Here is a 52,259-nt window from a genome sequence, read left to right as displayed (position 1 = left end):
TACCTACAGGGGAGTTCCCATAAGACTGTCAGCTGGTTTCTCAAAAGAAACTGTAGGCTAGAAGGGATTGGCAAAAAATATTCAAAGTCATGAAGAGCAGGGACCTACAGCCAAGATTGCTCCACCCAGCAGAGATACCATTTAGAATTGAAGGGCAGATAAAGAGCTTCCCCAACAAGAAAACACTAAAGGAGTTCATCATCACGAAACCATTATTATATGAAATGTTAAAAGGACTTATTTAAGAAGAAGATCAACACTATAAACAATAAAATAGCAATAAATACAAATCTATCAACAATTGAATCTAAAAAATAAACTAAGCAAACAAGAAGAGAGACAGAATCATGGATATGGAGAATGTTTTGATGTTGCCAGATGGGAGGAGGGTGAGGGGGAATGGGTGAAGAGGTGAGGGGATGAAAATGTACAAGTAAGTGGTTACAGAATAGCCATAGGCATGTGAAGTGTACAGGAAACGGAGTAGCCAAAGAACTTACATGCATGGCCCATGGACATGAAAAATGGTGTGGGGATTACCTGAGGAATTGGGGGGTGCTGGATGGAGGGGGGCAAAGAAGGAAAAATTGGGACCATTGCAATCACATAATAAAATATAATTTTACAAAGTTCCTCACATTTATTTTTCAGCATATGGCTTTTTCATTTTGTGTTTGAAGTTTTTGATATACTGAAGTTTTTTATTTTACTGCAATTAACTATGCCAGTATTAAAAAAAATGATTTGTGCTTGTGTTTTATTTAAGAAATCCTTCACTAGTTTATAAAAGCTATTAAATTTTGCTTTCTACATTTAGGTTGCCAAGTCCACATATAAACTCCTTCTTTGCCCTGCTCAGGCTATGACACTATCTGCCAATGTGTACATTAATACCGCCATACTTTTCAGGGATTACACCTTGCTTATGCACAATTGAAATGGGATGTTTAATCTTTCAAGAAAGCTAGGACTTTATCTTGTAAACAATAGAGAATCTTCACCTAAATTTAAAGTAGGGGAATATAAGGTTGTATGTATTTCTAATACATAGTTGAGATAATCATACTAGTACATTGTCAAATCTGTTCTCCAGAGAAACAACCAATAAGATATATATGGGGAAAAAGATGGAAAAAATATATATAAAAGGAATTGGTGCATACCAATTGCCAATACCAGAGGTTGAGAAGTTCATCTGGAAACCCAGGAAATCCTGTTGTGCAGTTCTGAGAAACGGAGGGCCAATGGTGTAAGTACTAGTTAAGGAGTGCAGGAGAATACTGCTGTCCCAGCTTGAATGGTTACTCAGAGAGAGGGAATGCAACCTGCCTGCCTGTTTCTGTTGGTCCTTGAAAAGGTTGGATGATGCACAGTCTCAATTGGGAAGGCCATTGGCTTTACTGAGCCCACCAGATCAAATGTTAATCTCATCCAGAAAACCCTCATAGACAAACCCAGAAATAAAGTTTAGTCTGGGCACTGAGTGTTCCAATAAAGTTGAACCATAAATTTAACCATCAACTCCTACAGTTGACTTTTTTGTAAGCCTTAGTACTTAAGTGATTTTACTTTTCTGTAGCTAAATTCTGCCATCTTTTAATTGAAAAGATGCTAATTTATGAGAATCTTATTCTTTAGAACAACATGGGCCAAATCTGGCCTGCTGCCTGTTTTTCTACCTGTTTTTTTGTAGCCTGCCAATTAATAATGTTTTTTACATTTTTAATAGTTAAAATCAAGAGAGGAATAATACTTCATGACACATAAAATTATATGAAATTGAGATTTCAATCTATGTAAGTGAGATTTTATTGTTATATCTGTTTTCACACTGATTGGTTTACATATTGTCTATGGCTGTTTAGTGTTACAAGATCAGAGTAGTTGCAATAGAGATTGATTGCATGTCATGCAAACTTAAAGTGTTTTGTAACTGGCCCTTTATAGAAAAAAGTATCTTGACCTCTGACTTAATGTCTTTTCTCAGATATGTCTTAAACATGAAAGGGATATTCCCAACTGCTCTGGGCAGAAACCAAGCAGATTTTTAGAACTTTGGCTGGTTGGTTTGGGAGGTGAGGGGGTGGGCATGTAAGCCTAGTTAAGAAGAGCATGAGCTAGGCTGTCCTTCAACTCAGCTCTTCCCTAATTCTATTTTGCTAATCTTAGATTCATCCTGAGATGACAGTAAAAGGTCTCAGACTTTGTTTTTTTGTTTTTTGTTTTGTTTTTACAGTACATTCAAACTGCTATAAGGAGCTTTGGCCCTCCTAGAGAGAGTTTCCTGAGGCAGACTAATTCCTGCAGAAACCATAAATGAGGCATTTAGGTTAGTACAGTTTTAAGGCTTACTGCCCCAGGTTGGGTTTACAGTGTTAATGAGGTAACCCACTGAAGACTGAAAAACAGACCCAAAGAAATCTAGATAATTTCTTGCAATCAGCTTTACCACCATGGAAAACTCCCCCTAGCACTTATGTTGAATTTAAGAGATGTTATTTTGATAAGGGGGCAGCAAATACCCCAAATTAAGGCGGACTCCACAAAGAAGGTCAGCAGCCAAAGGACAAACTCCAGCCACTGCTGGAAAATGTGGCTGTGGCTGCTGCAGTTCCTAAGGCTGAAATAGTGTGAGCAAATGATGACTTTGCTTACTGCTTAATACTGGGTTTTCAGTGGACTGGAAACATTGGAAGTTTGTTTGACTAAGTTGTGGTCAGCCACTGAAATGCTTAAAACAAAGTCACTGCACCTTACTTTCTGGCACACTGTCGCTCTCCTTCCTGCCTCGTGATCCCTCCTCCCTCCTTTACCCCGACTTCAGCTGCTTTAAGGGAAAGGTGATTAGGGGAGGGGCCAAGTTTTCACTGTCCCCAAGGGGGACCAAAATTCTGTTTGCCTGGAGAGTATGCTAGGGAACTTGAGGTTGGAGAGCAGCTCAAAGTTGTATGGCTCTGCTGGATACAGGAACCTATCACCATTCTCCCAGCTCCATCCATGGGGGAGTTGGCACCTGGATTCAGCCAGCCAATGGGGCTCTGGCATGATTCACCTGGAGAAGGAATGCTAAAGTGACCTTCTGGGTGGGGTCCTCCAGGCCAGTTCATTGTTGTTACACGACTGAATGTTTGGTAGGAATTGATGTGTACCAGTATTTCCTCATTCCCTAAGTACCAGAGGAGATACTCCTGATTGGGAAGAGTTGCAAGTAGAGAAGTGCTAGTGCCTTTGAGGGTTCACAGTTTGAGCTACAAGTCTACAGGACTGATGATTTTGCCAATTGGAGCCTCTGACAAGATGAGATAGCCTCAATCCGGAAGCACCCCTTGGGGTTTTGGACTCATAGCTTTCCTAATACAGCTACACATACACCTCATTTGAAAAGCTGCGATTAGCTTGTTACTGAGCTCTTGAAACTGAATGCCTGCTTGATAAAGTCCTTGAGACTCTCAGCCTAATACTCCTGTTTGGGGGTGGGTCAACTTGGACCGAATGTCTACCAAGGTGGGAAGGGCTCAGTAAGCCTTGCTTGTCAAATGGACATGATGTGGACATTCTTGTCAAGAATGCTGCTATTCTGGTCCAGTGGCATTTGGCTTTATATGGAAAGTGGCAATTATCTACCTGAGAGAAACTTTATCATTTGCCTTCTCCTCCCTCTGGCTTTTGTGCATGAAGCAAAGCTAATGACTCAATGGAGTTCTCAACTCAGGGGTTCCCCTAAATGCCTGGGCTGGACTTACTGATGGTTCAGCTACACTGAAACCTGTTAGGATGCCCCAGATCAGTGTTAATATGTAGAACTAAAAGTGGACATGGTAACTACACTCAAAGGGCAGAATTCAAGGCCATGCTCTTATCTCTGACCAATAGTCCTCTTGATAAACCTTGTTATATTTGTACTGACTCTGGGACTGTTGCCAGTGGCTTAGCTTTTTGGTTTGCACTTGGAAAACTAGACACATTGAAAACGCTGCCTCTTTGGGGACATGAAATGTAGAAACAAATCACAACTACTGACCCATCCACTTGGGTCTCTCATGTAGACGTCCATGGTAGGGGCCATTCCCAGGAAACTGACTGGAATCAAGTTGCTGACAGAGCTTTGTGCTGCCCTGATTGCCACCATTGCTGCCTCTGTCCATCGTCATGTGGATGTGTTCCACACCCATCATAGAGAGGTCAGAGTATAAGAATCTTATGTTTCTGATGTAAAGGCTACTACTGATTCCCAGACTTGGACTCCTGACAGAAGATGACATATTTGTCTCACAGGGATGAGGACACACTGCATGAGTATGGTCCCCGCCCACTCCTGGCACACTGATTACACTGGACTTTTGACCCTCTCACGGGGCTATTGGTGGTGCCTCACCGTTGTTGACACTTTTTCAGCTTTGGTGTTACTGGTCCAGTTCAACTGACTAGTCCTATCCCTATAGTCCTTCAAACCAGTCTGTCATGTTTTTGGCTTTCTGGGCCATTTGCAGTCTGACAGTGGTTTACCTTTTATTGCAAAAGCCACTTAACAGTGGGATAATGGTTCAAGTACTCAAGACTTTTGCAGTACAATCCACAGTCATCTTAAAAGACTGTCTTACCTTATACCCTTCGCCTCCTTCTATTCCGTACACTTTAGTACTAGGTATTCTGGTCTCTGAGTGTGGCTGTCACTAGAAAGAGATAATCTCCTCCTGGCCCTTCATAGGTAATAATTAGGACAAAAGGGGATGGCGTGGGGAGTTTATAAAACTACATGAAAATCTAGAATGCTACCCTGGGCATGATGCTGCTTCTTTTCTCTAATGATAGCTGCAGGTTGTCTTGGTTGGTATATTAAGATTCAAACTTAATTATGGTTTAACTACTTGGATCCTCCCGTTGGACTGTCATCATCCTGGTGTGTAAGGATAATGGTTGAGTATATTGCTCCCTTAGTCCGGCCTATGGTGGTCTAAATAGGGGACATAATGGGTAATTTTTTTTTTAAACTTTAGAAAAATGTCCTTACTGCTTCTGTGCCTTACCCTTACCCTTCTGGACAAAAAGGTCTGAGTTTGAATCAGGGATGAGTGGAAGAAGGTGAAGTTATAGCTACAGGCATGGGACACACTGCTTTTTGGTGTTAGGAGTAAACGCTCTAGCACTGGGGAAGGAACATTTTGGATCGCGGGAGGCATGGCAGAGGGAGACACATCAATGGTTTTCTGTGTTTCAGAGCTGTCGTTGCACATTCCTCATGAAAGTATGGTTCTCCTGAACTAGCAAATACTACATTTAACTGGGTTTGCCGTACTGCACCACATAGCTCTGACTACAGTTGATGGCCATTTTCATTTAATAAGAAGGTAGTTGAAAATGGCAGGTGATGTCCCATCTCTTGTGCCTCCCATGCAAAACATCTGTCAGCACCTTCAGATCTCTTTCCCACTCCCATTCCTGTAGCCTTACTAGTCATTCTGTGGAGTGGATGAATGCCACTCAGTTGGTAGCATGGACAAACAGGACAGTTTGGACTGACTACCTGTAGGCAGTCCCTCCAGAAACAAAGACTATATTTAATTATGCAAAATGAACTAGAAACCATAAGGCTTAGCAACCAGCTGTGCACTGCCAGCTTGTGCCCCCAAGTGATGTAGATGACATTGGGGGGGGGGGATCTCCGATAATGATAAACATTTTCTTTCCAGGTGTACAATATGCCTCTCAGGACTGGACTTCTTAGGTGGATGTCAGGCATTAATTTTCTTCCTCTTGAAAAAAACTGGCTTGCACCTTAGGGGTGGTCATGAGAAACCTTCAAGTGTTTAAGGAAACACCATCACAGAGCCCTCAGGTCACATATAGAATTATCCAAAATGAAGCCGCCCTTGATTACTTTGTGGAGTTTCTCAGAGGCATAACTTACTTGTTATTTGTATACAGCTGGGTGTGGGGGCAGCCATTTCTACAACAAGAGCCGATGGGTTAGAAAAAGTAGAACAAAATTTATCCTCAATTTAGCTGGAGATCAATGGCAACACATTGGCCCTGGAAGGCATTCAAGATAGCCTCAACTCACTGCTCAGGGTTGTTATATTGATATAATTGCCCTAGATTTCCTCTATGCAGGGTATGGCAAAGTATGTGTAATTGCTAAGATGTCCTGCTGTGCCTAGATTAATGCCTTGGGTTAAGGGGAAAAGTCAATACAAAAACAGTATCTAGGAAGCAGCCAAAGTAGACTCAGATGGTTTATGGAATTTGTTAAGAGGACTGGGTCTGGACCCCTGGGGAGTAGATATTAGTACTGCAAGTCAACCTCATACAGCTACTTGGAATTCTGTTGATACTAGCCTTATTAAATGCTCTGTAAGATAAATGAAATGGATTTGGTCTTATCCACTGGTGGTCAGATTAATGACCATCAGGATGACCAACAGAGTGGTAGCCTCATGGGAAAGTTTGCCAGAAGCCATGCAAGTGTAGAAACAAGGGGCAGGTATTGGGAGATAATTCTTCATGGGTTTCTCATAATTCTGCACATGTTGTGAATACAGGCACTGACCACCTTCGGTGGGGAGAATAATGGCTCTCCAAAGATCCCAATCTTCAGGACCTGTGAATCTTTGCACCTTACATGCAAAGGGACTATGCAGATGTGATTAAGGACCCTGAGATGATGAGATTACCCTGGGTTATTTGGGATAGCCCAGTGTCATCAGAAGGGTCCTTATAAGGGGGAGAGGGAGACAGGAGAGTCAGAAGAGATTGACAATGGAAGCAGAAATTCGTGTGATTTGGCCACTGGCCAAGGAATGTGAGCAATCTCCAGACCCTGGAAAAGGCAAGGAAGAGTCTCACCCAGAGCTTCCAGAAAGAACACAGGCTTTGATTTTAGTCTTCTATGACCCATTTTGGACTTCTGAATTATTAGATAATAAATATGTGTTGTTTTAAGACACTATATTTGTGGTTATTTGCTACGCAACAATTGGAAACTATTGGGTTGGTCAAAAAGTTCATTTGTTTTTTTCATGAGATGACTCTAGTAGTACTTAGTTGTCTTGAGCTTCATTTGAAACAATTTTGTTAGATTGTATAGTGACAGCTGTCATATCAGCATGCATTTAAAAAAAATTTACCAAATTTGTAAATTTTTGTGTAGCTGTTTTAATATTGAAGTTGGAAGAATACACGCTTTCAGCATATTATGCTTTATTTCAAGAAAGATAAAATGCAACTGAAATGCAAAAACAACAACAACAACAACAACAACAACAACAAAAACCCAAAACACCCTGCAGTGTATGGAGAAAATGCTGTGACTGACTGAAAATGTCAAAAGTGGTTTCAAAGGTTTGTGTTTGAGGTTTTGATTTGGATGCTCCTCCACGGTTAGGCAGATCAGTTGAAGTTGATAGCTATCAAACCAAGACCTCAAGTGAGAACAATCAAGGTTCATCACACAGGAGTTAGTTGACATACTCAAAATATCCAAATCAATAAAGTTATTGGTGAAAGTGAAAAACGTGTGTTTTATGGGAAAAACCATATGGACTTTTTTGGCCAACCCTATATACTACTGTCTTTGTTCTAGACTATTTTTTCAAGGATATTTGTAGAGTGATCAGTCCTTGAAAATATTTCTCCTGAGCAAAGGGCCGCAGGATTACTTCCCATTAATAAGGTCGGGGTCCCCCATACTTGGGGTTCCTCTCATAATACAACCCACTGCATATGCAGGTGTCATCTGACCTTCTGCATCATTCTGCAGAAGTTAGGGCTTGGGGAACTAGTGCAAGAAAATGCTGATACTCTGGCTACTGTTCCTGCTGTAACAAGCAAAGAGTCCTTTGCTTCTGACCTAAGAATCTTTTGTCTTTTGCCATTGTTCATGAAACTTAATTTGTAAACAGGAAAATTTCAGACCTTTAACATTTCTTGATATATTACAGTACAACTCAAATAAGCCAGTGTTCTTTTTGTCTTCACTTTTAATCTCATTTGGAAACCAAAGCTGTAAGAATAATTTGCAGGAATGGAAGGATCGTAAGGCTATACATTTTTAAAAACAACTTTTGGCTTCCTATGTAAAATATCTCAATAGGTTGCCTTAAGTGCTACAAAACTCTCAACATTCTAAAAGCATTTTTTCCCATAAGCGTTATCATTCTCTGGAATTCCTTGATGATTTTGCACACTTTAACCTACTTCTTTCTGGCCTCAGAGAGCATCTTCTAAAATTTCCCCATGGACCCTGACTCATGTTGCTCAGTAGGCTAAGCATTGTTCCTGCAACCAAGAGGTCACCAGTTTGATTCCCCGTAAAAGCACATACCTGGGTTGCAGGTTCAGTCCCCGGTCATGGTGTGAGTGAGAGGCAACCTCTCTCTCTCTCTCACATTAATGTTTCTCTCCTTGTCTTTCTCTCTCCCTTCCCCTTGCTCTAAAAATAAATAAATAAAACCTTTAAAATATAATTTCCCTGTGGCTCATTTGCTTGTTTTACACAACATGATTGCAGACTCTTCATGTAAGTTGACCTCTAAGGTCAGTAAACAACTCCAATACCTGTGAGTTGAATAAATTTGTTCCCTGAAAAAGAAATCATTAGAATTGGAATTTTACACAAGCAGGTAATCAATGTTTTCTTTTGCCTGAACTTACTGCAAAGTAAGTACATATCTATTATCTACCTATATGTCACTATATTATAAACCTTGGGAGAGACAAGAAAATAAAATATGATCTACCATTCTAAAAGAATTTCCTCTTCAGTGCAAAACGTAACAGTCCAACAATTCAGTTAAACAGTAAATGTTCTTGTGTGGAGAAATTAGATTGGGCACTGGGTGATTAAGACTTGATCCCAGTTTTCAAGGACCTTGTCTGATAAGGGAGATACACACACAATTAAGTGTAATAGAAGGCAGAATATGATGATACCCCAAAAAAGCTATGTGGGAATACAGAGTATTTACAGAAAATGTATGATCCACAAAGCCTAACATATTTACTATTTTGTCTTCCCTCAGTTTGTTCATCCCTGATCTGGACTCCCATCTGTACAAGTTCCTTAAAATATAGGATTATTTCAAAAACGTGTTAAAATAACTAGACTGTATATTCTTACAGCTAAATATTACTTTGTAAATTGTGCATATATATTCAGAATTTTTAAGAAATTAGTGTAGACAGATAATTATAGAGCAATTTCATAAGTGTAGTGTTAGAGAGAAATGATTGGTTGTCCAATGGTGAAACTTTTACCGTGACAAGTAACGATTACTTCGTATCTAGACATAAGCAATTAGTCATCCTTCACAGTATGTATCTTTCAGTAGAGAGCCTTGTGTAATTACTTAATGTTATCTAAGCAATGCTGCCAGAAATTTAGCTAATATCAGATGATGACTATATTGCAATTTATATTTTTAGAACCTCTTAGGTCCAGATTACAAAGGGACTGTGCTCAAAACTACTAGTCTTTGGGCAAGAGCATTTATTCCTAGAACAGAGTTGGATGGTTTAAAAACAAAGTATATTTCCATATTTGGGTCACAGTGGGCTGTCAGGGTTTTGCGTTTGTGTAACACTTTATTAATAAAGTTAATGTCCTGGGTTGTATTTTCCTTGCAAGTCATCTTTAAAGGCAAACAATGATGTCATTTGAAAGTTAATATTCCTGGAGGAAAATAACTTCGTTTCTTTTTTGTACCCATGTTACATTGAAATTAACTTTTGAATACTTATTTTTAATACCACCTAAAGTCTGAAATAGAGCAGTAACTTTTTTAATGTAAGAATATAAAATGAACTTGGCTACATTAAACTGTCCCAGTTTGGGTGAGCACTCTTTCTACCCAACATTTTGGGGAACAGTGCTCACCCAACTCGGACAGAATATTTGGAGGAGCTCGCGCAGGGATGTCAGCGTGGGCGCGGAGGCCAGACAACACTGTGGCCTGATCACCTGAACAAACGGGTTAGATCCGAGGGCCGGAAGCCCAGGCCATGGAGCAACGACTCCTCGGGATTGCGAAAGGTGGCTACAGATACTACGTCTTTGGTTATGAGGCTCTTTCTTCTATCAATTCATGTTCCAACTCCCGCGCTCTGGGCAGTCAGGTCAAGCATTTTAAGTCTTCTAAGTAAACAAAAGTTAAACATATTAAAATAGAACATTCCTCTTGCATTCGTTAGAGACCTCCGGGTCCACAGACAACTACTAACTACAACTTTGGTTACGAGGCTCTCTCCTCCATTAACTCAGCCTCCAACTTCCGCGCTCCAGGAAATAAGGTCAAGCATTTTAAACCTTCCAAGTAAACAAAAATTAACCATATTAAAATAACGAAACATCCCTTCCACATTCTCTAGCCACCCCCAACTCCCAGCGGCTACAGGAAAAACGCCCGGGACCACTGCGAGCAGTCTCGCGGAGTATGACGCAAGGGGGCGGGGAACTACGTGGTTACTAGAGCGCAAGCGCTGTCACGTCCCGCAGCGCCCACTGGTCCGGCCCCTTCTAGTAATTTCGCTAGCACTGACGTCATCCCTGTGCGCCGTGACAGTGTCTTTGAGAACCCGGGAATATTTTTTGGTGGAGTGAAAAAAAAAATGAACACATCTCTCCCACCCTATTCTACTTTTAGCCTTTAACTTTGTGCCTACACTTTGACCCATGGAACGGGAAAGGGGAAGGAAAGCGGCCGGCACTCGAAGACTGCTCGGTAGGGTATGACTTGGCGACGCCGCCAACCGCGTTACCCGGCGTGCCCCGCGCGGCGCCAGGGGAGTAACGTGGGGGCGGGGAGTGGGAGGAGGAAGAGGCGGCTACTGCGGATGTCTCTGCGACCCAGAGGCATAAGAACATACGACGGCTGCTGAGCGTCAGATCAGACCTGCGCCTGAGCCCACACCCAGGTCTGCGGTACTTCGCTCCTAGGGCGGCTCTTGGTCCGTTGCCACTTAGGCAGTGCGTCCTGCATTCTCCGTTGTCCGGGCCAGCCGGCTCTCGCGTCTGCTGGCTTCCACTCATTCGCCTGCTGCCTCCTGAGTCACTGCAGCCGCCGCCATGGCCGAGAGTGGTGAAAGCGGTGGCCCTCCGAACTCCCAGGACAGCGCCACCGCGGCTGAAGGTGGCGGCGCCCCCGTTGCCGCTGCTTCCGCGGAGCCCAAGATCATGAAAGTCACTGTGAAGACCCCGAAGGAGAAGGAGGAGTTCGCTGTGCCCGAGAATAGCTCTGTCCAGCAGGTAAGGGCAGCCCTGGACTCGGGCCGGGGCAGGGGTAGCGGCAGGACTTCTGTCCACGGCGGGAGAATGTGATTTTGCGAGGGCCTGGGCGCGGGTCGTTCTCGGAGGTGCTCCCGGACCTACTTTCCGTGCTCATCCAAGTTAGATCATACCCAAGTTCGTGGGTTTGTTCCTTGGGACACCGCAGAGGTTTGTGGCAGTGCCGCGCGGCCTGTTTGTGGGACGCGTGAGCACCGCTTCCTTCCGCGCCCCCTTCTAGCTTCGGCCTCCACGGACCCCCAGCTCCCCGCCCCCAGCCGCCTCCCTGCTGCTCCGCACAAAGGAAAGGGACCTACTGTCTGGCTTCGGGCTGGGGTGAGGGTTCTCTAGCCCAGTCTGTGATTTCTGTCTCCTGAATAAAAAAGGGGGGTGCTCATTGTTTTACCTGCCTGAGGGTTAAGGTGGATTCTGTAGTGAGAGGCACGTGTATATTTAGTTATGCATTTTGATTGCTGAAGTCTTTTTCATTCTTTGTTTTTTAAAACTTATAGAAATTGTTTTCAGCCACGTCTTAAGTAATAATATTAGGCTTAAGGAGAAAGGTTGGTGACTTTAGTTGATGACTTGCTGTTTTCTTTTTAATCTATCATACATTAGATACTAGTCATTGGGTAGGTTTTTGTTTAATTTTAGAGGTATGATAGCTATGTTATTCCTGTATTAGCGGTTGCAGTCTAATAAAAGAGCACAATTAGAATTAATGGAGAATACTACCAAATAATTTGTAACTTAAAATCTTTTCAGGAATATAAACTGTACAGTTAATTGGGAATGTTGAAATATTCAACAGACTGCTTTAGCATATTGTTTAATACATCTCAGAATGTTTTCCATAACTATTGCATTGACTTCTGGGGATGTCAAACAGTGTGAACAGTTTAGGAAGAAAGAACAATTCCTGAAATGTACCTACGTTTTCCCAGGGACAGTAAATGATTTGTGGTATTGGTGTATACAGTTTTAAAAGATGGTAGGTTTTGTGAACTTGTAAGTAGTGTGCAGCATCAGGTTAGAGAAACTTTTACCACCTACTGAATCACCATATTTTTTAAACAATTTTTATTAGAGAAAGGGGAAGGGAGGTTGAAAGAGGGAGAGAAACTTAGATGTGAAAGAAAGAGAGTTGCCTCTCGCAGGCACCTCGACCTGGGACCCAACTCACAACCCAGGCATTTGCGCTGTTGGGGAATCTATCTGCTTGCTACCTTTTGCTTTGCAGAACATCCAACTAACTGAGCCATACCCGTTGGGGCCATATATATTTACATTTTTTCTCAAAGTTTTGTTATGAAAAATTTACTTAACATTTTTATATTTTCCAACATACAAGTAAGTTGAAAGAATTGGGAAATGAACACTCATATGCACAATTAACATTTTGCTGTATTTGCTGTGTCACACAAATCATATCAGTCCATTTTATTTTTTGGATGCATTTCAAAGTAGGTTTCAAATATCAGTACACGTGCCCCTTAAAAAGCACTTCAGCAATGTGGGTATCATTAATCTGAGTTCAGTTTTTTTAAAACTTTTTTCTTTCAAGGTGGGGTTGACAAACCCCGAAATGGCCACTGTTGTCATTCTGAGTTTCCACAAAACTCTACTCTAAAGCTTTATCAGGCTGTAGAACTTAATAATTGACCAGAAAGTTACCTCCTACTCTTTTCTAGTCAGTTCAGCCACGCTGTCCTTCATCAACCACTTTTTTGATTCTTTGTCACCATGGGATAGTTTTGCCTTTTCTAGAACTTATATAATGGCATTGGGAAAGGCTCCCCCTCCCCCCAGCGTAATGATTTTGAGATTCATTCTTGTTGTATATATATATTTTTTATTTGTGTTGCTTTACATTGTATGACTATACCATAAGTTGTCTATTATGTGTTGTTGCAGTCAGTCAACTGGGCTGTTTTCGTTTTGCTGCTATGGGCATTCTTGTACAAGTCTTTTTTTTGACAAATACTTGTATCTTTCATGTTAAGTACTGGATCATGTGGTAATTGTATCTTCAGTTTTACAAGAAGCCATATTTGTACTATTTTACAATCCCCAACAGTGCATGGGAATTTCTGTTGCTCCACATCCTACTAACATTTGATAGTGTCAGTCTTTTTTGTTTTAGCTGTTCTACTAGCCATACTGACTTTTGAAGGCCTTAGGTATTCTTTTTAGGATTCTAGTTCAGACCTCCACTATTATGACTGTTTGAAGCATTTTACTATAAAAGATTAGAACAATTCAGTATTCTATGAATAGAAAATTTGGTTTAGGTCCATATAATGTATCTGTGAGGATTTTTTTTAACTTTTTGTGATAGTGAAATTAGATTTAAAGTTCTGTGGAAGTTTGAATTTTACTGCTCTGTAACCAAAATAAATTTTTAGTAGATGAAATCAAGGCCTTTCTGAAGCAACATTTTCTGATGGCAGGTGAATTTTTATTTTGATAAGTGCTTTCTCTTAGAGCAGAAAACATGACAAAAATTGAAGCTCACCCCTACACCAAGAATCTGAAGACAAGTTGAACTGTCTGTGGGCTCTGTTAAAGGAAGCATATACAGGAAAATGTGCAAGAATAAGAAAAGCAATTTCAGATGACTTATAATTAAAATTTTCTTTTTAAAGATTTTGTCTTGTTGTCTATTGTCTTATTGTCTATTGTTATTTTATTTTTAGACAGGGGGTGGGAGAAAGAAAGAGAGGGAAACATCAGTGTGTGGTTACCTCTCCTGTGCCCGCTACTGGGGACCTGGCCCACAACCCAGGCATGTCCCTGACTAGGAATAGATCCAAGACCCTTTGGGTTTGCAGGCCTGCACTCAGTCCACTGAGCCACACCAGCCAGGGCCTGAAGTTTTCTTAAATGGTTTGATAGCTTTAAATCATTTGCTACAAATTAAAATTTATTACAGAAATGTATTTAGTGACATTAAGAGTCCCATAAAAATGTTCAGTAAAAAATTGGCAACTGTTTGATTCTGAGAGTACTTAGGTAATGTTGAAGGTAAAGAGGAGGTAAGCAAGAGACCTACAAAAGGATAATATTGGAGGCTTAGGATTTCTACAGTTTAAAAACTCTCTCAGTCTAATTGATTGGATGAAATTATGTTAAATCTCTTCGGTCAGTTGTAAAATAAGTCTTAAGGTGGTAATTAATTTTGTTATTTTCCCCCGTTGGTTTCTTTCTGAGCATATGTAACCAACAGGCAGAAACAGGATATGTAAATACAGTTAGTGTGTGATAAATATTATTTGTTCAAAGTTGATAATAAAACTTATACTTTTCTTTAACTTAAAGTATTTTACTTTATTTATTGATTGATTGATTTTAGAGGGAAAGAGAAACATCGATTTGTTATTTCATTTATTTGATTTTTTTGAGAGTATGTTTAAAGCTGGGGACAGAAACAAGGTAGGCTTAGGACAAAAGAAGCCTCAGGAGAGAGGTAGGCTGGAATGCTTTGGCTCACTGAGAAGTCAGAAAAGGGGGCCTTGGAGACAGATTCATGGGGTAAAGCTGGGCCAAGCTACTGCTGTCAGTTGCTCCCTTGGTTGCAAGAGTTGTGGGGACCCTTAGAGTTTAGGAGAGAAAAGTAAAGATGCAGCCTGAGGGAGGAAGAAAGGCATGGGTATACACACTCCAGAGAGAGCCCTCCCAAGCTGGTTTCATTAATAGGGGTTTTCATAACATAAGTAAATATATTTAAAAATAGGTAAATGTGAAGTGGCACAAAGTCTCTGTGTGTGAGACTGTTTTCTTCTGTTTATTATCTGTTATTGGAAACAGTTTGAGGATTTCCAAGGGTCAACAAGCAAGATAAAGTCCAGAAGAAGTGAGGGGGAGGGCAGGTTGTGTGTCTGTGTGTTTGATTAAAATAGTTCAAAGACTGGAAGGGAGCTCCCATATAACTTCTGACTAACTTGGAGTTTTTTTATTTTTATTTTTATTTTTGTTTTTTAAAGATTTTATTTATTTTTATTTATTTTTTATTTTTTATTATTTTAGATTTTATTTATTTACTTTTAGAGAGGGAAGGGAGAGAGAGAGAGAGAGAGAGAGAGAGAGAGAGAGAGAGAGAGAGAGAGAGAGACATCCATGTGCAGTTGCTGGGGGCCGTGGCCTGCAACCCAGGCATGCGCCCCGACCGGGAATCGAACCTGCGACACCTTGGCTCGCAGCCGGCGCTCAAACCACTGAGCTATGCCAGCCAGGGCAGATTTTATTTATTTTTAGAAAGGGAAGAGAGGGAAGTAGAGAGAGAGAGAGAGAGAGAAACATCAATGTGCGATTGCTGGGGGTCATGGCCTGCCACCCAGGCATGTACCCTGACTGGGAATCGAACCTGCGACACTTTTGTTCGCAGCCCGCACTCAATCCACGGAGCTACACCAGCCAGGGATAACTTGGAGTTTTGTAGCACTCTAGGTTATAATGTAAAATTTTGAAATACAGTTAACTGAAATACTCAGGGAACATGTATCCTGGTTTTAGAAAATATCTTTGTCACTTGAAACTTTTAGAAAAATATGAACATGTGTAATATAACATCAGTACTATAAATATTGTATTTGAGCCTTTCCTGATAGAGGAAATTGCAGTGTGTTAGGGTCATTATCACAAACATCATTTAACATTATAGTGTGGATCTGTGCCTACACTGTCCACTTTGGTACCACCACCAACTATATCTGCCTATTGAACATTTAAAATATGATTGAAATGATTTGAAATGTGCTGCAAGTGTAAAATACACACCAGACTTTGAAAAGTTGTGACTGTTTTTTATACATAGCATAATGTTTTTTAAGGTTCATCCATGTCGTAGCATGTATCAGTACTTCCTTTTTATTGCTGAATAATATTCCATCGTATGAGTATATATCACATTTTATTTCTCCGTTTATCAGTTGATGGTTATTTGGGTTGTTTGTACTTTTTGACCATTATGAAAGATGCCTCTGTGAATACTCATAAAAGTTTTTTTGTGGACATATGTTTTCATATTTTGTGGGTATATACCTATGAGTGGAATTACTGGGTCATCTGGTAGCTATATGTTTTTAACTTTTTGAGGAACTGTCAAACTATTTTCCAAAGTGGCTCTACCATTTTATATTCCCACCAGCAGTGCATGAGGATTCCCATTACTCCACATTGTCCTTAACACTTGTTATTATCTGTCTTTGATTATAGCCTTCCTGGTTGCTGTGAGTGGTATCTCACTTTATTACTTGGCTTTCTGTTACTCATGCTGCAGTTCTGAATGTGGTTTGGGGTGCCCAAGACCCTTTTAGAGGACCATGAGATTAAAACTATTTTCATAACAATTTAGAGCTGTTATTTGTGTATTTCAGTCTAATTTTCAAAAATGAACAACGTGCTTTTCCAGAAGCTGTGCGATGTGGGCTATTGCAGCAGCTGTGAATCCAGTTTTCCATTACAAGACTGAAGTGATTTGCAGAAATTTAAAACAGTGCTATTCTTTACACTGGGAAAAAGTAGTCATTTTTGTGATAAGAATGTTATCTATATGAGTTATTTTTTAAAAGAATGTTTAAAAAGATTTCTCAGTTTTAATTTCTAATGTAGCATATACCATTAGCTGTAACCTACATAAAGAAAAACTCTTTGGGGTTTTTAATTTGTAAGAGTGGTGTCCTGAGACCAAAATTTGCTGCAGTGGAGGATTTAATAGATTAAGTAGGTGCTTACAAAATTGAGGATTGACTCCACTCTTTCCTAGAAACTATAGTAGCCTACTGGTCAGTCTCCCCACTTTTCTCTCCCCCTCCCCCTAATTCATTCTTAGAGCAGTCTCTGAAGAATGTTCATCAGATCACGTTATTCTCTAGGCAAAACTAAGGGCCCCTCATTGATCTTAGACTGTTTAAAGTTGCTGTGAGGCTCTTTGTGGTACGATACCTCTCCTTTCTGATTCCTTCTTTTTTCCTTTATTACTTGGCTCTTGCCATACTGACTTTTTAGTTCCTTGACTTGCTAATACATTTTTTTCCTGCCTCAGGACTTGTGAAATTTGTTCTTGCTACCTGCATTGCCTCCTACTCTTTGCTCGTTCCATTTATCCCTTAAATCTCTGTGCGTAGGTTACTTTCTTAAAGAGCTATTCCTGATTGTCCAGACTACATTGGGATTCCCCAGTTGTGTTTACTCACAACACCCTATTTTTGGTCATAAATCATCACAATTTAAATTCTGTATTTATGTGACTATTTGATTAATGTTTATTTTTCTGCTAGAGAGGATCTGTGATTGTTCACCATTGTTACCAGAGGCTAACATATGGTATGAGCTCAGTGAATATTTATTAACAAATGAATATAGATCATTATGAACAATAACATGCATTTAACAATAACTACCAATTTTTGAGATTTTGCTGTGCAGTATATACATAGTCTCATGACTTCCTGCCTTCTTCTCTCCGCTTAATTTTAAACATTTCTTCCCTTAGTTCGCCACTCTCCAAGCACAATTCTTGACTGCCTCAAGACATTCACTTTTTTAAAAAATATTTTTTTCTTTTATTGATTCTAGAGAGAAGGGAAGGGAGGGAGAAAGAAACATCCATGTGAGAAAGAAGCATCTATTGTGTTAGGGATCGAACTTGCAACCCAGGCATGTACCCTGATCAGGAATCGACCCTGCGACCTTTAGCTTTGCATGACAGCACCTGACCAACTGAGATACAATGGCCAGGGCCAGTCACTCTTATTTGTATTGGCATAATTCTTCTAGAACTGCCTTTCTTAGCTGTGGATCTTCATTTGAACCACAAAACACAGATGATTTGAATGAGTATTCGTTTTTCTCAAACATGGTTCATAGCTAATACAATTTACATGCATAGGAGATAAGTTAATTTTTTAAAAAAATATTTAGCCCTGGCTGGTGTAGCTCAGTGGATTGAGAGCGGGCTGCGAACCAAAGCGTCGCAGGTTGGATTCCTAGCCAGGGTACATGCCTGGGTTGCAGGCTGTAACCCCCAGCAACCGCACATTGATGTTTCTCTCTCTCTCTCTCTCTCCCTCCCTCCCTTCCCTCTCTAAAAACAAATAAATAAAATCTTTAAAAATATATTTTATTTAGTTAGTTTTTTAGAGAGAGCAAGAGGGAGGGAGGAAGAGAAAGAGAAAAACATTGATGTGCAAGAGATGATCAGTGCCTCTTATATGCCCCCAACTGGGGGCCTGGCTGGCAACCCAGGCATGTGCCCTGGCTGGGAATTGAACTGGCAACCTTTCAGTTTGCAGGCCAGCACTCAATCCACTGAGCCACATCAGCCAGGATGAGAGAGGTTAATTCTTTGCATATGTGTAGTCAATATGTAGTGCTGGTAAATGTTCCGTTATTCAGCGAAAATGGATTTATAGTGTTTGCTGATTTCCATGGTATAAATTCTCTTACCATTGTAGATTTTAAGCTACTGATATTAAACTGGCTCACAAAATTCCTGAAAATTTAACAGTGTGAGCCAGCAGGAGCTATTGCTTATAGTGGATGCCTTACAGTGTAAAATACACTGGCATGTACCCTGTATTTTATAGTGTAAAATACACTGTAAGGCAGGGGACGCAAAACATCGTGGGAAAACTCTGCTATGCCTCTTCATGTATGTATTATGTTTGGCTGCTTTCAGAACAGACCATATGGCCATTAGCTGGAAATATTTACTGGCTGGACCTTTACAGAAGGTTTGCTGACCTCTGCCTTAGGGCAGTAGGGCTTACTGTTCCAGATCTTGTCATATTGGAAAATTTTTTACCATGACTTAAATAATTACAGTGCTCTCCAGTAGAAATATAATGCAAGCCACATATGTAATTTCAGTGTGTTCATACCCACTTAAAAAAATAAAGTGAAATTAAATTTTTATTGTGGTAAAATACACATAAAATTTACCATCCTAACCATTTTTAAATGTATAGTTTAATGACATTAAGTACATTTACATGGTTGTGCAACCATCACCAGCGTTCATCTCCAGAACTTTTTATCTTGCAAAACTGAAACCCTGTACCTATTAAACAGTAACCTCCCTGCTACCAGCCCCTGGCAGCAACTATTTTTACTTTCTGTCTCTCCAAATTTGACTACTCTAAGTATCTCATAAAAGTGGAATGAAAAGTATTTGTCCATTTGTGACAGGCTTGTTTCACTTAGTATATTCTGAAGGTTCATCTGTGTGGTCATATGTCAAAATTTCCTTCCTTTTTAAGGCTGAATAATATTCCATTGTATGTATATACCTCATTTTGTTTATCTGTTGATGGTCACTTGGGTTGCTTCTACCTTTTGGCTACTATAATTTTAATAATATGTTTTATTTAATCCAGTAATTATTTCAACATGTAATTGATATAAAAAGTTGAGAAACTTAAGTTTTTTCATACAGGGTTTTCAAAATCTAGGGTGTATTTTATACTTACAGCACATCTCAGTTTGGACTAGCCACATTTTAAGTGCTCAGTAGCCACATGTGCCTAGACTACTGAATTAGATGGCACACTTCATAGACTCTTCACGTTTTCCTCCATACTATACCTCTTTCCTTCATTTACTACATTTCAGTCATTTGTATGTTTTTTTCCCTAAATATCACTCACTAGCTTTTTTCCCTTCTGGGCCCTTGAAAAGGCTACTGATGACAGTAAAATAGTAGCTAGTATTTATTCCAGGCTTATCAAGTCATAATGCATTTTTTTAGGCTTCACAACTTTATAATAAAAGTACTATTATCCCTTTTAAAAATATATTTTATTTATTTACTTTTTAGAGAGCGAGGAAGGGAAGCAGGAAGAGAGGGAGAGAAACATAAATGTGGAAGAGATACATAGATTGGTTGCCTCTCACACGCCCCCAGGTGGAGACCTGGCCTGCAACCCACACATGTGCCCTGACTGGAGATCGAACCAGCGACCTTTTAGTTTGCAGGCTGGCACTCAACCCACTGAGCCACACCAGCCAGAACTGTCCCTTTTTTTTTTTTAATGAAGAAATGGATTTTGATTGATAAAATGATCAAATTCATACACCTGTTAAATAGTGGAGCCTGGATTCATTCCAGTGACTCTCTTTGGAGTGCACACCTAACCAGTTGCTCCAAGTTGTCTTAGCTTTTCTCTGGCTGGCTTTTATTTAAATTTTAGTTCATTAGATGGTGATTGGACTCACCATTCTAAAATAAATCAATAATTATAATCTCATACCATTTTGTGCTTATGTGCACTTTATCCTTTCTACCACATACTGTAAGAATTTACAAGGGAAGGCTGTTTTATTTGCCTCCTAATCCTGTGGTGCCTGCCATTGTTCTTGGCACATATTGAATAATGCAAGTATTTATTAAGTGAATGAACAAATAGTATTTTAAAGATTATTTACAACATTTTGTACTTATTTGGGACTATTTTAACATTGTGATTTACTGAAATGTGATGCTTAATCTTAGTTATTAAATATGCAATGACATTTTTCATTTGTTTCCCTGTGCCAGCAACTTCCACCATAAAAAAGGAAAACCCCATTAAATTAGGACTGGGACTTTTTTTGGAGAATAAAGTCGCTATCTTCTATAAAGCTGTTGTTTGGTGCAAATTATTGGATACGAGTAAGTGGAAGGGGGTAAATTATGGGGGTAGGGGGATCAAGATAGCGGTGGAGTAGGAGGATATTTCTTACATTGACTCCCAGAACCAAACTGGAAATAAAAATAAAGAGGGGAACAGCCACCTGAAATAAACAACTGAAAATTACCCGAAGAGTAGACTCTTAACCAAGGACAGGACGGGTAGAAACCACCTCAAGATTGATAGGAAGGGTGGGACATGAAAGGAGCCAGCACTGCTCCCACAGGTAGTAGGCTGAGGCAAGGCATGGCTGTGGAAGCTTCACTCTGAGAGGAGTGAATCCTGGACCCCAGACTGGGCTCCCTAGTACAGAGCACAAGTGCTGGGATCAGGTGCCCACGTAGCATCCAGTGGTGAAAGGGGTGGGGGTTGTCTGTGGGGAGAAATGGAGCCCACTGGAGACAAAGCCACTATTTTTTTGGTCTTTCCTAAGGGGCCAAAGCGCAGGTGTCTCATTTGTAGCCACTCACCTTGGGCTCCAGTGAAGGGAGGACAGCATGGACTAGAGTCACCTAAGGAGAGTCTGGAGTGGGAGGCTTTGGGGAGAGATGTGGAGGAATGGCCACTGGGTTCCCTGTGCTGGGACAGACCTCAATATTGTGGTAGCCATTTTTCTTGAGAAGAACAAGCCCCTGTGGGGAAAAACAGTTACCCCCATCCTGTGGGAAACCACTCACCCCACCCTCTGGAATCCTATTTCCCAATTTCTCTGGAATTCTGCTTGCCCTATGCACTGGAACCGTGCTTGCCCTACCCTGAATCTTTTTTTTTTTTTTTTTTTTCATTACTTTTCTTCCATCCTGCATCTTAATATCTGCTGAAGAGACAGCCCCATAGTTAACCTCAGAGGGTGTCAGAGACCAGCTTTAGGGTATGGCCATTCCATACACTTTCCCAGGAACCAGACTGGCGCTTAACCCCTTATAGGACAGCCACAGAAACACCCTCCTGGTTTCTGGCAGAGCCAACAACTGGGCTGTGGAGACACTGCCTGCTTTTATACGAGGGGCGCTGCCCCGCTGGGTACAGGGAAATAATCTGGGACAGAGTCAGGTTGGGGGGGCAGACTTAGACATGCGGTGCAGGGTCAGGGGGACACACCTATTATCTTTCTTGAAGTTTGAATGGTACCTCCCTTGGCAGGTCCCAGGGATCCCACCTGTCCTTAGCAAAATATTCCAAAAAGTTTAGGAAGAGGGAAGATTTCCAAGCTTCTTTTATGAGGCCATTATTATCCTAATTCCAAAACCAGATAAAGATACAACAAAGAAAGAAAACTGTAGGCCAGTATCCCTGATGAACATAGATGCTAAAACCCTCAACAAAATATTAGTAAACTGGATCCAGCAGTACATCAAAAAAATCACACCATGATCAAGTTGGATTTATCCCATGGATGCAAGATTGGTGCAATATTTGCAAATCCATAAATGAGATATATCACATGAACAAAATGAAAGATGGAAATCACACGATTGTATCAATAGATGCAGAAAAAGTATTAGATAAAATCCAGCAACCATTTATGATGGAAGCTCTCAGCGGAGTGGAAATAGAGAGGGAGCATACCTCAACATAATAAAGGTCATGTAAAAAACTTAGAGCCAATATTATACTCAGTGGACAAAAACTAAAAGCTTTTACCTTAAGATCAGGAATGAGACAGGGATGTCCACTGGCACCACTCTTATTCAACATGGTACTGGAAGTCCTAGCCGCACCAGTCAGACAAGAAGAATAAATAAAAGGCATCTCAATTTGGAAAGGAGGAAATAAAACTAATTATTCGCAGATGACATGATATTGCACACGGAAAATGCTATAGGCTCCACCAAAAATCTACTAGACCTAATAAATGAATTCAATAGTAATGGGATACAAAATCAACACTCAAAAGTTAATGGCATTTTAAAGTTTTTTGAAGATTTTATTTATTTTTAGAGAGGAGGGAAGGGAGGGAGGAAGGGAGAGAAACATCAGTGTGTGAGAGAACCATTGATTAGTTGCCTCTCACACTCCCCATCTGGGGACTTGGGCCACAACCCAGGTATATGCTCTGACCGGGAATTAAACTAGCAAGGTTTCGGTTTGAGAGATGCCTGGCCTACTAAGCCACACCTGTCAGGACACAGTGGTATTTTTATACACCAGTAATGAACTATCAGAAAGAGAAACTAAGAAAATAATCCCATTTACTACTGCAACAAAAGGAATAAAATAAAATACCTAGAAATAAATTTAACCAAGAAGGTAAAAGGTCTGTACTCAGAATTATAGGACACTGAAGAAACAAAACAAGGAAGATACAAATAACAGGACACATATACTGTGTTCATGGATTGGAAGATTTAACATCATTAAAATGTCCATACTACTCAAAGCAATCTATAGATTGCATGCAATTCCTATTAAAATACCAATGACATATTTCACAGATATGGAACAAATATTATGAAAATTTACATGGAACCAGAAAAGACCACAAAAAGCCTCTGCTATCTTGAGAAAGAAAAACAAAGTTGGAGGGATCACAATACTTGATATCAAACTATACTATAAAAACAACTGTAATTGAAACAGGCTAGTACTAGCTTAAGAACAGACCATGTAGACTAATGGAATATTCGAATAGGGACCCCAGAAATAAACCCATGTCTTTATGGTCAATTAATATTTGACAGAGGAGACAAGAGCATACAATGGATTAAAGACAGTCTCTTTAATAAATAGTGATGGGAAAACTGGACTGATACCTGCCATAAAATGCAACTAGAACCATCAGCTGACACCAAACACCAGAATAAATTCAAAATGGATCAAAGACTTAAGTATAGTCATGATAACCATAAAAATTCTAGAGGAAAACATAGGTATTAAAATTTGAGATATCTTGCATAACAACATTTTTGCTAATATATCTCCTAGGGCAAGGGAAACAAAGGAAAAAATAAACAAATGGCACTACATGGAATTTAAAAAGTTCTGTACAGCTACAGAAACTGATCAAAATAAAAAGGGGACCCACTGTAGGGGAGAACATATTTGCCAATGATACATCAGACAAGGACTTAGTCTCCAAAACATGTAAAAACTCATATGACTCAACACCAGGAAGATAAATCAATTAAAAAATGGGCCAAGGACCTGAATAGACACTTTTCCAAGGAGGATATACAGATGGGCCATGGACACAGGAAAAGATGCTCAGCATCACTGCCATCAGAGAGATGGAAATTTTAAAACCACAATGAAATACCACTTCACACTGGTCAGAATGGCCACCATAAACAAATCAACAAACAAGTGTTGGAGAGGATGTGGAGAAAAGGGAACCCTGGTGCACTGTTGGTGGGAATGCAGATTGGTGCAGCCACTGTGGAAAACAGTATGGAATTTCCTCAGAAAACTAAAAATGGAACAGCTTTTTGACCCAGTAATTCTGCTGCTGGGATTATACCCTAAGAGCCCTGAAACATGAATCCAAAAGAACCTTATGCACCCCAGTGTTCATAGCAACACAATTTACCATAGCCAAGTGTTAGAAGCAACCTAAATGCCCATCAGCAAATGAGTGGATTGAAAAACTATGGTACATTTACACAATGGAATACTACACAACAGAGAGAAAGAAGGAGCTTTACCCTTTGCTACGGCATGGATGGAAGTGGAGAGCATTATGCTAAGTGAAATAAGCCAGGTGGTGAGGGACAAATACCATATGATCTCACCTTTAACTGGAACATAATCAACAAAAGAGAAAAGTAAACAAAAGAGAAAAGCAAACAAAATATAACCAGAGTCACTGAAATTAAGAACAATCTAACAATAGCTGGATGGGGGGGGACAGTGGGGAGGAGGGTTTTCAGGAACTACTATAAAGGACACTTAGACAAAATCAAGGAGGAGGGTGGAAGCAAGGGAGGGAGGTGGGTTTGGAGAGGATGGGGGAAGGCATGGGGAGAAAATACAACTGTAATTTAAACACCAATAAAATAATTTAAATTTAAAAAAAATTTTAAAAAATCGGCAAAAGGTCTACATAAACACTTCTCAAAAGAAGATATATAAATTAAGCATAAAGAAACATATTTAACATCAACTATCAGGGGACTGCACATTAACACCAGTTCATATCCACTTGGATAGATATAATAAAAATGTTAAATAATAACCAGTATTGGTGATGATGTTGAGAGATTGGAACCCTTATACACTGCTAATGGGAATGTTTACTGGTACAGCCACTTAAGGTAACACTCTGGTGGTTCTTGAAATGGTTAAATCAAGAGTTATCATATGACCCAGTAATTCCACATCTGTGTATATACCCAAATGAAAACATTTGTCCATGTAAAAACTTGTACATGAATGTTTATAGCAGCATTATTTATAGTAGTCCAAAAGTCTAAACAACCCAAATGCCCATCGACTGATGACTGTATAAACAAAATGTTTTATATGCATATAATAGAATAATATTTGGTCATAAAGAGTAATGGTATATTGATACATACTACAATGTGGATGAACCTTAAAAGTACTATATTAAGTGAAGGAAGCCAGTCAAAACTGCATGTCATATGATTGCAATTATGTGAAATGTCCAGACTAGGCAAATCTATAGAAACAAAGTAGATTTATAGTGTCTCATGGCTTGAAGTGATGTGGGGAAAGGGAAGTGATAGCTAATAGGTACTGGTTTCTTTTTGAGAAGATGAAAATGGTCTAAAATTGACTGGTGGTTGATGGTTGCACGCATTGTACATCTACCAAAAATCATTGAATTGTATACCAAAAATCATTGAATTGTATAACCCCCAAATGGGCAAATTGTATGGTATATAAGTTTTATCTCCATAAAGCTAAAAAAAATCCTTCACCATTATTTTAGTGGGGATTTGAAAGGCTATGAGTAGATACATGTCTCAATCTAGTATCTTACCTTCAGATCCTAAAATATGCTAAAATGCTACATAATTGTATGTTAGACAGTTAAATCACTTATTTTGGAATGGCATGAAGGATATCAAGGATTCCGGAAAAGATTTCTTGGTTTAATGTTAAGAAACACAAATCTAGATTATTCTCATTTTATGTAGGAATAAGACGACAGGGTCTGGCACAAATAATGCTCCCCTTTTATTACAAAATCATAAGCATATAATTCTATAACATAATACCATGCTCAAGTACACCATATGACATTTTAGGTGAAATCTTCATATTAAAACTATAAATTATTACATCCATATTATTACCCTACCAACCATACTCAAGCAGGCGTTACTTCTGCCAAACCCTGTATAGTTAGTCTGGGTACATTGGTGCTTGAAATCAACCTAGGTTTTAATCCTACCAGTAGTTTATTACTTGTGGCACTATGAGAAAAGAGGGACATATTGAACCTGCCTTTGTTTCTGTATCTGAAATAGGATTAAAAACCATCTGCCTCACCAAGTTACTGAGAATTGAGAGAGCTGGCATACTACTATTTATTGACCACCACCTGTGTACCTGATGCTTGCATTTTATGTACCTTCTCATTCAGTTTTTACAAAACCGTATGTTCTGCCTCTCATTACATTATTATTTCTAATAGCTACCAAAGGGAGAAATGAGATGTCTAATAATAGGAGAATGATTAATTTGTGGATTGATCTGTCTATATAGAATATTATGGAAATAATTTTCTACAAAGATTTGTAGTTACTTGGAAATTGCTTATCTTAGGTAAAAGGATTGTATATCATGATTTCAAGTAAAGGAAGAAGAGTTCAGTTGGAAAAGCTCCAAAATATTTACTGCAGTATAATTTTGCATTATCTTTATGATTTAAAAAAACTGAGTTGTTTACATTGAGTGTTGTAACTTGATTATGGAAAATTTTATTTATACACAAAGGTAAAGTGTGATGAAATTTCATGCATCTCTCATTTTCAGCAGTGATTGACATATGGCCTATTTTGTTTTGTTTATGTTCCTCTACACCTCCCCCTTCCCGCCTCTGCAAGATTTTATAAAATCTCAGGTACCATTTAATGTCTTCCCACTTACTGTGACAACCAGAAATATCCCCTTATATTTTCAAAATACCTCTTGGTGATAGTGCCATCATCTGTGGAAGACCCACTTCTCTAAGGGCATGGGGTAGAAAGGTTTAAGGTGTGATTCTTTTCTGAAATCGGACTGGTTCCCTGAAGTGCTCTATTGATGTAGATTCCTTGGCCCACCTTGGGGTTTCCTGCTTTGGGCAGTGGAGTAAAGCCTAAGCATACAGGTGTTTTTTGATAAAGGTTTGAGAGAAACACTGATCTAGAATAGATTAAATAAGTTTTTCTCTGTAGTATGATCTCTTTTCTGGTTTTGCATGTTATTCTCTGAAGCTTTTCTTCAGATATTCCTGGCTGCTTCCTAATCTTTCTTCAGTTCTCACTAGAAAAGTTTTCTCTGTCTTTTGTGCTTCCTCTGTACTTTGTGGTTTACTTGACTGACTTTCATTGGACCTTATTTTAGGGAAAGTTTTTGCTTTATATTTTTGCATCTTCGTGATATTGTTTGTTAGTAAAAGTTGAATGAAAGAGATGAGGAGGAAAGTCAGTATAATAGGATAATAGGCCAAGAATATATATTCAACAGTATACTTTATATCAGTGCCAACATACACTATGTATGTTTGTATCTGTGTGTATACACACAAACACATATGCATACACACACTAAACATATTCAACTAAAAAGGAGTAGGACTGAGATGGAAATTGGAGGAATAGCTTATTGTAAACTTGCTAAGAGCCTTATGTGTGACTTGAACTGCTTTCAATACTACTGCTATAAAAAGGATATTGCAAAGAAATGAATTCTTATGCTTTAGCAGAAGACTGAATATTGGATTTGTACATTTATAGTAAAACCTTTATGTTAAGATGAGTGAAGTGGTAATACTCATTTCCCCACTAAGATCAAGATACTGACACAGAAAAAATGCATCTTTATATTGTTTGAATTGTTGCAGTATCTATAGAAGGGGCTGCTTTGAAGTATTGGGTTGTCCAAAAAGTCCATTTAGTTTTTTTCTATAAAATAAAAGACACACTTTTTCATTTTTTACCAAATAACTTTATTGACTTGGATATCTCAAGTATGTTGGCTAAATGTTAATTGTTCTCAATGTCTCAATTTGATTGCCCTCAACTTTACCTGGTTTACTTGACCATGCAGCATCGTCCAGCACGAAATTTTGCAAACCATTTTTGACATGCTCAATTAGTCACAGCACCTTCGCCACACACCACACAAATCTTTTTTTGTGCTTTAGTTGCGTTTTTACCTTTATCGAAATAATGCTCAAAATGTGTGTTTTCTTTCATCTTCAATATTAAAATGGCTACACAAAAATTTAACAATTTTAGTAAGTTCTTTTAAATGCATGCTGATATGACAGCTGTCACAATACAATCTTAGCAAAGTTGTTTCAAATGAAGTAAAATACAAGTGCTACTTAGAGCCATCTTACAGGGAAAAAAATCAAACTTTTTGGCCAACCCAATATTTCTTCTAGGAACTAGATGAGATGATGCTATGCAAATACCTGTAATACATATTTTTTATCTTAGTTCAAGGAAGAAATCTCGAAGCGGTTCAAATCACATATTGACCAACTTGTGTTGATATTTGCTGGAAAAATTTTAAAAGATCAAGATACTTTGAGTCAGCATGGAATTCACGATGGACTTACTGTTCACCTTGTCATCAAAACGCAAAACAGGTATGTTTTAAAAGACAGATAGCTTTAAACCACAAGTACTTTAAAAATAAAAGTCTTGACTTTAAAAGGCTTTCTCTGTCAGCCCCGACCAGGTGGCTCAGTTGGGTGGAGCGTTATCTTGGGTGGAGCGTTATCTTGTACACCAAAAAGGTTGTGGGTTCCATCTCTGGTTGGGGCACATGTAGGAATCAGCCAATCAGTGTTTCGGTTTCTAAATCAATAAACATCATTGGGTGAAGTTTTTTTAAAGGGCTTCTTTGTCATTAATTTTTTAATTGTAACACTCACTTTATTGTGGTGGTCTAGACCTGAATTTGCAGTAGCTCCAAGGTATGCCTGTACTGAATCAGAATCTTCAGTGCAGGGGCCTGGAATCTGTATTTTTCTGTCATTAATATTTAAGTGGATTATAATTTCATGTTTAAAATAAAAGAGTATCATTCAGTAATGTTAATGCTTACACATTTGATACTTTATAAGATTCATTTATATTGTCATTATATAAAAATTATTTTAATTACAGAACAAGCAGATTAACATGTTTTTGGATATGCTTTTTGTTTTAGGGAGAATTTTGGACAACATCATGGGTAACACATTTCCTTGGCAAACCACAAATCTATTTCATTAAGTCTAAGGTACCCTCAATTTTAAAGAGGCACCTTTATTTTATGTATCACTAAGGAAAAATACTGCCAACTAAGCTGATACATTTTCTTTTCACTTAAAATGTTTAGTTTATACTTAATTAAAAAGCTCCTTTAGACTTACTTGGATATGGTATTTATCATATTGCTCTTGTGCATACATACAAAGAAAATATACATGATATAAATTGGTTAAAGCCTTTCTATCAGTGCTTCACATTGAGTCTAAATCTTTTGAATCATTTTTTTTTTAAGTCCTCACCCAAGGAAGAGGAAGTAGGGGTGGGGAAGGAGAGAAAGAGAGAGAGTCCCATTGATTAGTTACCTCCCATACCTGTCCCAACCGGGAATCAAAACCACAAGCTTTGTTGTATGGAACAACACTAACCAACTGAGGCACCAGGCCAGGGCTTGGGTCACCTTTTGACTCAGTTATCTGTGTCCATATTTTTCCACATGGGATGAAGATCTGTATCCTTGATACAGAGTTGGTGCGGCATTTCTCCAGGAATTTCTTTCAAGCCATTAACACTCATTCTGCAAATTTTTATGCTTGTTTTCCCCAACAGCGAGTACTGGTTGTTCACTGTATGAAATTCATTCTTTCTGTTCCTGTGCTTTTCTGTATACACAGCAACTTCATTTTAGTACCAATGAATGGTATAATCTTTTTGAAGACTGTGGTAAATACAACATGGGTAGTACAACAGTTTATTCAGTCACTCAGTTGAAGTCATGTAGAGCATGTGTGTGCAGGCATGACAGCTGTTTGTCAGCAATTGTAAGGCAGATCCTGATTTCAAAGAAATTAAAATTTAAAAACGTGTATCTTACAATCAATGAAAGAAGCAGCAAGTGAGATTCAGAGCACTTAACTGGTATCAGATGTGAGGGGTTTCCAATAAAATTTTTTTTACTTAATATTAAGTAATCAATTATTGTTTGTGTTGATTTTTCAACCTTCTTTTGGAGGAAATCTCTATTTTTTACTTTTAATGATTTCAAGAGTCTGGGCAAGACTGTCACCCCTACCCCTCAAGAACTTAGAAGAAGGTAGATAAAAAGTTGCTTATATAGTTGAACTGTATGGGTGTGATGGGTGATTGATTCTTTTCTGTGAAGTGACCTATTTTCCTCTTTTATATAATCAATATATTGAAAGCAGTGTAGTATTTATGTATATTATACTTGAGGAAGAGGGGCAATTGAAGTATAGTTAGGTCTTTGTAAGGTTTTACTATGTTTCTTTATATTGTGTTCCTACTACTTAGTTCCCTTGGGGTATTTATGAACATTTGAGTTGGTTTGAAAACTTGTACTTTATTCTGGATATCAGAATTTCAGAGGTTCTTTTAGAAATAGTTCCACTGTTCACTGCATGATTTAATTATTTTCCCTAGGTCTCAGGATCATTCAGCCCAGCAAACAAATACCAGTGGAAGCAATGTTACTACGTCTTCAGCTTCTAATAGTAACTCCACATCTGGTTCTGCCACTAGCAACCCTTTTGGTTTAGGTAAGTGTCTTTAATCATTTTTAAAGGGATTGGGAAAAAAAATCCAACTACTTTCTTCCTAGGGTAGTTTTTATAAAATGACAAAATTAAACATTAAGTCACTTTAACAAAAACAATAAAAACACCTATAGTTTCTGTGTTTATTGTAGGTATTAAAGAAGTAGTTGGGAATACAGAGATACTTGGTTAGCTTACACGTACATTTAGTTAAATGGTCAATAAGTGGCACATTTCTTTTTAATAATGAAAGAGGTAGTGCATGTATGTATACCTGATCTGACCACCACATAATTGAATCTAAGGAAGATTAGCTAATTGTTGGACATAAGCTAAGATCCTGAATATAATTTTCTCACTTGTAAAATAAAGAGATCAGAATGCATTAATTATTTTTCTAACTGTCCCAAACACACAAAAAGGATGGGGCCTGGGAGCAAGCTCAGTGGTTAAGGATCTTCTGCATCAGTTTTATATACTGAGGTTCAATGGACAGTTTTGCTGGGAGGAAAAGTATTCTGTAGCTAACCATAGTTGAATTAGATAGATGTATGGCTTAGTCCTTTCAGTTCTTAAGTTGTGTGACAAGTACAGTACCTCAAAATGACATTTAAAAATATATATACAGTGGAGAGGTTTGGGGGTACTTGGTGAAAAAGGTGAAGGGGTTGAGCATTGGTAGTTTCAGAATAGTCATGGGGATGTAAAGTACAGCATAGGAAACATAGTCAATAATACTGTAGTAACTGTGTATGGTGCCAGGTGAGTAATGGAAATATTAGTGGGGATGCTTTGTAAAGGATATTGTCTAATCACTATGCTGTATACCTAAAACTAATACAAAATAATACTGAATGTAAACTGTAATTGAAAAAAATAAATTAAAATAAATTTTTAATGTATAATTTTCATATGTCAAGGATCATACCTTTTATCTGTTCCAGAAAAAGTTTTTTAGTGATTTAGTTCTATGCTGAATATGTTGGAAACATTAAAGATATGGCATGGATTCACATTTTTGTAAAAAATGTTTGTTGCTTTTTCTAAAATTATCTGAGCTGCCTGTGTCTGTTTTGGTTTAGGCAGATGAGTTTTATATGGCAAAGTTATTAACACAAATAGTCTAGAGAGATTAAGATGAAATTATTTAGTGTTCAGACCCATGGAAGCTGTTGTTGAGGTGCAGATCTCTCTCCACTTCCCTCATTTTATAGGCAAAGAAATTAAAACCGCTATACATTTCCCTAATCCCTTAATTTCTAGTTTTATTCCCACATCTTCCTATCAGTTACTCTATTTACTCTGTAGACTCAGCTTTTCTTTTTGCTGCCTCTTCTTATATTAAGGTCTATCCCCTGTGTAAAAGCCACAGAATTGTGTACTGCTACTTACTCTTTTGCTTTCCTTTTCAGCATTGAAAAAGACATTTTCTGGTTTTTGTTTCCCTTTCACTAAGTGTTCTGTGCCTATTTTTTGCACTCATCACTTGACTGAAAACTCCCTTGATAAGGTCACCGTTGACCTTTTATCTTAGCTTGTCAAATTTAGTGGACACTTTAGATTTTAAATCCATCTCTCTTAATGCTGATCAGTCTCCCCTTGAAATTTTCTTCATTTTATTCCTGACATTGTTTTCTCTTGGCTAGTTTTCTGGCCATTTTCTTTTAAAGATTTTTTTTTTCTTAAAAAATTGTTTAAATTACAGTTTATGTTCAATATTATCTTGTATTAACTTAAGTTATACAGAATTGTGGTTTGCCAGTCATACTTTACAAAGTGTTCTTATTATGACCATTTTTTGTCTCTTTTATAGGTCCCTTTTCTTCCTGTTCCATATGGTATTGTTCCCCAGAGTTTTGCCTTATCTTTCTTCTTTTCTTTTACTCCATTTATTTTTCTTGAGTAACATTTTTCTAACTGTATATCCTGGTGAGTCTCAAACCTGTACCTCAGCGCACATCATTTTTTAACTTTCTGCCTTGTATTCAATTCTCTTTGCTATTAACCGGTATTCTCTATGTACCTTTATATGTGTCTCCTGAGAAAGCAAAGGAAAACGCTAGAAATGCAAACACTCACCATCTTGCCCCTTAAACCACTACCTTACCCCACACCAAATCTGTTGAGCCATAACCTCATTTCTCTCCTACCCCATGCAATTATTGCTACCTTGATGTGGGTCCTCAACTTAAAAAACAAAACAACACTGTAATGGTTGTTCTGGGTCATTTCCACACTGCTGTTATTACAATAAGAATATTGTAAGTGACTATTCTACTTTGTTCCTTGTCTACCTTTCCATCTAGGCTACCCTGTGGTAATAGATAACCCCAGAATCAGTGGTTTATTACCACAAAGCTTAAGCTCTTGGTCTGGAGCTTTCTTTCATGCTTTTCACTGGTCAGTGAGGCCCCCATCTGCAGTTTTCAGGGACTCAAGCTAACAGAGTTCTGCCATTTTGTAGCTGCACTACTTGAAACATGGCAGAAGACAGAGCTAAAGAGTCTCAAGCTGGACCTTTTATGCTTTGGCCAGACGTGACACCCATCATTTCTTGCAGTCCTTTGGCCATCTATTCATGTGGGCCTGCCCTACTGCAGAAAATATAAAAGGCTGCACGTGAAATGTTTAGTAAGCACTGCTATCTGCGATTCTAGTCACACTGAATTTTTTGCTGTTTCACGAATACATCAATACCTATAGTTATTTCTACACTTTTTGCATATAATGTTTGCTGTGCCTAGTATTAAATCTTCTCCCAATGTTCTCCACTTCTTACCAATTTAATTCATTCTCCAAACTCATTAAGTGCCATCTTGTGGGAAAGCAGTCATCCCACTTAGGCAGATATTCCCATAATATCCTGTGACTATCTCTGTTGAATTACTTACTCTGCATTTGTTTTTCTTGTTAGTCTTTCCCACTAGAATGAGTTCTAGGGGTAGTTCTTGTGTCTTTTTTGTCACCTTTTCCCCAACATGTAGCATTGTCCCTGACATATATAAAAAGTGCTCAGTAAGTGAGGAATGAATGCATTTGGTTGGTTATGTAATTTTGACAGTTAACATGTTGTGATAAGCACTCATCCTCTTGAATCTGTTGTTTCTCCGTGATTTCATTCCATTGTGTGTCCTGGCCTTTCCTCTCCTTGATTGGCAGTGGCTTTGCTCTATTCAGAGTTTGTAGGTGAATTGCTAAACTTAAATTAGCTTTCTGCAAAAAGGTTGTTAGAAGTGTAATCCAGTATAATTTTTCATTTCTTTCTTCCTTTAGCTGGCATATTTTAGGGTGTTTCTCTGACACCAGCCAATTTTCCAATTCCACATGGGTGTCCAGTAGTTCAATTCTGATATTACCTACCTGGAGTTAGTGTTAGATCCTGCAAGTTAAAGGCCTCAGTCCCCAAGACTGCTCCGATTTCAGGTAACAGCCTGAGTCCCAGACCACCTCTACTTCTGAACAGGTTTGGTAATTTGCTAGAATGGCTCACAAAACCCAGGAGGACACTTTACTTATGTTTACCACTTTATTATAAAGGACACAACTCAGACAAATGGAAAAGAAGCACAGGACAAGGTATAGGGGTTGAGGGAGAATACAGAGCTTCTATGCCCTCTCTGGGCATGCCATCCTAATAGCATCTAGCTGTCTTCACCCACTGGAGGCTCTGCTCTCTAAATCTCATTGCTCAAGAGTTTTTACAGAGCTCAAGGTCTGGCCCCTTCTCTTTTGAGGTTGATGGCAGTAAGAATTTTTCTGCTTCATTAAAATCTTTAGGAACCAATGTTGAATAATACATGTGGTCCGTTGTTGACCAAAATGTCAGTTATGTGACTATATATTTTTGGATTTGAAATACATATTTGATGGTTTTATTACCTAAACCTAAATCAGAGTGAATATATTTTTGGCTAATTTCAATTATAGAAATTAAACATGTATTTATGAAAGTAATTAGAATTCTGTTTTTGCTTTAAAGTGATTTTCTTTAATGGATTGTTAATTCCATTAATATTTTTGCATCTTCATTTTTTAGTACAGTCTTGTTAATAGTAAAATTTCTGACTTTTTTTTGTGTCCTGTTTTTCTTTTTCCTGTTAGGTGGCCTTGGAGGACTTGCAGGTCTGAGTAGCTTGGGTTTGAATAGTGCCAACTTCTCTGAACTACAAAGCCAGATGCAGCGGCAACTTATGTCCAATCCTGAGATGATGGTCCAGATCATGGAGAATCCCTTTGTCCAAAGCATGCTTTCAAATCCTGATCTGATGAGGCAGTTAATTATGGCCAATCCACAAATGCAGCAGTTGATACAGAGAAATCCAGAAATTAGTCATATGCTGAATAATCCAGATATTATGAGACAAGTATGTGGAATGTTCTTTTAGTCCATTTAACTAGAATATATTTATTTTATCATTTTTTAGGCCTAAAGAGCTGGTCCTATAAGTATGGCTAAGCTAAAAAAGGAAACCCTAATATTTGTTCAGTAAAACTCAATGCACTAATTTGGACTCTATGAACTTTGAATTTTCTGCTGTTTTAAAGGTCTTTGTAAAGTTATTTTTCAGATTTTAGAAACAAAAAGTCCAGTTCAGGAGATGGGCATTCACTTAAAACAGAGTGCTTCTTTCTTTAATTATTTGAATATTAGCTTGCTTTTTAGGCGAAATCCGACAGGAATTATTTAAAATAATTTTGTGATTGAAATAATGAAGACTGATAATTCATAGAATTAAAGAACTTCATAAAACTAGGCAGTTAGTATCTGAAGTAATTCATGTGTTTTGGTGTTTTTGTTTTTTTTTTAATGCAAATTTTCTTAGACATTGGAACTTGCCAGGAATCCAGCGATGATGCAGGAAATGATGAGAAACCAGGACCGAGCCTTGAGTAACCTGGAAAGTATTCCAGGGGGATATAACGCATTACGGCGCATGTACACGGATATTCAGGAACCAATGCTGAATGCTGCACAAGAACAGGTGATAGTACTGGCTCTGAGGCTCAGGCTAAGGGGTGGCCCCTGTTTTAACAAATATATGTGTGTGATAAACCTTTATATGGGGAATGTGATTTTCATTAAAAAGTTTCATATCTGTTATTTAAAACAAAAACTTATTCTTTATGATTTTTGTCTTTTATTACAGTTTGGTGGTAATCCATTTGCTTCCTTAGTGAGCAGTACATCCTCAGGTGAAGGTAGTCAGCCTTCACGTACAGAAAATAGAGATCCATTGCCCAACCCATGGGCTCCACCGGCCCCCCAGAGTCCATCAGTTTCCAGTAGCACCACCAATGCTGCAGGGGGCACTGGTGGTAGTACTCCCAGCAGCACTGCTGGTCAGAGTTCTACTACACCAAGTTTGGGGCCTGGAGTAGGAGGTATGTTCGTAATAACTCACACTTCTTTGTTGTCCTCACTTGTTTAAATAATGAAAACTTCTTAATGCTGTTATTTTTTGTGCTTTTATTGGTGTATGACAAGTAGCTTTTATGAATTGCCTTTTCATGTTGTAAGGGTTTTTTTTTTATTTTAAAATGTTTTTAATTAATTTTTTTCTTTTAGTTATTTCAGAGAGGTGGGAAAGGTGGGAGAAAGGGAGAGAAACATGGATGTGAGAGAGAAACATCAATTGGTTGCCTCTTACACATGTCTGACCAGGGACCAAACCCACAACCCAGGCATGTGCCCTGACTGGGACTCAAACCTGAGACATGACTGGAATTGAACCCACAACCTTTTTGGTATACAGGAAGACACTACAACTAACTGAGCCCTTTGGCCAGGGCTACAATAAACTTGTCTAACCAACAAAAAATTAGTTCTGTGACTTTACTGAGACTTTTAAAAATTTAACAAACTGATAACTCTATTTAAAGCAAGTGTCAGGAAACTTTTCCTGTAGAGGACCTCTTTGCAGGTCAAGAGGCAAAATCAAGACTACTACAGTACATTAGGGGATAACACATGTTTTTGTTTTTTAATGATGGGATTAAAAATATAATTGTGTATAGTATTTTTTATACATATTTACATGTGATTGGAATGGAAGATTTTTTTAGGGATGATGTTTTTGCTTACTTGACATTCACACAATTTCTTGTCAAAATCAGTTGCTGCTCTGACTGGTGTAGCTCAGTTGGTTGGGCATTGGTCTGCAAAGAGAAAGTCACTGATTCAGTTTTTGGTCAGGGCTCATACCTGGCCTGTGGGTTCAGTCCCCAATAGGAGTGCCTATGAGAGGCAGTGAATCAGATATTTTGCACATTGATGTTTCTCTCTCTTTTTCTCCCTCTTTCCCCCTCTCTAAAAATGAATAAACACTTAAAAAAATCAATTGCAAATGTTCATTGATTAATAGTGATATATACTGTATTTTGCCGTGTGTAATGTGCTGCTATGTTTCTATGCACATTATACACAGAATTATTATAGCCATGGTATCTAATCATTATACTCATGTATAATGCACACCCTATTTTCCCCTCAAAAATTTGGTCATAAAGTGTGTGTTATACATGGCAAAATACGGGTAATGTGATTTTACTTATTTCATTCAAATATCGTTGTTTGGTATGGCAGAGGATTGGTTTTAGGATTCTCTGGATACCAAAACCTATGATGCTCAAGTCCCTTGTATAAAATGATGCATTGTTTGCATATAACCTATATTTGCATGTAGAATGTGCCTACATATCACTTTATTCATGTTGATTCAGCATAGAGCTTGGCACGTGACAAATTTAAGTTTTGCTTTCAGGAACTTTTTCTGGGATTTTTTTTTTTCTGAATGTTTCAATTTGTGGTTGGTTGACTCTGCAGATGCAAAACTCTTGGCTACAGAGGGCTGACTGTATTTATTCCAGAAACATATGATTTTAATAGCATATTCATCAGTTGGAAAACATTAAAAGGATTCTATTAGATTCTTCGCTGCTTTTATGTCATGGCGGATTAATCACTTCCAATTGAAGGTTAGGTGGTAGGCCTCAGTTATAGGTAAATAAGTTTTGAAATGGTGGAAGTGTTCTTTGCACTTGTGCTGAGGTCCAAAAAGGGCTGCTGGAATGGCAATATTAGCTCAAAAATACATCTGTTGCAAGTTTGTGGGAATGGAGTCCTTCTTGTTTTGGCCTTTGACAGTATAAGAACTTGTAAAGCAGCTTGACATTGCTTGTGATATGAACACTTTTGGTTGTTGAAATGACTTTACCACAGTATGAGTTTCTCATGTAAATTTTTTTTTTTTGCCTTGTAATTTGTGTTGAATTAATTGAGAAACATTACCAAGTCTCTAGCAAAAGGTGATTTCCAAAGTCATTTAGTCTTTCATATCAGTGGATGGGTAGTTCAAAAGAATTTCAATTTTAGCCCTGAGCTAAAAAAAAAATTGCAATAAAACTATGCTGAGCCACTGAGCTGCTGTGTGGTTGAGTAAGTCACGATATTTCTCACAAAAAGTCACGAAATTGACTATGGTTTAGTTCACAAAAGTGAATGATGTCTACCATTGATAACTCCTACTGGTTGAATGACATGAGTCAAAACAATTTTTAGAGTACCTTCCAATGAATAAGACAGTAAGTAATCTTAGTCTTTGAATATATTATACGAGGGAGAACCCCCCCCCCCCAAAAAAAAAAAACTGGTGTTATCTCATTGTCGTGAGAGGCAGCTTTTGGCTTCAGTGAAATTTTTTTGATGGCTCTTTCTACACGTTTGCCTGTTTCATGATGGGTGATTTATGAGTGCACCTGCCCACACAGTGTCTGGTGTTCAGTTTTTGACCAAAAACAGCATGATCTCCATGCCCCACCCTCCTATTCACATGGTCTCACCCCTAGTGACTTTTATTTTTGTATCCCTGGATAAACAAAGTCTTCAAAGGGAAATGTTTTGCTGATGTTGAGGAGGTGAAACAAAAATGGCAGAAGTACTAAAAGGCATCAAAACCGATGAGTTCAAAAACTGTTTTGAACAATGGAAAAACACATCTTGATAGGTGTATTACATCAAATAGAGAGTACTTTGAAGATGACTGAAGTTTTAAGAATAAACAATTTTTTATAAATTACAGGGGTTTTGGGGGTCGACCTTTGTATTTTTATAAGCTTTGTATATTTTTCCAACTAATTCTTTTACTCCACATTCTTTTATCACTATCAGATATAGCACATTTTAGCAGATTCTACTTAAGGTTGTTCTGAACTAGTATTTTCTCAATTTTGAAATAATTTACCTGTAGTTATTCCATGCAGACTGTTTTGGAGACTAATTTTTCAGTCCCTTCTAACATAGCATTTACCCCTCAAGTTAAACAGGAACTGAGCAGTGTTAGTAACATCTATCAGCTCATCAAGAACCAAGGTATACCACTCAAAATAATTTACATTGTTTCTTGTTTTTTCTTTTTTAAATTAATTTTTAAAATTTTAATGTATTTTATTGGTTGTGCTATTACAGTTGTCCCAATATTTTTCTCCCCTTTATTCCCCTCTGCCCTATATTCCCCCTCCTACCAGCATTCCCCCACCTTAATTCATGTCCATGGGTCATACATATAAGTTCTTTAGCATCTCCATATCCCATACTATTCTTAACCTCCCCCTGTCTATTCTGTACCTACCATTTATGCTTCTTATTCCCTGTACCTTTTCCCCCATCCTTCCCCAACCCCTCCCCACTGATAACCCACCATGTGATCTCCATTTCTGTCATTCTGTTCCTGTTCCAGTTGTTTTCTTAATTTGTTTTTGTTTTTTTTTAGGTTCAGTTGTTGATAGTTGTGAGTTTCTTTCATTTTACTGTTTGTATTTTTGATCTTCTTTTTCTTAGACAAATCCCTTTAACATTTCATACAATAAGGGCTTGGTGATGATGAACTCCTTTAACTTGGCCTTATCTGAGAAGCACTTTGTCTGCCTTTCTATTCTAAATGATAACTTTGCTGGATAGAGCAATCTTGGATATAGGTCCTTGCCTCTCATGACTTCAAATACTCCTTTTCAGCCCCTTCTTGCCTGCAAGGTTTCTTTTGAGAAAGCAGCTGATAGTCTTATGGGACCTCCTTTGTAGAGAACTCTCATCTTTTGCTGCTTTTAAGATTCTCTCCTCATCTTAATCTTGGGTAATGTAATTATGATGTGCCTTGGTGTGTGCTTCCTTGAGTCCAACTTCTTTAGGACTCTCTGAGCTTCCTGGACTTCCTGGAAGTCTATTTCCTTTGTCAGATTAGGGAAGTTCTCTTTCATTATCTTTTCAAATAAGTTTTCAATTTCTTGCTCTTCCTCTTCTGGCATCCCTATGATTCAGATGTTGGAACATTTAGTTGTCCTGAAGGTTTCTAAGCCTCTCCTCATTTTTTTGAATTCTTATTTCTTCATTCTGTTCTGGTTGAATGTTTCTTCCTGCTTTCTGATCCAAACTGTTGATTTGAGTCCTGGTTTCCTTCCCTTCACTGTTGGGTGTCTTTATTTCACTTTTCATAGCTTTCACTTTTTCCTCTATTTTCCAGCCATACTCAGCCATTTCCATGAGCATTCTGATTATGAGTGTTTTGAACTCTGCATGCATCTGATAGGTTGGCTATCTCTTCATCACTTAGTTGTATTTTTTCTGGAGCTTTGATGTGTTCTTTCATTTGGACTGTATTTCTTTGTTTCGGTGCATTGTAAGAGACGGAGCCTTAGGTGTTCACCAGGGTAGGGTAAGCTGCATTGTGGTGCTATATGTAGGGGAAGGGTCCGAGAGGAAACAGTGCCGTTTGCTCAGCTTTCTGCCACCTTTCAGTCACTTCCTCTGCTACCCACAAGCATATTGGGCCCTTCTGGTGCTGATTCTCAGGTGGGTAGTTTTGTGGTTGTTTTCGTGTATGGTCTAGGACCCTGTGGATCTCTCCAAAGAACTCTCCTGTGAGGCAGGGAGTTTCTCATGCCAACTCAACCCCCACAGGTATTTTCAGCCAGAGGTTTTCAGGCTTTATTTCCCTACACTGGAACCCTGAGTTACTTGGCCTGTCTAGCTCCCTAGCTGTTCCTCCTGGTTCATCCCCACACAAATTGGGACTGTCTGCTCTGCCAGCAGCTGCCTCACCAGGAGTGCTGTCCACCCCACTGCCTATCTTCACCCCTCCTGCCAGTCTGGATGAATGTTTCTTCTGTAACTACTTGGTTTTAGACTTATATACAGTTTGATTTTCTGGCAGTTCTAGTTATTATTTTTTTTAATTTGTTGTTGTCCTTCTTTTGATTGTGTGAGGAGGCAGAGTATATCTACCTACGCCTCCATGTTGGCTGGAAGTCAGTGCATATATTCTTTTCAATTAGTGTTTTTGGTTTCTTGGGACATATCCATGTATATCCTGAAATGGAATTGCTGGGTCATAAGACAGTTCTGTTAATTTTTTGAGGAACCTTCATCCTGTTTTTTATAGTGACTGCACCAATCTACATCCCCATCAACAGTGCACGAGTGTTCCATTTTCTGCACATCCTCATCAACACTTTTTGTTTGTGATATCTCATTGTAGTTTTAATTGTTGTTTGATGATTAGTGACCTTGAGCATCTTTTCAATGTCTGTTGGTCATCTGTATGTCCTCCTTAGAGAAGTTTGTCTTCAGGTTCTCTGCCCATTTCTTAATTGGATTTTTTTGGTATTGCATTATATGAGATTTTTATACATTTTGGATATCATCCCTTTATGGGATGTGTCATTGTCTTTTCATTTTGCTGGTGTTGTTCCTTGCTGTTCAGAAATTATTTAGTTTGATTTAGTCCCATTTGTTTACTTTTTCTTTTCTTTCCCTTGCCTGAGGAGATGTATCAGAAAATATAATTGCTTAGAGAAATGTCAGAGATTTTACCGCCTGTGTTTTCATGTAGGAGTTCTGCGGTTTGAGTCTTACATGTAAGTCTTAATCCATTTTGAGTTTATTGTTGTGTATAGTATAAGATGGTGGTGGTTTCATTTTTTTTTTTTTTTTGGCATGTGTCCAGTTTTTCCAAGACCATTTATTGAGTAGACTGTCTTTACCCCGTTGTATGTTTTTGCCTCCTTTTAAAAATATTAATTGACCATATAAATGTGGGTTTATTTCTGGGCTCTGTAATTCTGTTCTGTTGTTCTATAAGTCTGTTTTTATGCCAGTAGTATACTATTTTGGTTACTATAGCTTTGTAGTATATTTTGATAACAGGTAGTATGATACCTCTAAATTTGTTGTTTTTTTCCTCAAGATCGCTGTGGCTTGTTCAGGGTCTTTTGTGGTTTTATATACATTTTGGATTATTTGTTCTTGTTCTGTGAAATACAGCATTGGTATTTTGATAGGGATTGCATTGAAAAATATTTGTTGTTTCTTTTTAACCGTTTAAAAAGTGTAAAAATTATTTTCAGCTCCTGGGCTATACAGAAACAGGTTACAGGTCATATTTGTGCTGCAGGGTATGTTTGTCACCCTGTCTGAGAATATTCTTGGACTCTAGGATGTGGAAGAAAACTAAATTACAACAACATGGGAAAAATAGGAAAAACAAAATTATCTTTAAAAACCCAGCAGAATTATGGAAGCACTCGAGATCTCGCTTCCATGTGTGTTGTCAGTTTGGCTCACATAAACTCTTAGGAAAACCAAATAGCAGCAGAATGATAATCTGAAAAGACAAATGGGAAGAATCAAATGTTTTATGTCTGATAAAACAACAATGGATAGAATGAGAACCTAAGAAAAATGAAAAAGCTAATGAGTTAATAAGTGCACATGAATTTGAGAATATATTTGAATTTATCTAGTCAGCAAGTAAAAATCTGGATATATATTGAAAAAATCATTTAATTTTCAAAAAAGTTGATGTCACATAAATTTGGCTGTGGTGCTCAGTAAAACAAAAACAAGAAAAACTAGAGAATAGTAGTAATAAGCACTTTACACATTATCTAATTTAACCGTCACAACCAGGCTATGAAATAGAGACTATTTACCTCATTTTACAGATGGAAAAACTGAAGTATGAAAAAGCCATGTAATTTCTCCAAATTTATATAGTTAGGTCTGATTTGAAACAAGATACGTAATATGGCTTCAGACACTACTCTTAGTCACTGTGCTGTCTGGTCTTTGAAATGTTAAATGTGTCTGCCATTTTATCAGTGAGTACCAGTATGCAAAGAAAATGGGATGGAGGCCTTCATTTATTTTTTCATTAATGAGACGGCTTTTTTATTTATAAGTGTGAGCATATTGAGTGCTCAATATGATTCTAATTTAGTGATCCTGGAGGATAAGTTGGCTCAGACTTACTCAATTTATGGAATTTTTCAGTAGCAACTTGGATCATACCCAGTTTTTGCTTAAATAGACTATAGAACTTAACTTTTCCATTAGATGTGATTTTACTGTGAATACAACCAGAATGTTTAAAATCCATTAGCCCTCTTTTTACTGGTATATGTTGGGCATGTAGTTTTGGAGATCTTAATTTTAAAATTCTTTATTAGTTAAATTGGTAAGTCATATATGTACTCACAATTGCTAAAATTTTGCACACATATGGCTTTAAAACCTTCACTTTTTATTTTTAAAATTTCAGCTAGTATGTTCAACACACCAGGAATGCAGAGCTTGTTGCAACAAATAACTGAAAACCCACAGCTTATGCAAAACATGTTGTCTGCCCCCTACATGAGAAGCATGATGCAGTCACTAAGCCAGAACCCTGACCTTGCTGCACAGGTGAGTTTGTAATTGAATTTGAAAAGGACTGTGCAGTGTGAATTGAAATAGCTTAATCAAGTAATTGTGATCTTGGCGTATTTATGTTGTGTAGCTACGTTAACACATACCTGAAAAGTAGGTAACCTCTCCACTTTTTGTACAGTTTCTTTGCAGCCTCAATTCTGTCATTCACTGGGCAGAAGTGCAGTGCAGATTTACTTTGTGTGTACATAATGGTGATTTAGGAGATGAATACAAAAGTTTTGGATCACTTTCTCTTTCAAAGATAGATTTCTTTTGTGAAATATAAGTCTTGAAAGTGATTAAGAATAGTATTAATATACTTGAAATACTTTTATTTATTAGATCATACAGACTCTGAGTAATAGTCATGTTCAAGTGGCTGTTACAAAGTAGCCTGAAATTGCTATTAAAGGCAGAGAGATATTTGTGGGAGCAATGTTCTCAATTTTTCCATTATGGATCACCATCACCACCAAATTTGAATTTATTCATCTATCTTTATTCATTTATCTAACTTGTTATTAAAGAAACCATTATGAAAAAAATTAGTGGATCTCCACCCTAGCTGAATGTTAAGGATCACTTTGGGAGCTTCCCATCTTGAGAGATTTTGGTATAACTGCATTGGATCCTTTTTTTGTTCATTTTTCTTTAAACCCCCAAGTTCCCTAGATTATTCTGATGTACCCCCAGGTTAAGAACCATTAGTCTTGGAAAACCTTGGAGAATGCAAGACGACAAGCCTTGATCACGTATAGTTTATAATTGCTATTTTTAAAGAATGGTACCTGTAGAGTGTTATGAATTTGAAATAGTTTATTTTATAGTTTATTTCCATTTCTAAAACTTTAAAAACTTTTTACAGATAATCACTTTCTTCATTATGTCAAATGAAACGGTTTTTATTTCCTTAAGGCTGCAGCATTGTTTCAAGTATATAGCATATATCTTTGAGCTATAGTTAGCAATAACATCTGCCCTCTTAAAATTTGTGGAATTGGAAATAAAGAACAAGTATTTTTTATTTTTCCCTCATTCCTTTCCTTCTTCCCTCCCAATCACAAGTTTTTAGGTTAATTTTTATATATACTTAATTTTGTATATTATAGGTAAGTTTTATTGTTTTATTCACATGTAGATTATCACGCTGAATATATTATTAGTATTAAATGCCGCATTTATTGTTATTGCACTTCTGTTTAAAATAAATGTGGAATTATGTATGTAAAATGATCTTATTTGTGTTTTTAAATGTATATTTGACTAATAGTTAACATTGAATGTGCAATCTTGCTTTAAAATTTGACTTTAACAGGCACATTCCCAGCCATTTTAACTAACAATTCTATGTCTGTGAAGTAGAGGACTTTCCTCTATTCTGCTTTTACTTTAAAGCAAAATGTTGACAAAGAAGGCTAGATATGAGTGTCTTTTATTATAGACAATTTAGAAACATTTACAATGTACTGTGGTTATGAGCAGTTTAAAGTTTGTAGTTCTGTATTCTGATTTTGATTTTTAGACATAAACAGGTAAGTTAGAAATATCCAGTGACATGCTTTTTAAATAACCTGAATTCTGCAAGATAAATGTGATAACTTCATTAATGTGTTTGTAATAAAAAATTTTGACTGGAGCCAATAAAGAAGCAGGTTTGTTGATCTCAGGTAGGTATTACTTTATTTGCTGTGAACTTATTGGTCACTTTGAAATAAACACTGTATATCTATAAAACATTATTTTACTTTTGCTTTAGATACTTCTAAAAAAAATTAATCCACGTTGCAACAGAAGATTAGCTAAAGAAGGGAGAGAGGAATTCTCTGTACTTCCAATATTCACATACAATTACTCTTATATATGGTTAACCACTTAGGGCAAGGGTTGTTTTCCCCCAACTTTGGGCCAGTAAATAGGCTATCAGTAAATCATTCTTAGTTGACTTTTCACTCTGGGGGAAAACTGATACAGAATTTGTCTTTTTCAAAGCTATGAGAATTTACTAGTTTCTGGTTACGCGGAGTGTGTATTGTAATTTTATTTTCAGGTATCTAGCGTCATGTTAATACTGAACCTGACTTTTTAGTTCCAATACCTATTTGATGGTTAGGGAGCATGACACTTTTCTCATCTCTGGTGATAGTGAGGTGCAATCCAAAGGCTAATCTTGGTGTTCTTAAATGGATTTACATCTTTCAGGCCTTAAAAGTATTTTAATACTTTCCCCAGAGATCTGTTGATGCTAGTCCTGGGCTGATTTTTACCAAGGTGGTTGCTCCATTTCTCTGGCAAGGTGGTTGCTGGTCTGTGGTGTTATTTTTCGGGACCTAATATTAGCTGTTTTGTAGTAGGCTATTATAGTGATTCCAGATCTAGATTTTCTTTGTGCTTGCTACTTGTGTGTTGAGGTGTCTTAGCAAGCCAATCATAGTTTCATGTGTTGTTTATTCTGTTGGTGTAGCAGAAAATGTATCCTGTGAATGCCAGTTACTCCCATTTTTCTTTCAAGGGCAGGTATCTTTGCTCAAAGAAGAGCCTAAGAAAATGATTGCTTTTAATTTTTAGGATATTGCATGTCATCATAATCACCGTTCTCATTGACAGAGAAGATGCCTTTTGTATTTTTTCTGGAGATCACTCTTGTGGACAGTATCTTCCCTTTCTTTTTTATTCATGTTCTACCTTCCTCCTTTTTAAATGACAGGTTAAGGAGTTGGGGGAAGATAGACTATTAAGCAAGGTACATTACTTGTTTCAGATATTTCCAGTTAAAATTGTTTGAACACTTGCCCCATAGATGATGCTGAATAATCCCCTATTTGCTGGAAATCCTCAGCTTCAAGAACAAATGAGACAACAGCTCCCAACTTTCCTCCAACAAGTGAGTAAGAAAAGATGCTAGCTATCTTTGGTAATGATTTGATTGAAAAAGTTTGATAAACCTTTTCCTTTGCTCTCTGGCTGATAGCAAAACGTAGAATGGAGTCTGGTAATGCTGTCAATTCGCAGAGAATTCTGCTTGATCTTAACTGAACCCCATTTCACTGCTTACCTTTTGTTTATGTTTATATTTCTTAAACAAATTCTGAGGAAAGGACCGTTTTGGTTTTGCTTTTGAGGATTTAGGATTTTGAATGCTTTCTCAATACCATAAACCATTTTCTGTCACTTTATTAACTTTGAAGTACTTCATTGTGTCTATGTCATGCATTATGGTTTAACTAATCTTGAGTAACAGGAAAGAGCTACCCTGTCCTATTTTATAGGTTTGGTTTTTTTGTAATGTTTTAATTCCTTGAAATTAATAGAACACCTGTTTTTCAAGGGGGATTGATCACATTTCCTCAGATTCAGAATTAGCAAGATTAAAATTGTCCGTGTTGTCATGTAAGGAAGATTTTATTATTCAGAAGTACTTCAGCTTGCCATGGTATTTTAGTATTGAAAAAGATAAAGAAGTAAGTCTTGGTGTTTTGAAGTCAATCTTGGTAGTTCTAGGGCTTAAATGATTCTCAGCCTGTAAACCATTATCCAAGATTTGTTAGTGCTTTTGATCTATTGTAATAATGTACGCCTAGCTATATTGGTTATTCAGTTGGTATATATTGAAAGTAGTGAAGCTGAACTCAGGACATATGTATTAACCTCAAATTTGGAACTATTGTTTTACAGCTTAGTTTACTGGAAAAAATTGTTATATCAGCAACAAATAACACTGGATCAGGAGGAATCTGTGGCCTTCACCATATTACCGTGTTACATTAACTGTGCATTTGGAGTTGTCTCTTAGAAATGATACTTTTACCTTCTGTTGGAGAGAGGGAACCAGGTGTGGCTTCTAGAGGAACCCCTAATTGTCTTGTATTATGAAAAATGGCTTTCATGATGGATTTGGGAGGAGATCAAGTAACAATTTGCACACTAGGTTTACTGTCGGAAAGGAGGTGCTCGTGTTTATTTCGGGAAAGGAATTATGGATTATCAGTGTCTAGCAATAAAGTTTTTTATTTTCTCCAGAAGCATAACAAAGAAAACATTTAATTTTACCTTCACTGATTGTAATTCCCCCATAACCACTGTTTTTTTTTTCTTCCTTAGATGCAGAATCCTGATACACTATCGGCAATGTCAAACCCTAGAGCGATGCAGGCCTTGTTGCAGATTCAGCAGGGTTTACAGACATTAGCAACGGAAGCCCCTGGCCTCATCCCAGGGTAGGCTTATTTGAGGAAGATTATGAAAGTACACAACAGTTAACTTTCTCTTTTGGAGAATTTAAAGATTTATTTACTTATTTATTTTTAGAGAGAGGGGAAGGGAGGGAGAAAAACATCAATGATCGAGAGAAAGATCAATGGGCTGCCTCTTGCATGCCCCCAACTGAGGACCAGGCTGCACAACCCAGGCCATGTACCCAGATTGGGAATCAAAGTGGCAACCTTTTGGTTTGCGGGAAGACACTCAACCCAGCTACACCAGTGAAGGCTCTTTTGGAGATTTTTAGACTTAATATCTTTTTGTCTTTTTGTTGAGATTGTTTTTAAGACAGAGCTTTCAAAGTAAAAAAAAGCTCTCATTTAAAGAGTGTAACTTAGCTAATGTTATGTTAAAATGTCACTGATTTATTAACAGTTGGCTTGATCTGGCCTCTTGTTTTGTAGGAATTTAGGTTTATTATCAATTTGTGCTTTCCCTAGGTTTACTCCTGGCCTAGGGGCATTAGGAAGCACTGGAGGCTCTTCAGGAACCAACAGCTCTAGCTCTACCACTAGTGAAAACCCAAGTCCCACGGCAGCAACCACCGAACCTGGACACCAGCAGTTTATCCAGCAAATGCTGCAGGCTCTTGCTGGAGTAAATCCTCAGGTAGTGGTTCTTTTTCGCTCACATTTTGCATTCCTTAATGTTATATATAAATCCCCTCCCCCTCAAGAAAAAGAAAGAAAAGAATGTGGCAGTCCTTTAGAGTTTTGACTGTAATCAAAAGTACAGTCTTAAGAATATTGATTTTAAAGCAGGCATTATAAAAATTGTTAACTTTCGTACTATATCAGACACTAAAGGAAATGTTTTGGTTGTAGAAAAGAAATGCTAAAACTCTGCCTTACTTTTTACAAGGTGCCTTTAAAAATGTATTGTGTTGAGTTTATAAAGTCTGTCAGGGAGGAATGAGAAAGTCAGTTATCCCAAATACCTCCTGATCAACTATTTTCTACCTAGCCTTTGTATTTTAACTTAAAAAAAGAATCTACCTAGAAACAGAGATATGGAACAGACTGACAGCTGTCAGAGGGGTGGGGGAGGGTGGGACTGGATGAAAGAAGGTGAAGGGATTATTAGCCAAAGAATATACATGCATAACCCAGATACACAGACCACAGTGTTGTTATTGCTGGAGGGGAGGGGGAGCTGGGGCAATGAGGAGGGGGAAATGGGGACATCTGCAATAGTATTCATAAAAACCAAGGAAGAAAAATCCCAGCTACCTCATTCCGCCCACTACTACCTCCTGGGGTAACTTGTGTTACATGTATACACCTCATAAATATGTCTAAAAAATGTGGGCTGATGATAATGTTCTTGCATCTGGAAACATTTACTGGCTTGGCCCAGAGTCTGCCATTATGCAAAGATTACTGCAGTTCAAACCCATTGTAGTAGGTTGCCTCCAAACTTCTGCATGGCAACAGTATAACATGCTTAATGATTTTTAAGCCTTATTAAATATAATAAACAGGGCAGGGTTTTATCTTATACAAGTATTTGTTTCCTGACTCCTAGCATAGCTTCTGACTCAGTAAATATCCATGGATTTAATAAGAAGAAAAGATTTTAGATATTGGACAGAGAGTTGTTATAAAAAGTTGCACAATCTGTAGGCTTCCCCATTATTAGGTTGGCCTGGTTGGTTGATCATTTGCATTTTTGTCTTACCTCATTTGTGAAGAAAGATATGACACTGCTGAGTTATCAGAAGTACATTCTTTGGGCCTGAAACTGGACCTCTTCTGAAGACTGTGACTGGCCAGTGCAGAAATTGAACCCATAGTCTAAGCCTCAGTAAAACTTTAGAATTTTATATATGAGGACACTGGCTTTTATAATTACCCAGTTGGTCAATAGCTACAAAATAAATAATCTAATTCTAAACTATTTGCATATACAGATTTCTTAATTGTTCATGGGCTTCTTAAATACTTGTAAAATAATGGTTAAGGTTTACTAAGCTACATTTTTAAGTATGTGATCTATTTGACATGATTGTTTAGGTATAAATTAGACTACTTAAAATAACAATAAAGTGCTAACGGACTTTTAAATATGTTGAAAAAGCTTTAAGAGATAGGCCAGTGCTTTTGTAGCTTGGAGTTTTGGTTAATTTTTTTTTCTTTAACAGCTACAGAATCCAGAAGTCAGATTTCAGCAACAACTGGAACAGCTCAGTGCAATGGGGTTTTTGAACCGTGAAGCAAACTTGCAAGCGCTGATAGCAACCGGAGGCGATATCAACGCAGCTATTGAACGGTTACTGGGCTCCCAGCCATCATAGCAGCATTTCTGTATCTTGAAAAAATGTAATTTATTTTTGATAACGGCTCTTAAATCTTTAAAATACCTGCTTTATTTCCTTTTGACTTTTGGAATTCTGTGCTGTTATAAACAAACCCAGTATGATGCATTTTAAGGTGGAGTGCAGTAAGATGTGTGGGTTTCTCTGTGTTTTTGTTTTTCTTTTTCTTTTTTGGAACAATGGGAATCAACGCTTTTTCATTTAAGGCTACTGCATGCATCAAACACTTCTGCATTTCTTGTAATTTTTTAAAAGAATCACCATTTATAGTTGGGTGAACAGATTTTTGTCCTGCATCTGTCCAGTTTATTTGCTTTTTAAACATTAGCCTATGATAGTAATTTATGTAGAATAAAAGCATTAAAAGAAGCAAATCATTTGCGCTCTATAATTTGTGGTACAATATTGCTTATTGTGACTTTGGCATGTGTTTTTTGCAAACAAAATGCTGTAAGATTTATACTACTGACAGTTTTACTTTATTTGTATACAATATATTATGCACATTTGGGACTGCATTTCTAGAAACATACTGCAGTAGATTATCTGAGCAAAACACTTGTAACCAAAAAAGTAAAGATAAGGACATACTTTGAAGTATTTCCTAATTGTGTAGAATCTTACAGCATCTTTGATAAAACATCTCTTAGCAAAAGTGCCAGTTGGTCAGGTTTGTTGAGTAGTAAAGCTGATTCTGGTTATCTCTTAAGGACAATTAATTGTACAGACATCATAATGTAACATTGTGTCAACATTCACTGATTGATTGTAAATTACCGTAATTTTTGTGCTGACTGAAGGAGCACTGTAGTATAACCCAAAAGTGCATTTGCCTAGGACTTTTCAGCTTCTCCCATAGGTAGTTTAACAGGCATTACAGTTTGTAATTGAAATATGTTGCTTTCACTGAAAGTGTCTTGATGCTTCAGTTATTTTTAATCACCATATAAAAATAGAACTATCTTTTGGGTTTTCAGATTTCTTATGCACAGGCAATACATGAATTTAAAATGATTTGTGAGCTACTTGTTTCTGAAGTGTTTTGGTAGTTTTATTAAGGACTAGTTAAATATTGTGCTTTTCAGAGCCTCAGAGAAGGGGAACTTGAGGGAGGGGGCGGGGATCTATCCTGGACTGGGCCAGCCTAAATAATACTGGCAGCCAAGATTCTGTTAGGATTTCTGTGCTTATAGTGTAGTAAACAAGTATCATTCAGGGGTGAAAAACAAAGAGCCGTTTTAACAATGTTGAGTACATTTGGCTGTTCTACAGCCTTTTTCTTTCCTCCCCAGAAAAGTTCTGTTTGCCTAACTCTCAAATTGTTGGTGTGGTACATTCCTTTAGGACCAATTAAAACATAACTTTGGGGTCAGTAATATAATTTGGCTGACTCTGGTTCAGTATTCTCTTAGGTCATTGTAGTCTCTCATGTACAGGAAATTAAAATGTTGAAGTTACCTAAATGAGTTCAGACCAATAAAATCACAGGAAATACAAGTTGAATTCCATTACTTCTGTAAGTTGCTTGCTATTAAAAAGGGTCAGGAGGTCAGGTTGTCCACCAGCTGGTGCACTGTTCTGACACTTTCCCCAGGAGGAAAACCTGTGTAAAGGTCAAGGTGGAGGCGTGGCTAGAAGACGTTGTTAAGGATGATGTTCATGTGTCTTTGCTCTCTCTACCTTATGCCGCAGTCTGGTTTAAAAACTTCTGTAAATGGTGGTATACCGTACGGGATAGTGTCATAACTAATTTGACAGTTTATTAATCAAAAATAACAATAAATCTCTAGCTTTTACACTTGGTTCGTCTCGCCTCGTTTGTAGAAAGAAAAAGATGAAGAGTTTATTTACCTCAGATTGTATCATGCTTTATATTATTAATTTTTAAAGTTTTCTCAGTTTAAATATGTACATACTGTATTACGTGTTAAAAAGATAGCCAACTGGCAAGTTAGGTGACCTGGGCTCTGCTTGCTTTTTTGGGCACCTGACTAGTTCTTTGCCTTTGAGTAAGGGCATCATGATGTCTTTATTACAGAGCGGGTGGTGAGGCCTGGGTGGCACACCGGACTGGGTGAACTCCTAAGGATCTTTCAGCT

The 52,259-nt window shown here is 37.8% G+C and overlaps 1 protein-coding gene across 2 annotated transcripts; it reads left to right on the top strand.

The window, feature by feature from the left end:
* The first annotated feature begins 10,536 nt into the window (after window positions 1-10,536).
* Window positions 10,537-51,958, top strand: UBQLN1 (ubiquilin 1). 2 transcript variants are annotated; one of them, XM_028526882.2, is made up of 11 exons: window positions 10,550-11,239; window positions 28,539-28,690; window positions 30,738-30,853; window positions 34,952-35,214; window positions 35,674-35,832; window positions 35,998-36,232; window positions 43,441-43,583; window positions 46,387-46,470; window positions 47,688-47,803; window positions 48,287-48,455; window positions 49,987-51,958. In XM_028526882.2, the coding sequence occupies exons 1-11, from the start codon at window positions 11,060-11,062 to the stop codon at window positions 50,137-50,139; spliced, it is 1,770 nt and encodes a 589-aa protein (XP_028382683.1). In that variant the 5' UTR covers window positions 10,550-11,059; the 3' UTR covers window positions 50,140-51,958. The 2 variants fall into 2 exon arrangements, with proteins under 2 accessions (XP_028382687.1, XP_028382683.1); XM_028526886.2 differs by lacking the exon at window positions 46,387-46,470 and having other exon boundaries at window positions 10,537-11,239; window positions 49,987-51,252.
* The last annotated feature ends 301 nt before the right edge of the window (window positions 51,959-52,259 follow it).

Source organism: Phyllostomus discolor, chromosome 3, assembly GCF_004126475.2.
Source record: "Phyllostomus discolor isolate MPI-MPIP mPhyDis1 chromosome 3, mPhyDis1.pri.v3, whole genome shotgun sequence".
In the NCBI taxonomy this organism is placed as follows: Eukaryota; Metazoa; Chordata; class Mammalia; order Chiroptera; family Phyllostomidae; genus Phyllostomus; species Phyllostomus discolor.
This window is presented reverse-complemented; position numbering and strand designations above follow the sequence as displayed.

Excerpts from the sequence above, each read along its gene's own strand:
- UBQLN1 (XM_028526882.2), top strand. The coding sequence starts at position 11,060 with ATGGCCGAGAGTGGTGAAAGCGGTGGCCCTCCGAACTCCCAGGACAGC. Across the intron at positions 28,691-30,737 it reads GTCATCAAAACGCAAAACAG|GTCTCAGGATCATTCAGCCC; the intron begins GTATGTTTTAAA and ends TATTTTCCCTAG. Across the intron at positions 48,456-49,986 it reads TTGCTGGAGTAAATCCTCAG|CTACAGAATCCAGAAGTCAG; the intron begins GTAGTGGTTCTT and ends TTTCTTTAACAG.